Source organism: Crocuta crocuta, unplaced genomic scaffold (genome assembly GCF_008692635.1).
Source record: "Crocuta crocuta isolate KB4526 unplaced genomic scaffold, BGI_CrCroc_1.0 scaffold154, whole genome shotgun sequence".
NCBI classification, from domain to species: Eukaryota; Metazoa; Chordata; class Mammalia; order Carnivora; family Hyaenidae; genus Crocuta; species Crocuta crocuta.
In genome coordinates this window covers 12,501,701-12,565,988 of record NW_027530545.1, presented here as the reverse complement: position 1 = coordinate 12,565,988, position 64,288 = coordinate 12,501,701, and the positions used below count along the sequence as shown (strand labels likewise).

Here is a 64,288-nt window from a genome sequence, read left to right as displayed (position 1 = left end):
GTAAATGACCACATGCTTATAAGATAATATTTACAAAACTATTGAAAATAAAATTGCATGAACAGTATGACTTCAAATACAATACTTTAATAATTTATATTTGTGACAGTGGAATTATGAATGACTTTTGAAAACCTTTATGTTCGACTATATTATTAAAGCTTTCCAATAACTTAATTTGTAAAATACTGTAAAATTGTCTGGAGAAATGGGTTTTCATGTAATGAAATCCTTGGAGAGTTACACTTAGGAGCAGAGAAGCAGTAAGAATGAAGATGACTCATTCCAACATACATTAAGTAGACTTCTGAAATATTGCTTTAAATCCTACAGGATGTTTTGGGAATTTTACTCACCCAAGGGATTCTCTCCCAAAAGAGAGCAATGGTTCTTAGTGACCTTTTCTTTTATATCATGTCTTTTTCAGAAATCACAAATGTATCAAAATTTGTGATTGTGCCTTGGGCCTGACTTACCACGCAGTGATTATCTCTGAAGAGTATTCTTGGTGGGAATATTCAGGGACTAAGTGCTCTCTACAATGCAAGAAAGAACCAAGTTGACTGTTCTATTTACAATAATTTCTCAAAAACTATCTTTTAGGCTTTTGAACATGAATCTCTCACCATATAGAAAAAATTTCTGATCTGATATTTCAAATGAATCACTTCACATTATGAAATGATACACAAACAAAAGATCCATTAGATTAAGCTAATTAATATTTGTCTTAATCAGCTAAAATAGGAATGTTGAGGAAAGGAAAAGAAGGATGTCTGTGAGTGGGAAAAAATGAGAAGCTAGTATTTACAGAGGATCCATACTGAGACCCTTAGCTGTGATGGTAGGGGGTGCCACCAATTGATCTAGATATTTTTATATTTTTTCTTTCTAAAGTGCTGCCACATTTAAATCACCATGGTAGAGAACAGATTGTATTAGCACTCTTGCTAGTAATAGATTCCACATCCAAACAAGGAAATTGAGGAGTTTACAAGGAAATCAATACGAGTTGGTAAAAAACCCTAACATTAGAAACAGTGGGGATCTATTATGGCTTCTAAACTTGAATCCAAGGAGGAGTAATTACTTGGGAATCAGAGAAAACAGATATAGGAAAAGACCCACCTGATAGGTGATCGAAGCTATACCCTGGGTAGGAGTGATACTGCCCACTGCTGTGATCTGTCCAAGAAGCAGCCAGCAGGATGATCTGATCTCGCATTCCTCCTTGCTTCTCATTGACTAAAAAATTCAAAAGCAAATCTGTTGGTTCAACCCACAAAGGTTAGTCTCAAAGTCACAGACCAAGATGGAAAAGGGGTGCAGAAAAGATCTGAAAAATGAAAATTATTCACTTCACATATATTTAGTGATGACATCATTTTAATTTAATCCTCACTCTCCTTAGCATAGGTTGTAACTATAAATATGAATAAAAATCAACTGTTTTAACTGTGAAGAAGGAATAATGGAAGTCTTATGAGAGAGGGTAAAAAGTAGCTGATATTTCATCTCTTTGAAAAGAGAAGTTAGATCTCTAAAGAAAGGTTAGATGTCTATGGTTAGAAGCAAAAGAGACAGAAACTTATGGGAACTTTTTCATACAGACTTAGTGAAATTCTAGACAAAAGCAGAGTAACTTTAAGGCCCATGTAACAAAATGTGGCTAAAAATTGGAGACCATGCCCTTAACATCTCTTCTTGGAGTGCAGATAGTAGTACATCAGAGACTTTCCTGGTCAACATGGATTGTGGGCTTTTCATGACAACAGCAGTGAGGCTTCATTAGGAGCTTAGACAAGAGGAAGACAGAACATGGTATAAGGAAAAGAGCAAATAATACTTGGTGACTAACAAGAGATACCACCATACAGGGGCAGCAGCCAAACTGACTCCAAATCAACTGCATTAAAAGTATGGTGAGATTGGTGGTTGAGAAGAGACAGAAGAAAAGGGGGATGTGCCCTCAGCCTCATGAGGTTATTGCCTTTATCTTCGGTTTTCTGCTGTGTCTAAACCACTGGACAAAGGGCTGGTCCAGGTTGGGGTACCCACTTCTGCCAGAGAGGAGTTATGGAGAAGACATATTTGCAGTAGAAGAAAGGGGTTTTCAACTTTGAACAGTCTGTTAAAAATTGTTGTTTAAAATGTTTGTCACCTCTAAATTTCCCTTTCAGTATAGCTTTGGTTCTTTTTCCCATCTGTCTCTGACTAGATGCTAAACCTTTGAAGTCTCACATTTGGCAGTCTTTTGGGACTCGCAGTGACAGCATGGGAATATTTTGATGGGCTCTGATTTCCTAAAACCAGGTTGATATTACTGCATGTTCCTGTCATTCATTCATTTATAGTCAAATTGACCTCATAGTATGGTCCAGAATTGGTGAATCTTGGCATGGGTGAATCTGGAGACAGTATACTAAGTGAAATAAGACAGAAAGAGAAAGATAAATTCTGGATGGTGTCACATAGAGGTGGACTCCAAAAATAAAAAATAAATAAATAAAAATAAAATAATTTTTAAAAATTTATAGAAACACAATAGAAAGGTGGTTATAAACGGGCCTGGAGGAAGGACACAGTGAAGTAATGTAGGTTAAAAGGCACAAACTTTCAGGTATTTATTTCAGAATAATATATTTTGAGAATTGAATGTATGGCATGGTGACTAGAGTTAATACAGTGTTGTAAACTTCAGAGTTCTTGAAAATAGATCTTATGCACTCACCACACACACAAAAAATGTTAGCTATGTGAAGTGCTTTTAGTAATCATTCTACAATGTATATGTGTAATAACTCACCATATTATATGCTTTACCTTTATACCATTCTAATTGTCAATTATTCCTCAGTAAAGCTAAACAAAATGATTGCTTAGTCTTGGAATATGTGGATATTACTTCTGTTATCATCCATCCTAAGGTTAAAGTTTGGGTAACATGAAGGTTCTATAAAAGAGCCTAGCAGGCAAAGCTATCCCTAACCACCCAATTCTATAAATGACCTTGTAAACTAATATGCTATTGCCTTATTTGGGATGTGGTATTTCACAATACAACTACTACACTTAATATTTTGTGGGAGAGGGAAAAGAGAAAGGGGATGGGCTTCTGCATTTTTCATATTTTTGTGCACTAGAGAAATATGATAGAAATGGAAAGTGGAGTGCCACTACTTGAAAAGAAATCAACTATTTTAAATTTATCATAACTTTGCTACTTAACCTCATTCAAAACTTGTTGGTCATATTTTTCATTGTATTGAGAAGCAGGGAGGAAAAGAAAAAAAAATGAATGATAAGGCAATGGTTGGTGACTTTCTGAAATTTACTTAATTCATTGGTGAATATATTTCTTTTATTTCAGACAAGCATATCAGAATCTATGTTTGGGTGTTTAAACTGTAGGAGGTAGATCTATTCAACACATCACTAGGAGTCATCCACTGAAAAGCCCCGATAATGGGTGTGTTACTCTCTCTGCAGTATAATTAATGCTTGGCAGTACTGTATAAATCCATCAGCTCTATGTTATCTTGGTCCTTGCTTTTGAAAAGGAAACATTTGAGTTCTTAGTATCATATGGTTGTTAAATATAATTTTGAAGAAAATATATTAATCCCTATAGTTTCACTATAATAAGACTGTTTATTCTTTTATTCCTTCTCCATAGGTTCAGCCGAGTTCAGCAAGTTCTTGTGTTCACTCTAACATAATATATGCTGTGAAACTGCTTTATTGAAAATTAGATATGACAGAATAATAGGGATAGAAATGACTCAACTGGCCTTTGTGACATGGTTGGTTACTGGAAAAGGTAATTTATTTTAAATGGTATTTTTAAAGCATTGATTTATGATGGAATATTTACACAAAATTAGTAGTTTTAAAAAGCGATTTTTAAAACAATTGAAAAACAATGACAAAGATGAAGGATCTTTATTAATGGTGTGTTGATTAGTGAATATGGATTCCAAAGCACAAAAAGTTCAAGTTTTTTTTTTACTACTCTTTTTTTAATGTTTATTTATTTTCGAGAGAGAGAGCACACACACGTGAGTGGGGAAGGGGCAAAGAGAGAGGGGAACAGAGGATCTGAAGCTGGCTCTACACTGATAGCAGAGAGCCCAATGTGGGGCTTGAATTCACAAAGTATGAAATCATGACTTGAGCCAAAGTCAGACGCTTAACTGAGCCACCCACGTTCTCCAAAAATTTCAAATTTTGAATTTGAATATTTATTGAATATTTATTTGAATATTTATTGAAAATTTATTGAATTTATTGAATATCAAATATATATTGATAGCCAAATAATTTTATCTTTTACCTGAATGAGGAAAAATTAAATTATCTTATATGAGAAAAGTGAAGTCTAAATGTTATGAATTTACATAACATAATTTAGTGTTATGTATAGGAACAGTTTGGGAGCACAATTTAATTTACTATTTCTAGGAAGTATGTTTTCATTTGTAACATATTTTATAATTGGATGTTAGAAAATCTTGACTTCCTAGATTTAAGGAATCCAAATAACAAAAATAATTAGCTAATATATTATTATAAAAATAAGTTTATATTCATGATGATGGAAATTACCCTGAAGATGCACAGAATATATTATTACATATGGATTAGCTAATTGTGTCTCAAATCAAAGAATTATGTTAATACCATTGAGGCAGTTTTTGTACACAGTATAGATAGATAGATAGATAGATAGATAGATAGATAGATAGATACTACCAAAATAGTACTGATCATTTTTTGTTGTTATTGATCTTATTTTTATCTTCCAAGTCTTCAAACATTGTAAAACACCATTTGCAGACCACCAGAGTTTTGTTTGGTGTATATGTGTACCCTTTCTGACTTATACCTGGGATATATAGCAGCAATACAAAATCACCTTAAAGAACTGATAATGTCTCCATAACATTTAGAGAAAGAGATGAAAAATATCCTGAAATTTTAGTATATGTTGGGATGCTCAAAATGTTAAGACCCCTTAATAACCCTTGTCATAGCATTTTTCATAGTTTAGGTGGACATGACCTAAAATAAAGTAAAATAAATTACCATAAATTTTTAAACATAAAACTGGTCTTATGGAAAATAACATAATTGTTTAAATTCCTCATTAGAGGTCTGATTTATTTTTACTGTTTAATACATAGGACAAATGCAAAGCCACAATAAAACTAACTGAATGTTATGGAGAAGAAAATGATCTATCAACTATTCCATTGATTTTTGTTTAAAGTTTCCTTACAAATGAATAAACAAACAAAAAGCGGAACCAGGCCTATAAACACAGAGAACAAACGTAGTTACCAGAGAGGAGAGGGTTAGGAGATGGACAAAATGGGTGAAATGGAGCAAGAGATAAAGGTTTCTAATTATGAAATGAGTAAGTCATAAAAGATACAATGTAGGGAATATAGGCAGTGGTGTTGTAATAGGGTTGTATGGTGACAGATGGTTGCAACACTTGTGGAGAACATAATATAATGTATAAACTTGTTGAATCCCTGTTTTACACCTGAAACTAACATAAAATTGTATGTCAATTATACTTAAAATTTCCTTCAAAGACTCCTTTCCCTAGGTTATGTGTATGTTTTCAAACCAATATTGCAATAGAGAAATATATTTATACTTGAGAGATAAAAAGCTACTTCTTAACCAGAATCCATCTTATATGGTACCAATTGTTATAACAGCTTAATTTAAATGTTTTGGACAGAACATTTATGTGTTTGGTAGGTGGCTAGAGTACATGGAAAATTCCTCCAGCGACACTTGGTAGAACCCTCATGTCATTAAAAAAAAAAGAAAAAACTCTTAATTCTATGTAAGCAGTGGGTTGCAATTTGCCCACTAGGAAATCTGTTCTGTGCAGACTGTGTATTTATTTGAGCAGTATAACAGATGTAGAGTATATTTTGCCTTGCACTATTTTTCCTTATGTTTAATTGTAAATTACAGCCAGAAAGACGATGTAAAATACAATCAAGTAGGGGAGAAAAACACATTCAGAAAAGCAATTTTGATCATAAGCATGTGGTATCTATAGAAACTGTTATGTTGGAAAGGGGTTTGCCATTTCAGTGATCAAATTAAAGAAGGTATCATTAGATCTCTATTTAACATCACAATTTTGTTACATATTACACTTTAAGCAGCTGAGCTGTTACACTGCTAATTTAGCTTTTCAATATTGGAATCAGAATTTTTTTTTTCATAGGGAACAAAAGGAACACTGGATATTTGAGATTAACAATTTTCTATTTATAAATAAACCTACAGTGTTGTGGTCAGATATTTTGATGATGAGATGCCTTAATAAGAACTGTGTGTTCTGCCTCTTCCAGGAAAGGCAAACACAATCTATGAATCTATCAGACCTGACTATAATCTGGGAGAATATCTAGGTGTTAAATTAGCTAGAGGATGGGGCGCCTGGGTGGCTTAGTCGGTTAAGCGTCCGACTTTCGCTTGGGTCATGATCTCGCGGTTCATGGGTTCGAGCCCCGCGTCGGGCTCTGCGCTGACTGCCAGCTCAGAGCCTGGAGCCTGTTTCAGTCTGTGACTCCCTCTCTCTCTGACCCTCCCCTGCTCACGCTGTCTCTCTCTCTCCTAGAAATAAACAAAACATTTAAAAAAGAAATTAGCTAGAGGAAATATTCTCCAATTCCTGAAAGCTGAGCACCATATAAAGTATTACAGCATTTTTAAAAAATATTTAATGTTTATTTATTTTTGAGAGACAGAGTGCAAGTGAGAGAGGGACAGGGAGTGAGGGGGAAGACACAGAATCTGAAGCAGGTTCCAGGCTCCAAGCTGTCAGCCCAGAGCCCATCACGGGGCTTGAACCCATGAACTGACAGATCATGACCTGAGCTGAAATCGGATGCTTAACTTACTGAGCCACCCAGGCGCCCCATTACAGCATTTTAAAAATAAATATAAAAAGCTGGGGCGGGGGGGGAGATAAAAAGAGAAAAAAGGTGAAAATAGACTACATGGTTCAACTGCTTTTTGTTATTCAACATTTTCCACATACCATGAGAACATGTTAATCTATGGAATAACTATTCCTTTCTTCAATTTTTATGCAGAATGTTCTAGGCTCTGTTATGAATGATCTGTACCAAGTTCAGGCACTTAAGGGCCTGAACGCTGATCTACCTCCCATCTTCTCATCCCAACCCAGCTAGGACAGGGTAAAAAGATTATGCTTATTGAATGATTTTATTGTTTTCCTTACTCTTCCTCAGACTAAACACAAAGAATGATTTTTCTATAATGCTAAATGTATCCCTACCTTCAAATTAGGCTCCATTGTGTCAATCACCTTTATCATTTTCTAGAATATCTCCCCAAGAGAGCTACCATTGAAATCTAATGGTGCTAACCATTTAATAGGTTATCTATGGTTATCAGTGGTGAGGGGGAAAAAAAATAATGTCTTTTCAGGAAAACTGAGAACCATATTTTCCCATCTGTGTCTTCAGTTGGGCAGAGCCACTATAATCTTGTATAGAGATATCCATCTTTATATTTCTTTTTCCTCCAATTGGTACCTCTCTGAAAAGGCATATTCAGCAAAAGTCATCTACTAAAGCATTTACATTAGGACACTACATGATCTAACTCCAGCAATTCAGGCCTCATGTCAATGAGAAACAGAAAGAATGGACAAAATAGTATGTTTCAAATTTAAAAGACAATATATCCCATGTTGATTTTAATCCTCCCATTATCTCTCTGTTTGGGATATGAGTATTTGGGTTTTCCTCCCTCCTTCTCACTGTAATATTCAGTTGCTCCCTCTTGGCTTCCTGCATTACACCTTAGTATGATGTCAAATCCAGTGCTCTCATTGTATAAGATTAAGCATGGTTCCTCACTCCTCACCAAATTTTATCAACTTTTTATTTAACCCCAAGTGGTCTTCAGGAGACTTTATGTGAGATAAGCACCACAAACAAAGGGCATTAATTGTCTGGAGGTTTGGTTTGTTGTTCTGACTGTATAATATATTCCTACTGCACAAAGAGAAAACCTATTCTCCACTCGTACATTTCAAATGAAATTTCTGGATACTCTGACAGACACTGAAATGCTTCTAGTCATTATGTACTGAATCTGTAACAGTAAGAAAAATAAGTGATAAAGACTGAGAATTTAATGTATGGAGAAGTATAATTGTTCATTCAACCTTTCATGGTGTCATGCATTGTATTAAGCTATGAAATGCAAATTTAATTAGGTCATCCTCAGAGAACTTAGTTCTCTAGGTGAAAGAAACATACACTGATATATTTGTTAGATTCCTGCTGGAAATCAATGCCATAGTCAAAGGGGTAAATGATGAGAGTTTAATGAAAGGATTGTTTAAAAGGGAATGAGCAGGAGTGAGAAGAGTAGGTGCAACCAATAGCAGGAAGCATTTAACACCCATGTGCAGGAAGACTAGGAAGGTGGGTCTGGAGGGGCAAAATAAAAATACTCAGGAAGCAGAAAAGTATATAGTAAGTAAAATAAAAGAATGTCTAGGTCATCTTAGAATCACAGACGATTAGTGGATGGGGACTGAGGAGTGTATTGAAATAGATAGGAACAATCTCATTCCTTCTTGTGTGATAGGCTCTTCGACTCTCCATAATGCTTTGTAGTGACTCGACCTCTAGTTCAGGAGTGAGGTGGTAGTACTGTTCATTATCATGAATTGTTTTATGTAAAAATGATAGAATAGTGAGGTATTTATATATATTTTTTAGAATATATAGGATAGTTATTTACTTTTTTCTTTGTGTCATAAACATACCCAGAAGCATAGATGGAGCAGCTTCTCAAACAAATTATATCTTATAGAGCCTTTATTGTTGCTTCTCTGTGTAAGCCCCTTCTTTTGCCACCCAGAGAAGAAATACTGCTTTGGATGATGCTAAGTGAGGCCATGGGGAGTGATTTTAGTTAAATAATTTGTAGTTTGCCTCTTGGTTCTTTGATTCTAAAGACATTACTTAAATAGCCTGTTATGGACTGAATGTTTGTGTCCTCTTCAAGTTCATGTTGAAGCCCTAACTCCCAATGTGACTGTATTTAGAGATAAGTCTTTATGGAAGTGGGGGGGGGGGTTAAGTGAGATAGGGCCCTCATTCAATACCATTAGTGTCCTTTTGAAAAGAGAAATCTGTGTGCTTTCTTTCTCTGTCTCTCCCTTCCTTTCCCCTCTCTTTCTGTTTCCCCCATATGAGCACCCAGTAAGAAAAGAGGAAGAGAGCTCTCACCAGGAAACAAGTGGCCACTACCTTGTTCTTGGACTTCCTAGTCTCCAGAATTGTAAGAAAATAAATTTCTGTTATAAAATATAAGCCACCCAGTCTGTTATATTTTAATATGGCAGCCTGAGCTGTCTAATACAGACCCAGAAAAGTTGATAAAGAGAAAAAAAAAAAATCCAAAGCTCTTAACTAGAATTTGGACTGAAACCAAACATACTCAGATCAGGGGAACTTTCCTAGAGTAGGTGATGCCCTAACTGAGATTGCAAGATTAAAGAAATTTAAAAAAGACTCAAAACTCTAGTAAAGCAAAAAGAAAAAGGAAGTCATTTCATGAATCAAGAGTTACATGAAGAAGCTAAAGAAGTAAAAAATAGCATAATGGTGAGGAAATGCAAGGAGTTAGTAAAGGAAAAGATTTCAAAAAAGAGATATGAGAGATGAGATTGTTAGGGTATGCATAAGGATTACTAAAAATTATTTGGAAATTTGCAACATACATATCTAATGAAAATCCTTCTTTGAAATTTTAAGTCTGTGGGTGTTTGCTCCCTGTGTGTGCTCTTGTCATGATTGCTTATTTGGAACTAAGACTTATTATAAGATACTATTATATTGTTTGTATTATTAAAGAGGTACTCCAAGGTGAACTTTGCCCCATTTTTTTATTCATTTTATGAGACAGACAAGATGTCACATACAAAAGATAAGATTCAGACTTTCTCTGTGTAGTTATTTCAGCAGGCATCAAAAACTACAGATTAAAACATAAGACATACAGGAAGGAGTGCAAGGAGGGAGCACACAGAAGTATAAAATAAAGTTCAAGTTAATTTTAGTCTTAATCTAGAAAGTTAGCCAAAACCCTGATATTGAATCTTATTTCTTAATAATAGTATGTGACAGTAATTTCCAATGATTTAATTACTTTAATAGACCAAAAATGTTGTGTTAAATAGTGAATAATCAAAAGTACATCATACAGAGATATATCTAGATGAGCAACTCTTCCTTAAAGCTATTGGTGTACTTTCTTTCCTGGGTAAAAATAAATATTAGTAATATTTTATTTGCCCTAAGAAGCCCATATTTTCACATTTTGAGATCTCTAAAATAAGGAGGATTCCTAAAATCAATGATGGCCTGCCAGGCAACAATCATAATGTAATTGACATTACTCAGCAAACCTGAACTTAATCATAGTTTTTCATATTGTTTTCACATCATTTGTGTTATGTGATTTATTTGTACTGCATGTGTAATGCTTAATTGCTGCTTAAATACCTTTTAAAAGATGACACTGTGATTCAGCTTGGAAATAAAAATGTGTGTGATTAGAAAGGCATGGCAACACAACAGATTAATACTTGATTAAAAAATAAATCCAAGTCAAGGCAGAACAAGAATCCCTTTGAAATTGCTGTGTTAAACAAGCTTCAAGTGATTTTTAAAAACAGTATTCTGGAATTAAGGTGGAGTACTAGTAGGGGGACCCTCAGCTTGTCTAGTCCCTGAAACACAGGTAGATCAGCATCAAACCTTTGAAACACCTAAGAAATTGATCTAAGGATTAACATAACAATCTGCATAATTTGAGCCAGAGAACTTGGCAGTATTTTTTTTTTCTTCCTCCAAAATGACAAGGAATTAACCCCCAAAATAAGAATAGGAAAAAATGATGACCAGGAATTTAATCAAAACAGATATAAATAAGATGTCTGGACTAGAATTTAAAACCACACTTAGAAGAATACTAGCTGGGTTTGAAAAAAAGCATGGAAGACACCTGAGAATCCCTTTCTGTAGAAATAAAAGAACTAAAATCTAGGCAAGCCAAAATTAAAAATGCTATAACTAAGATGCAATCTCAAATGGATGCCATGATGGTGAAGATGGATGAAGGAGAGCAGCAAATCAATGATATAAAAGATAAAATTATGTTGAATAATGAAGCAGAACAAAAAAAGGAAAATGAAGACAAAAGATCATGATACAAGACTTAGAGAACTCAGCGATATTTTAAAGAGGAATCGTTTTCATATCATAGGACTCTCAAAAGATTAAGAGAGAGAGAAAGGGGCAGAAGGTTTATGTGAGCAAATTATAGCTGAAAACTTTTCTAATCTGCACAAGGACACAGATATCAAAATCCAAGAAGCACAGAGAACTCCCCTTAGATTCAGTAAAAACTGACCATCACCAATGCATATCATAGTCAAATTAATAAAATACACAGACAATAAATCCTGAAAGCAGCAAGGAGAGAGAGAGAGAGAAGCAATTTCTGTCCACAGAAACTTGGCAGGCCAGAAAGGAGTGGGAAAATTTAGTCAAAGCGCTGAATGGTAAAAATATGCAGCCAAGAATTCTTTATCCAGCAAGATTGTCATTCAGAATAGAAGGGGAGATAAGGAGTTTCTCAGGAAAACAAAAACCAAAGGAATTTATGACCCCTAAACCAGTATTGCAAGAAATTTTAAGGGGGAGTCATTGAGTGGAGAAAAAAACAAAATAACAAAAAAGATCAAAAGCAACAAAGACTAGAAAATACCAGAGAACATCATCAGAAACACCAACTGTACAGGCAATACAATGGCATTAAATTCATATCTTTCAGTAATCACTGTGAATGTAAATGAACTAAATGCTCCAATCAAAAGATATAGGGTATAACAATGGATAAAAAAAAAAAAATCAGATCTATCTATATGTTGCCTAGAAGAGACTAAACCCACCTCCATATTGAAAGTGAGGGGATGGAGAACCATTTATCATGCTAATGCATGTCAAAAGAAAGCCGGAGTAGCCATACTTATATCAGACAAACTAGATTTTAAAACAAAGGCTGTAACAAGAGATTAAGGGCATTATATCATAAATAAGGAGTCTATTCACCAAGAAGATCTAACAGTTGTAAATATTTATGATTCAACCTGAGAGCACCCAAATATATAAATCAATGAATTACAAACATAAAGAATCTCATTGATAGTAATACAATAGTAGAAGACTTTAATAATCCACCTATAACAATGGATAGATCATCTAAGTAAAAAATCAACGGGGAAATAATGCTTTGAATGACACACTGGACCAAATGGACCTAACAGATATATTGAGAGCATGTTATCCTAAAGCAGCAGACTACACATTCCTCTCAAATGCACATGGAGCATTCTCTAAAATAGATCACATACTGGGTCACATATCAGTCATCAACAGTTACCAGTTACAAAAAGATCGGAATCATACCACGCATAATTTCAGGCCAGAACACAATGAAACTTGAAATCAACTGTAAGAAAAAAATTGGAAAGACCAAAGTTGCTTGGAGGTTAAAGAACATCCTCCTAAAGAATGAGTGGATTAATCAAAAAATTAAAGAGGAAAAAGTACATGGAAGCCAATGAAAATGAAAACATAACAAACCAAAATCTTTGGGATGCAGCAAAGGTGCTTATAAGAGGGAAGTATGTAGCAATTCAGGCCTTCTAAAGAGGAACTAATGTCTCAAATACACAACCTAACTTTACATCTAAAGGAGCTAGAAAAAGAAAATGAATCCTAAAATCAGCAGAAGGAAAATTATAAAGATGTAGATCAGAAATCAATGATATCAAAAATAAAATAATAAAATAAAACCCAGTAGAACAGATCAGTGAAACTATGAGCTGGTTCTTTGAAAGAATTTACAAAAATGATAACCCCCTAGCCAGATTTATCAAAAAGAAAAAGTAAAGGATCCAAATTAAAAAAAAAAAAAAAGAATCGAATGAAAGAGGAGAGATCACAGCCAACACCAATTAACTATAAACAATAATGAAAGAATATTATGAGCAGTTATATGCCAACACCTTGGACAATCTTGAAGAAATACTTAAATTTCTGGAAATATATAAACTACCAAAACTGAAACAGGAAGAAAGATAAAATTTGAACAGACCCATAACCAGTAAAGAAATTGAATTAGTAATCAGAAATCTCCCAACAATCAAAGAATCCAGAGCTGGATGGCACGTAGGATAATTCTACCTAACATTTAAAGAAGAGTTAATACCTATTCTTTTGAAGCTATCCCAAAAAATATAAATAGAAGGAAAACTTCCAAACTCATTCTATGAGGGCCAGCATTACCTTGAATCCAAAATGAAACAAAGATTCCCATTAAAAAGGAGAATTACAGACCAATTTCCCTAATGAGAATGGATGCAAAAATTCTAAAAAAAGATACTAGCAAATTGAATTCAAAAGTACATTAAAAGAATTATTCATTGTGATCATGTGGGATTCATTCCTGGGCAGCAAGTCTGGTTCAGTATCTGAAAATCAGCATGATACATCACATTAATAAAAGAAAGGATAAGAACCTCATGATCCTCTCAATAGATACATAAAAAAGCACTTGACAAAATATAGCTTCCTTTCTTGATAAAAGCCCTCAGGAAAGTAGGGATAGAAGGAACATGCCTCAGCATCATAAAGGCCGTATATTGCATGACCCATAGCTAATATCATCCTCAATGGGGAAAAACAGAGCTTTCCCCTAAGCTCAGGAACATGATAGGAATATCAACTCTTACCACTGTTGTTCAACATAGTACTGGAAGTCCTAGGCTCAGCCATCAGACAACAAAAAGAAATAAAATCGGCAAGGAAGAAGTCAAATTTTCCCTCTTCACAGACAACATGATACTCTGTGTGGAAAACCCGAAAGACTCCCTCAAATAACTACTAGACCTGATACTTGAATTCACCATTCACAGGATATAAAATTAATGTACAGAAATTGGTTGCATTTCTATACACCAATAATGAAGCAGCAGAAAGAGATTTCAAGAAATTGATCCCATTCAAAATTGCACCAAAAACCATGAGCTACCTAGGAATAAACCTAACCAAAGAAGTAAGATCTATATTTTGAAAACTATCAAAATCTTGTGAAAAAAACTGAAGAAGACACAAAGAAATGGAAAAACAATCATGATCCTGGATAGGAAAAACAAATTTTATTAAAATATCAATACTACCCAAAGCAATCTACACATTCAATGCAATCTCTGTCAAAATAACACTAACATTTTTTCACAGAGCTAGGACAAACAATCCTAAAATTTGTATGGAACAAGAAAAGATCCCAAATAGCCAAAACAATGTTGAGAAAGTAAACCAAAGCTGCTACACACACACACACACACACACACACACACACACACACACACACACACAGGAATATTACTCAGTGATCAAAAAGAATGAAATCTTTCCATTTGCAACAACATGGATGGAACTAGAGGGAATTATGCTAAGCAAACTAAGTCCATCAGAGAAAGACAAATATATGATTTCACTCATAGGTGGAATTTAAGAAACAAAACAGATGAACGTAGGGGAAGGGAAGGAAAAACAAGATAAAAACAGAGATGGAGGCCAATCATCAGAGACTATTAAATGCAGAGAACAAACTGAGGGTTGCTGGAGGGGAGTTGGGTAGGATGGATGATGGCCATTAAGGAGGTCACTTTAAATAAAAACAGATAGATTCAAAGTAAATGGATAGAAAATATATATACCATGCATATAGTAAGCAGAAGAAGACTGGAATGAGTGTAGTAACAAGATAAAATAAAATTCAGTATAAAGAGTATTTTCAGAGATAAAGAGGAACATTTCAGAATCAGAAAAGTGAATCAATTCATCAGAAAGACATAACAATAATAATGTTTATAATCCCAATATAGCCTCAAAAATGAATCAAATATGACAAAATTGGAGAGAAATAAAAAACTTCTAAATCACAGAATATTTTAATGCCCCATCTCTGCAGTTGATAGTACAATTTGTCCAAAAAATGAGGACATTGGGCATTTGAATAACACTCTTAAACACTTGACCTAATTGATATTTGTAAAATATCATATACAAAAACCATAGAATACACACTTCTTTACAAGTTCACTAAAACCATGTTGCTGTTCCATAAAACAAGTTTCTTCATTTAAAATGATTGAAATCACACAAAATATATTTTCATATTAGAATGTTATTACATTAGGAATGAATAATAAGATGTTTGGGAAACCAACAAATTTTTGAAAATTGAGCCACGTAATTCTAAATGGTCTATTGGTCTAAAAAGATCTCACACATGAAAGTAGAAAATGTTTCAAAATAAGTGATAATAAAAAGCAAACATATCAAAATTTGTGAGATAGAGATAAAATAGTACTTAGAATAAATATTTTAGGTTTTTTATCCTTTAAGAAAAGCCTGAAAACAACAATCTAATGTTCTACCATGACTGGTTAGAAAAAGAAGAACAAAGTAAATTTAAGGCAAGTAGAGAAAATAGTAAAAATAAGAGTAGAAACAAACCAACCAGAATAAAAATAAACAATAAAGAAAATTAACTAATTAAAAGCTAGTTCTTTGAAAACCACCAATACAATTGGTAAACAACTAGCTGGTCCAATCAATAAAAATTGGAGAATGCAAATCATAAATATCAGAAATGAAATAGAAGTTGTCACTAAATGATCCTACAGATCACTAACAATCCTAAAGGATCATAAGAGAATGTTATCAACTTTATGCCAAAAAATTAACAACTTACGTGAAACAAAAATTTTTATGGATACCCTGAATAGCTCTGTCTACCAAAGAAATTTAATTCAAAGCTAAAAACTTTCCTTCCCCCTCAAAAAACAAACAAACAACAACAACAACAACAAAAAACACAAATAAACCGTCTAAACTCAAATGATTTTACTGGCAAATTCTATCAAGTATTTAAGGAAGAAATAATATTAATTTTACACAAACTGTTACAGAACATAGAAAGGCCAAGAAATATTTTTCAATTACTTTTATAAGAACATTTCTAAAACCAAAGACCTTGCAAATAAATAAATCTACAGACTAATAATATCCCTCATAAACATAGACACAACTATTCACAATAAGGTAGTCAAAAAGCAAATGCAAATGCATTATTACAAAAGGCTAGTACCAAGTGAAATCCACCCAGGGAATGCAAATATTAGATCAATTTGAAAATTAATCAATCTGATTTATCATAATTATACAATAAAAGATAAAAGTCTTATAGTCAATTTAATAGAAGCAGTAAAACCTTTTGAAAAAATGGAGTAAAATAACTCTCAGAAAAGTAGTAATTAAAGAGAACTTCCTCATTCTGATAAAAGAAATCTAAACAAATAAAGAAACAAGCAAACAAAAAACAGGCATACAAATACCATCATAGTAATTGCTATAGTAACACCATTTTTAATTCAAATACTAATGATAGAATACTTGAAATACATTCACCATGTCACATAACTTTGCTTTGTGTACTATATTGTTAATCTACTCTTAAGCTAACAATTCAACTAACAAATATTTATACCTCTAGTTTCCTTGACCTCAGATACCTTGACTCAGACTTTCTTTCCTCATCTGCCAAATGGGAATCATCATCATTAGTATCATCATCTTTGTTGCCATCATCATTTCATGAAATTTTTGTAGGATGAAGTGAGCTAATTTATATAAGATACTTAGAACAGTACCTGGCATTTTTCAAGGCCCTATGTGTGTTATTTATTATTAAAAATATAATTATATGAAACTTCTAATTAATTAATTTTATATAATAGAATTTGGCTAAGAATCCCACCTATTATCTCTTAATCAGATTGCTAACATTTTAGTATCTCCAAACTGTTGTTATTTTGTGGGGATTTTTCTGTACTCATACTGATTTTTTTTTAAATGACAACTCTTATTTATTATACTATGGGGATATCCTAAATAAAACTTTAGTGTCATCATTTCATATAACATTTACATTTAGTTGGTTGTAATTTGTGTGAGGTCTAACATTTTGTGGAGCCCAACATCATGTAGTCATACTTTCCACAGCAGTTGATTGAGATTTCATAATGGCAACAAACCAATGTTCAATACAGAAACATAAATAAAGTTTCACTTTATTCATCAAAATATAGGTTTTAGATAACAGAAGCGAATTGAGCAATTGTAAGAAGTGTTTATAATAAGTATATGATGTAAGGGTTTTTGTCTACATTTTGTAGATTAAAAAAAAAAAATTGAAAGTAACGTAGCATGAGTAACGTGTCCAAGCCTTCACTGCTAGTGAATAAATCCATTCAAACTCAAATCTGCCTGATTCCAAATGCGTTAATACGTTGTGTCTCCTACTAATGTGTCAGACATGTTACTTAGTAAGTCTGTGAATAAAACATATTGCCTGTTCAGGACCTTACTGTAACTACATTCCCCAGGTACTTGTGTCACATAGTTTGAGAACTAGTGCTTTTCAATGCTGAGCCCTGCTTTCTTTATCTGACTTTAAATTATCCATCACAGCTTTATAATGACACACATTTCTGTCACTCTACTTGCTTCCTGTAGCCTAGTAGAAGTGATCCCTTGGAAGCCCGCTTACTTAAACTTTTGAGAAAACCATAACATGTCCCTCAGAGCTAGCATACTTCTTATTTTCTGTTTCATCACAGCAGCTTTTATAACATATATTGTAGTGCCTCAGTTCATTAAGTCTTTGCTTAGAAACTAATTGCATCTGAGCACTGGGTCTTTCCCTCGCCATTGATTATTTTGCTCCCTCTACATTGTGATTTATTCCAGTCATGTGTGTCTTTAACTACGATTTTTGTATTTGTTTTTAAAATTTCTCTTCTCTAGGCATGCCCTGACAATCAGAGAGGCACGGTTACTTCGTCATGCTGACAGTATGCAGTATATGCTTCTAATATGGGACATTTTTTTTTTCCTTTTCAAATTGGAAATGCTTTGCTTTACTTATAAAAATAATTCAAGTAACCAAATCAAATTTAAGCTAGAAATTGCAAGCTTTCTAATCTCTCATTCTTATATCCACAATTAATAAATGAGCATTGAAAATTGGAGTAATAGGACTAAATTTTCATCTAAAAGATTATACCTATTTCACTAACACCAAAAATGAGTGCCAGATTCCATAGATACTGACTGTGTCAGTCAGGGTTCAAAGAGAAAAACTGGAACTTCTAAGGTTAAAATGAAAAACTTCTGACAGATAATGGAAGAGTTGAGAAACCTGGTGGGATGGTAAGACAACCCTGAGATTAGTAACAGCAGGAAGTTGTTGCTCTCACTCCTCAAATTGGATCCACAGAATACTAAGTGGGAGGCAGGGAGAGGAGTATATTGGGAGTGGTGGCCTTGATAGAAGAGTGTTTCTTTAATGTCATTGACACTGCTTAGAATTGCTATCACATGATACACACACACACACACATTCACACACATACACACACACATATACAGACTTTTAGTTGGCTTCAGTATGGTTTAGAAATTCTCTTCACACAGTGTACCCCCTGAATGCCCGAACCCAGTGGACTGTTTTCACTGTTTTCCTTGCTAGTGTGTTATTGGCAGAAGGATAATGGGAGTAGTAGGTGTTACCAGAATCTGGAGCTGGAGTTATCAGATGGAAGGATAGCCAAGGAGGCTGTCATTCAGCCAAAGGCACTGCCCTATAAACAGAGGTGGAGAAGAAATAAACCTGACTTATTTCTTTTAGCCAATTTTGAGTCTCCTACCAGTTCTTTCCTTTAGCAAATTCAGCAGGAAGGCAGCTGCCATGAGTATCTGGGGAATGCAGCTCGTAGGAGTCATTCCTCCTATAATGAAGAACAAAGCAGAGAAAGAGCAAGAAATTGACTTAAGAGAAAGTAGGCAAATGGCCAGTACACTTCCAGTGCTAGATATCACCAAGGCTTCTAATATTCGCCACTCCAGCAGGAAAATATATATGGTTATCCTTTAATTTGTAGTTGGGTCAAACGATTTTAAATATTTATTAGTCATGCATTTTGTTTTCTAAATGGTCTGCTTATATTATTTGTGAATTTGGGAGAAAGATGTTGTTAGTGAAATCTTTTAAAACTTTTTTGGTAGAATTTCTTTATCCATTTTTTAATAGCTCTCTTATATATATGTGACAGTTTTCCCCATTTTGCCTTTCAACTTTGTGTCATTTCCATTCAGAAGTTTTAACTTTTATTTTGTCACATATGTCAATCTTTGCTATTATGTCATTCTTTGAAAGGTCTTCTGCACTTCAATATTACAAAAGCTGTCTGGATATATCCTTTTTGTACTTTGATGTTTTCATTGTTCTTGCTTAATTCCTTAGTTCTTCTGGGATAAATTTGGGAATGGTGTAAGCTAAAGATTGAAATCATTTTTTTTTTCTTTTTCAAATCAATATCTGATTTTTTCAACACTTTATTAAACACTATCTCCACTTATTTGATATGTTACCACTGGCATACTTAAATTATATTTTAAATAAGAACCTTAAACTGCTAAATGTCTTCATTTTGTAAGGATAGAAGCTTTAATATTTGCAGGATTAAAAATACTTCCAAACAAGCCCACAAGTCTTGAATATAATAATTATAACTTTAGATTCATATTTCTATTTTGGGTAAACTGACAAGCACTTTTGTCCTTAGCACCATATTGCTTTGACTGTTTCTTTATCATTTCATTCTCACATAACTGGACATGATGTATATAGCTACTGATGCCTTATGGTTTAAATATAAGTACATGTCATGAAAATGACATATTAATTAAGCAAAATTTAGAATTTGTTATGATAATTTAAAAGATGTTCACAACAGTGGACATCATACTTCATGATGAAAGACTGAAAGCTTTCCTGTTAGATCAAGAATAAGACAAGATGCTACCTTTCACCATTTCTGTTCAGTGTAGTATTGGAGATCTTAGCCAGTATAATTAGGCAAAATGAAGTAAAAGACATCCAAATTGGAAAGGAAAAAGTAAAATTATCCATCTGTTCACAGATGGTATGATCTTTCTTATATGTAGAAAAACCTAAAGATCACACACACACACACACACACACACACACACGTTGGAACAAATAAATGAATTCAGTAAAAAATCAGTTGTGTTTCTATGCACTAACAAATGAACAATCTGAAAAGGAAGATAACAATATCATTTGCACTGCAAAAATAGAAAGAAGTCCTAATTGAATCTGTAGACTCAGTGTAATCCTTATCAAAACCCCAATGACATACCTTGAAGAAATAAAAAGCACATCCTAAAACTCTTAGAGAAATTAAAGGACCCCAAACAGCCAAACAGTTTTGAAAAAGACAGATTTGGAGGACTCAACACTTGCTGCTTTCAAAATGTACTACAAAGCTCTAGTAATTTTTTTAAAAAATGTTATACTAGTATAACATAGACAAACACATAGACCAGTAGGAGAGAACACAGAGCCCAGAAATAAGCTCTTGCATATATGAGGAAATGACCGTTAATATAATGCCAAGACCATTTAACAGGGGAAGGATAGTCTCTTCAGCAAATGGTGCCCATCTCAATAAAATGAAAAGGCAACCCATTGAATGGGAGAAAATATTTGCAAATCACAAATCTGATGTGGAAAACATTCAGAATATATAAAGAACTCCTAACATGCAATAACAAAAAGACAAACTGCCGGATTTCAAAAAGAACGAGGGACTTGAATAGATACTTCTCCAAAAAAGATACACAAGTGGCTAAGAAACACATGAAAAAGTTGCTCAATATCACTAATTGTTAGAGAAATGCAAATCAAACTACAGTGAGGTAGCTACTCACACCCGAGAAATGCAAATCAAACTACAGTGAGGTAGCTACTCACACCCATTAGGAAGTCAAACAAAACAAAAACATAAAATAACAAGTTTTGGTAAGGATGAAGAGAAATTAGAAAGCTTGTGCACTGTTGATGCAAATGTAAAGTGGTACATATGCTTTAGAAAATAGTATGGCAGTTAAAAAAATAGAATTACCATATGACCTAGCAATTCCTACTCCTTAAAGGACTTAAATACATACATGTTTACAGTACCATTATTCACAAAAGCCAAAAGGTGGAAGAACATAAATGTCCACTGACAGATTAATGCATAAATAAAATGTGGTATATACACACAATGGAATATTATTTAGTCTGAAAAAGGTAGAAAATTCTGACACATGCTACATACAACATGGATGAACCTTGAGGATATTATGCTAAGTGAAATAAACCAGTAACAAAAGGAAAAATCTTGCATGTTTCTGCTTACATCAGGTACCTAAAGTAGTTAAAATCATAGAGACAGAAAGTAGAATGGTAGTTGCCGGGAGCTGGAAGTAACAGGGAATGGAGAATTATTTTTAAGGGGTAAGAATTTCCATTTTGCAAGAAAGAGTTCTGTAGATGGATAGTGACAATGATTGGCATAAAAATGTGAAAGTTATAACGCCACTGACTTTTACACTTAAAACTGGCTAAGATGGCAAATTTTATGTTCCATGTGTTTAACCACAATTTAAAAAAAATTACTATTAATGAAGAGATGTTCGCAAATTCTTTGACATTAATCCTATTAAGAAATAAAACATGTTTCTTCTCCATTTGAAAATATTCAATAGAGAAACACTCAATACTCTTATTGAGTTACCTCCATTATATAGCATGCTGCAGAAGTGATGCTGCAGTAGTTTAAAGGCTGATTTAGAAAAGACAGTAAAGCTTTCCTCAGGTTACACATTTGAAGACAATTAACCTAGGAACTCAGTTCCTATGCTCTGAGAAAGCTTAAGCTGCGAGAAGAGATCACGTGTAAATGCCCTGGACAACAGTTGGGCTTCTGAGAAATCTTCTGTGATAACACCAGCCTTAGCCACTGTGTGAGTGCAGTCATTTGAGAGACCCATAGAGAACCACTTGTTTTTGCCCAGTCAATAGCCAGAACCATGAACAATAATGTCAATATATGATTGTTGTTGTTTTACACCATTATGTTCATGGGGAGTACTATACAACATTATATAATCACAATAGTTCCCAAGAGCAAAGGTTATTGGATCAGAGGCACTAGTATTTGAATTTCAACTTTGTTACTTACTAGCTAAATTTGACCTTAGAATTATTGCCTAAATTAAATGTAAATTGAGGGTAAAATTACTTCATAAAATTGGTCTGGTTAAAAATAAGATGTAAAATGCCCCTTATAGTATATGGAAAATAATAAACACTCAGTATTTTATAATAGTAGTCAATATTGCTGTTACTACTATTACAATAAAATCTGGAGTCATCCTCAGTAAAATAATTTGCATGTGCATTTATGTTAAAATTTCCTTATATTAATCAAAGGAATTCATTATTTCTAATAATCAATCTTAACTTCTCAAATTAAGTTACCTCTCATTCCCAGTTGAAGACAGAATTATCAAACAATATAGTTTTTCTATATTTGGAAGTCACAGAGCTAAGTTAAGTTTTATAGATTCAGTCTCTTTTTCTTACAGGATGTTTAGCAATTCTTAAAAGTCTGAGTTTTCTAAGAAAACAATGCATTGTTCTCTGTGGCCACCCAAACCTCATTAGCGAAATCTTATTCCTTTTAGCATTAAACTTTAATATATAATCAGAGCTTCACTCATCAAAAAATATCCATTGGCCATCCATTTACATTAGGAGCAGGGAAAAAAAAAAACAAAGGTTTTTTTTTCTAGAGCAGTTGCATCATTGTATGCCTGGAACATTATTAGTCTTCTATTTTTTTTTTTTTTTTTTTTTGAAGACTTCTAAACTACAGGGCTACTGAAGTTATTGCCAAGTATATAGAAACTATCTTTGTAAACAAAATCTCTGGAGATTGAGGAGTCTCTTTTCAAAACCCAATACAGTGCAATGTGATACAAATGATCTATTTCTTTCTACTTTTTCCATTAAAATATGGGATCGTTACTACCACTTTCTTTACAAGAGGAGAAAATCATTTATAAGGAGCTCAACTATAAAAAGTGTAATCACCAGCAAATTTTTCTTTAGCATAGGAAGCACTATTTTCTAGTTTCCTGCTGATGATAAAAGACTAGAATTGAAACACTACTGTTTCTGTGCAGTTATGTAAGATGTTATGTTTAAAAATCCTATTAAATATGCCTGGGGACTGTATACATTAAATGAGTCTGCATTGTTCCTTATACTTCTCAGACTTCTGTGTCAAAATTTTAGCACACAAAGGATTCTTTATTAAATGATCTCAAATGAGGGACCTCACCTTAATTGCATGATAATTTTATTTTTGTTTCAATATTAGAGTTTAGAGTTTATGCCATATTAAGAGAACAAAGAAGTTCCATTTACATTTCAAAGGTGATATTTGCAAACTCAAAGACAGTGAAACGAAAAAAATGGCTTAGAAGGTGTATTCATCGTAATAGTGTTTATGTAAGCCTGGTGGAACACATTTACCTTTAAGAGACACATAAATGCTTTGCAAACATCTGTAAAGTTCGGTAGAAACTCTGGAAGCTCTTGTTATTTTTGTGACAGTGATATGTGAATGATATACCTCTTTGCTATGTAAGGAATTTTGAGGCTAGAATAAAGTCTCAACCTTCAGAAAGCCATCCTTTGTAGATACCCTTTGCTGTCACTGATGTGCAGGCTATTACATGGGCTAAATTTCTCCTCAAGATTTGACAGTCCTGTGTTATCCCAGCTCAGCTCATTCACCACCATCTAATTAACAGCATTCTTCACTTTCCAGGACTTTTCTTACTGTATGTTGGTTTCTATAGCACAGCCCCACATAGTCAGCAACCTTGTAGCAATAATCAAGAGAAAGGCTCCAGTAGCTGGTGTGAAAATCCTGAGGCCGATTAGCTCACTTTTGGTCTTTCCCACACTGTCCACCACATTGCAGGATGGAGACTGCCCTGTCCATCATTTATTTGACAGTGCTGGTCATGGCTTGTGGTCTTTTAGGAGCACAAACCACTCTAGTTCCTTTCCATTTTACCCTTGAACTTGGGAAGGGGATATCTGAGAAAGGGGAGGGAAAGGCTATGATCAAAAGGTACGCAAGGTAAGAGATAACGGCTTTCTCAAATCCATAGCAATTATAATCTTTAACATTGCCTCAAAACATTTAGTTTGCTACAATGATTATTATTCAGATAAGTTTTCAGAAGAATGATTTCGAATATCTCAGCTTGCTGTAGAATAATGCCATCCTTTTCAGTCTTGTTTTTAAATAACAAATTTTGAAATATTCCTGAATGTCCTTCTAAATTCTAAGAGGGCAAACAAAAATATAGTCAATATTGTGTTTAACATTTTTGGTGATCAGTAGGTTAGTTCCATATGGTTTGACTTTATTGCAGGATTATATTTTTATACATACTAATTTTTCATAAGTGGAGGTTTCTTGTATAATTAATACTTTTAGTATATTTTGTTTTTGTCTCAAAAAGAGCTAGAAAAGTCTCTGTTAATACTGCAGTTAGTCAAATCCACCAGCACAGCTGCTGAGATTCAGTAGATTTTTCATTTTACTATAGAAGGGCCTCATCAGAGAAACTGTTTCATTACATATGTGGGCTTTCACAAGACTATATTCAGTGAGACCAAAAGGCACAAGGCCAGATATTCATCTTTATTTCTCAAGACAGCAAACCTCAGTTCCACATAAATCTAATAAAGTTAGTGGGGGAAATGACCAAAATCAACCTCTAGTAACATTTTGGTATAGTCTGCAATGTTGGGTTTTTTTTTGTTTTTTTTTCTCAACATGCTTATATATATTATATCCAGGATAGGATGTTAAAATGTATTTTCCTAGGTCTTAACTGAACATTTGTCAGTTGTTTTGAAACTGACACCAGGGTGCCAACTAACAAAACATTGCAAATTAAACTATTAGGCCATTTCCAAGAGGATTATCTTTAGGTATATGTACGCAAGTATCAAAAGGCATATAAAAATTAACCAAGTTTTTTTTTTGGGGTTATTTACTTCAAAAAGCAATAAAAACAGTTATATAGGATATTATGAAATTCTTTTGCCATCCTTAGGACACAGCTTCTGTAGTGTACCAGTGTGGAATCATCACCAAAGCTATATCAAGCTAAGTGATTGGCTTGTTTTCAGTTAGGTTATGTCTCTTCTCCTTTCCCCAAGAGAAGAGAACAGGGAACATTTCATAGCACATCAAATCCCCCTACAAAGAAATACTTATTTTCCAGTTTCTTTAGTGACCTAATGGATTCTTAGCATTCTTTTATGTTTGAAGGTAAATGGTAGGTTAATTCTGACAAAAATTGAGGTAAGCACTGCAGAACATGGACCTTGTCTTCTGGAATTAGAGAATATGTATTGATTAGAATTTGGAATGGCAAAATATAAATCCTGATTAGAATTGCTTGCAAGAGAGACTCCAAAGAAATCTAAGTTTACTACACACAACAAAGCCAAGGGAAAGATATGTATTTGCCAGGTGTATATCTTGCTTCAGGAAGGCAGACATGAATAATCTTAAACAGATTCCTTCTAGGTATGCCTCATACAGCATAAGGTGACCCCTTCTGAGGGATGGAATTCAAGAACTCAGTGGCTAAGGAAATAGACAAATGGTTAGGAAGAGAGCACATTGCCTTTAGAGACAATCAGCCTGAGTCTCTCACTAGAGCAAATCCCCCAAAACATATAAATAAGCCCCTTGAGAAAATAAGCCAGCATTTGTCAATACAATGCACAAACAGCCTCAATGCCAAGCTGCATACTCTTACAGTAAATTCAGACTATTTCTCTCCCTTATCTCTTCTTCCTTTTCGATTTCTACAGCAGCCAGGGGCAGCATGAGTAAGGGCAGTAGAAGAACAAAGTGATGAAAAGGTGAAGACCTAAAGGATTAACTTCCCTCCTGTAGGCTTATAAAATTAAAGCATACTCAAATTGGGTTGAGAAAAATATTTAAAGGTAACCAAAGACAGGAATTTTGCCATTCAGTAAAACTAGATATTTTAATAAAGAGATACGGATTATATATTACTCCCTAGAATTGTTCAGAAGTACTATGGAGTTTGCCAAGTTTTATATCCAGGGGAGGGATAGTAAGATAATAAGTGAGTTTAGAGAGGTAGTGTCAAGTATAATTATTTTTTAATGTTATCTTGATTCCAAAATATTCAATAAATCACTTACATATAGAATATGCATATACTTATAGTTTGGGTATTTGGGGCTGAGATTAATAGATATTATATCATTATATATTATATCATAGATAATATACGTGATACATTAGGTAATATATAGTAGAATCTAATAATTATATATAGTAATATCTAGTTATATAATGATATATATCAATCCAATATATATCTAATGGTATGTAATATTAAATACATATGTAAGGTTATATATATATATATGCACACACACACACAGTCAAGTATAATTATTTTTTAATGTTATCTTGATTCCAAAATATTCAATAAATCACTTACATATAGAATATGCATATACTTATAGTTTGGGTATTTGGGGCTGAGATTAATAGATATTATATCATTATATATTATATCATAGATAATATACGTGATACATTAGGTAATATATAGTAGAATCTAATAATTATATATAGTAATATCTAGTTATATAATGATATATATCAATCCAATATATATCTAATGGTATGTAGTATTAAATACATATGTAAGGTTATATATATATATGCGCACACACACACATACATACATATCTTCACTTTATTTTCTTTTTTGAGTAATTCTAATTATTTTTGGAAATAGCTGCTACTCAATGAAAGTTAATTTACCTCATTCATTTTGAGTGCTTGCCAGCACTCAAAGGTATTCAGGTCAGAGCATCCCTTCAACAGAAAAAAAGAGAATACCAACTCAAAATGGATTAAGTAATAAGAAGATTAAGTAATGTCACAGAAGAGGATCTACAGGGAAGTCGACCCTAAAACTGATAGATTTGTCTGCCCACTCACACCCTGAAGGACTGCGGTCCTTTTCATCTGCCCGCGGTGCCATGTTAGCACACTGGCGCAACAGTGTAGCACCCAAATCAGCTCCATGCCATCACACCAGACTTCATAATGCCCGCCAGAAAACTACCCTTTCTTATGGGTCTTATTTTTTTTTTAATTCATGAGAGCTTTTTCTAGAAGCACTTCATTAGAAGATCTCTCGTCATTTTCCAACTGCTGCTAAACCAATTGCTGCTACCGAAGATAGAAACCATGTTTAACTCAGAGTAATCAGGACTGATCATTATATTGAGAAAAGTGATTACCTTCTCTGACCAAAAAGCTGTAGGGAAGAAGGTGGAAGACTGGAAAAAAAAAAAAAAACACTCTTCTGGCAATGAGGAAAAATGAAATACTGTTAAGAATACTGTCAGAAAGGGTACTGGCAATAATGTATGGTTCACTCAAACTAGGCGATTTGAAGAGAGTTAACTATAGGCACTGCTTCCAAAGGTATGATAGGGCTTAAGAAAACAAACAAGGCACACTGCAGAACCTAGTGGCTTATAGTAGCAGAGAGCTGTGCTGTCTCTAGTCCTGAGGAAATGAGGGATAGGCATGGTTACTAGAAATCAGGGGTGGTGTCTGATTGCAACTGTGGCTTTTATTGGAAAAAAAACATCTAACCCCTAGTGACTTGACAGCGAGGAAGTGAAATATCCCAAACTTATTTCAGTTCATTCTCTGATCATTTACAGATAGGACTCAAACAGAAGCAGAAGTCCAGAAGGTCTGTGGTTGTAGTCTGCAGCATTTATCCTCCCATGTCCAGAGCAGCCTGGAGACGGGTGAAGAGTGGATCTAGAAGAGAAATGGAAAATGTTCAACACAGATATCAGTACTGGTAATTATTATTATAATTAAAATAAATGCTCACATATAAACTAGTATGTGTCATATAGAATGTATATGTGTGTTTATGTACATATGTTCAAAATATATTCAAATTTTAACTATGATAAAATGTAGCAATTACACATTTTTTATATTTTTTTCAGTAGCAGAATTGCTAAAACAAAAAGTAGGCAAATTTCAAATATTGCTAGATATTGCCAAATTGTCATTTTAAAATGCTAAATAGGGGCACCTGGGTGACTCAGTCGGTTGAGCATATGACTTCGGCTCAGGTCATGATCTCATGGCTTGTGGATTCGAACCCCGTGTCGGGCTCTGTGCTGACAGCTAGCTCAGAGCCTGGAGTCTGCTTCAGATTCTGTGTCTCCCTCTCTCTCTGACCCTCCCCTGCTCACGTTCTCTCTCTCTCTCTCTCAGAAATAAATAAAACCTGGAAAAAATTTTTTAAATCAATTTACATTCCCTCCACTTTTAAATCTTGCCAAGATGAGGTTAAAATTATTCCCAAATGGATGGATAAAACATTATGTACATTGTTTGCTTTTATTTATGTTAAAATCATGGTTAATTTTTAATTTTTTTTTCAAATTTTTTACATAGAGGTACAACATTTTTTTTTTCATTTGGCTACTTCTGATGTTTTTATTTAATGTATTGTCTGCTTCTATCTTTTGTCCAGGTTTTATAGGATTTGTTTTTCCATGTCACATATATTGTCTATGTTATACATGTTGGTGATCCTCTGTTACTATAGATTTTGATTAAAACAACTATTATTTATTAAAGAAAAAAAGTTATCATTTTCCTAAGCTTAATTTGCTAAATTGTAGATAGTTTTATGTAACTATATCATCAACAATCCCAAACTTCACTACTTTTAAGAGCAATGCAATCACCTCCATTTCTAGACTTCAGTTATCTAGGAATTTTCTGTTTTAGCACATTCAATTCTTACAACTGCTCCCCCCAGAAAAAGGTAATCTTATTACCTCCATTTTATATATGGGAAACACAAGAACAGAAAGGTAATAACAAAATATTAGGGGTGGGAAATGGTTTCTCAAATTCTTACTCTACCCACCGTGACCTTAGATACCAATTTACTGCATAGATTGCATGGATTCTTAACTAATCAAAAAGTTGAGGATAGAGCTTTTCCAATTACCTTTTTTTTTTTTTTTTACTTTCTGGATATTAAAATGACCAGTTATTTTTCTTTGACCAATACCCTTTTTAAAGAGCCAAGCTAATCATTATCAGAGATTTATTCTGCATTACCTGGATTCGTTTTGTGACTTCCATTTTGGAAAGACTTTTCTAGAATCCAGGTGAGAAATGTAAAACTTCCCTTCACTTCCAGCTCTGTCAAGTCTCAAAGCAATCAGATAACTTCTAGCCACCTAGAAGTCCCTCAAAGATTGATCCATGCATAATTTTCTGTATCTGACCATTTTGATGATTAATATCATCTTATGTGAATACATAAGCACTTTAGGGTTTAGGAATAAGGTCTTTTATAAAAGCGTATTTGATTAAAAAAGAAAGAATAATTGTGTACTCCACAGATCACTTGTGAAAATAGATGGCAAACAATGGATCTCAGTATATACATATAACCAGATAATCACATTCGGGTTTTTTTACAAGAAAGGGAAAGAAAATAACCATCATGTATTAAGTGCTAAAATGTAGAGGGGGTTGTGATAAGTGCATTTAGAAATATTTCTTATGTGTGTGTCCTCAAAACTCCATGGAAATTGTCATTATCCCCATTTTTCACATGAATAAATTGAGATTGCAGATGTCTGACCATCTCAGACATCTTATGTAACTTATGTAACACCATAAGTTACACTTGGGATGCCTTCATTCTTAAAATATATCACTCTTAAAACATCTATATCTAGAATCAACTCATATTCTCTTTTGCTTTAGGAGATTCTCTCCTAGTATATCCTCCACTGGATAATGTGACTTTACAGCCAAAACCTACTTCCACTACAAATTCAAATGTTACCACACTAGGAGAGCCTGTGAGTTTAATTCAGTAACATAAATCTGACAATTACCAGTTGGTTATTTACAGTATATATTATCAAAAATAAAAATAATGCTCCTGTACATTTTCATAGTATTATAATAGTCTATTTAATGGCCTGGATCAGTATTTTTTTAACATTTTCTAAATAGTAAGTCTAGAGTTTTAAGACTTTAAAAATGTAGTAATTACTCTGTCTCCTCTAGTACTGTTACTATTCAAACTCTGTCCTTGACATCCCTAACCATGAGAAGCTAGGGATGTCATCACAGTGTTCAGAGTATTAATATTTTAATCTTAAAGGGTGATAATTAAATCCCACTTTAACCAACCAACCAACCCTGAGAAATTTCCACTCCAGTGACTAGATGGGAAGAAGTAACTGAAGTACCTCCAAAGAGAAAATAACAAAGTAATATATATATAACTCCATATCTCTTAAGGGTCTTTGGTAGAATGATCCAATTTATGAAGACCAGGGTCTTTGAAGAATTATTTCCCACTAGAATGTGAACAGCACAACCTTTCTTTGTGTATCTCTCTTTGAATGTTATATGACTATAAGGCCATAGTATCTAGAAACATTCCACATTGAAGACTGAAAAGTAGTTGTTGTTGTTGTTTAATGTTTATCTATTTTTAAGAGAGAGACAGAGTGTGAATGAGGGAAGGGCAGAGAGAGGAGACATAGAATCTGAAGCAGGCTCCAGGCTCTGAGCTGCCAGCACAGAGCCCAACATGGGGCTCGAACTCACAAACTACAAGATCATGACCTGAGCCAAAGCCAGACACTTAACAGACTGAGCCACCCAGGTTCCCCAGTAGTTTCCTTTTAAACTCACTATACTTCCTTCAAATGATTATGTTCTGAAATCACAGTAACATTCAATAAGTAGTCATGATTTTTAAATTATTTATCCATAGGACTGAAACAAATCCTTCCATAAATGTGTATTCTATAAATGTTGGTTGAATAAATGAGTTGAAAACAAAGTAGAAAGGTTGGGGCACCTGGGTGGCTTGGTCAGTTAAGCGTCTCACTCTGATTTTGGCTCAGTTCATGATCTCACAGTCATGAGATGGAGCCCCATGTTGAGACTATTAGTCTCTGCACTGGGCGTGGAGCCTGAGATTCTCTCTCACCCTCCCTCTCGGCCCCTCCCCTTCTGGCTCACTCCTTCTCTCTTCAAAAAAATAGAAAGGTAATTTTTGCAAATTCCTAATCACATCCACTCTAGTGAGAATTGGACATGTAACTAGAAGGATAGTCCTCCCCTCCTTTTCTAGTAGAATCTGGAATAAAAGTGGTAAATTTCAATTCTTTGAGGCATAATGCCTTTATTTGGCAAGTGATAAATATTTCCTACAAAACAAGTCTCATAATCTAGATTGGATAAAATTCCTGTGAAGTATCAGGGCTATGCAAGTACAAGACCCAATAGAACAGCTGCCAGACATGATCTCTCTTCAGATAAACTAAATCACTTTAAATAGCTTCAAATTTTGGATTTTTGTAATGGAAGCTGGTCTAAAATAATTGGAATATAATTAGACTGGGAGTGTAGAAATTTAGAATCTAGGCTTATATTTAGCACCAACTAGAGAGTTGAAATATATATATATATTTTTTTTTGGCAAATAGTTTATTGTCAAATTGGTTTCCATATAACACCCAATGCTCATCCCCACAAGTGCCCTCCTCCATGCTCATCTCCCCCCTCTCCCCAACATCCATCAGTCTTCAGTTTGTTTCTTAGCATTCAAGAGTCTCTCATGGTTTGCCTTAGAGACTTGATATTGGTCAAATAATGAAACTATTCAAAGTCCTATATGTTAAAATTAGGAGATTGGACTCTAATCTTTAGGATATCTGTAACTTTGAAAAACTATGAAAAGCATGTGCTTTCTATTCAAATAATTATATATTTCCAAGATTGTAGTGTTTTGATTTTATGACATATTGTTAATTTATAGCTACTATGAGAACAATTTTTTTGATAAACAGCATAACATCTACATATAATATTGTTTCTGAGGAAATACAATTGATTTTATGGCCATCTACTTTCTGATAAAATTTTGGGGAATGTGATTCCTCATTAAGTGTGTCTTGCATACTGTAGCAAAGTGCCACTGTGTTTGAAAAATACCTTCTGCAGTTTTTTGCTCTACACATTGTGTGGGGTTGCATTATATTTTTGATAAAGTTGATACAAGAGCTAGCCAAGCCTGCTTATACATTCCAGCCATATGTGTCTGCTGTTGTCAATGACTACACTCTGAAAGCAAGGAAGCAAGCAAGCAATAAATAAATAAATAAATAAATAAAGTGCATCAAATAATTGCCTAAGTATGCTATTAAAAATAAATGAGGTCATCTCTCACTTGTACTTAACAAGACACAAGGCTGCACATTCCTTCTATCCATTGAGGCAACTTGGCAAAATAACATGCCATTGCATGGCCATGTTATCAGAGGAACTTTGAAATGGGTAAATGAATAAGATATTGCTGAAAACTTACCATAAGAAAGGATGGCCCAGATGCTTTGTCTCCTGCCTTTTATAAGAAGTATATAATATTACATTTAGCTAACAGAAGATAAGACACAGTTGACAAACTAAATATGACAAAGGCAAACAAAATCTCAATAGTCTTTTAAGAGATACCTGTTACCACAGCAAAGCAAGAAGTGGGTCCTTCTAATCATATTCCAAGCATATTCTGTCATATTACTGTGGTTATGAATCTTTTTATCTCATGAGGATGGCATGGTATAATTGAAATCTATTTTGTATCTGAATGGATGATAGTTTTCTAATAGGTTAATTGTTACAAAAAGGGAGAGAAAGTGAATCTTAGGTAACCACTACTGCTTCAATTATTGCATGAAAGTCTTTCTCTCTGTTAAAAGGAGTCAGATTAAACCTTTTACTCTCTTGAAATCAATTATTTGGTAGATATTTTAAATTCATGTTATACAGTGGGTTTTTCTTTGTTGTATTTATTTTGACCTTCACAACAGTTACATGGCTGATGTGTTAATAAGCGTACTTTAAAAGTGAAGAAATTAATCTATGAGAGTATATGGGACTTGTCAAGACACAACTTGTTAGAGATATTACCATAGTGTTTCATGTTGGCAGAGGAGGAATATAACTATATTGCAATCCTCATGAAGAAGTCTTATAAAATTTCTACAGGTGTTGTCATGCACAAATCTGTTTTCAGTTAGGCTCCATAATTCCAGAACTAAGAAAAAAATGTTTTCTTCAGTTTACGTAATTTTATTCAGTTGTCACGCTCTTAAGAATCACGTGCTGGGGCTCCTGGGTGGCTCAGTCGCTTAAGCATCCCACTTCAGCTCTGGTTATGATCTCACAGTCTATGGGTTCAATCCCTGCTTCAGGCTCTGTGCTGACAACTCAGAGCCTGGAGCTTGCTTCCAATTCTGTGTCTCACTCTCTCTCTACCCCTCCCCACTCTCAAAAATTAACATTAAGAAAATAATTTAAAAAATCACATGATGCTTACAGGGCCACACTGTAAGGTCTTATGGTTATAAAATTGAGAAAAATATCAATCTGCCAAGAAGCTAGAATTAAAATCTAGATTATATTATTTCTACATATGTTGTTTGATTTTATCCTGCCAACAACACATTGTGCTCATTGACAAAATGAGAAAACTTAGATTCAGGGAAGATAAATTATCTACTGTCTTTTAACTCTTCAGTATAGAATCAAGAATCATAATTTGAATGTCTTTCTTTTTTATGGGTAAATATAATTTCTACTATATAATTAATTTCCCTTAGGTTGTTGATGTTATAGGTATTTATAGAATATGTTGGTTTTATGTATAAACTTTATTTTAAGAAAATGCAACAGGGGCGCCTGGATGGCTCAGTTGGTTAAGTGTCCGACTTTTGATTTCAGCTCAGGTCATGTGTCTCTGTCCATCTCTAGCTTGTGTGCTCTCTCTCTCTCTCTGTCAAGAAAAAAGCAAATGCAACAAATGAAATGCCACCCCTTATAAAAAGGGGGAGCCAAGGTTAAGAATTAAATTTATGAACGAATTAAGAAGAATTAATTCATCAGGAATGAACTAAGTTTTTAAAATATCTATATAATTAAATTTGACTTGAATTTATCAAGATTTTATTTAAGGAATTAAATTGAATAAATAATATTAATACTTACACATATTGAATTTTATTGAGTATCCATTATGTCTAAGAATGGTGACATTTGTTGAGCAGGATGCAATGGGATAAAGAAGATAATAAGAACTTATCCTTTAACTTACAGAAACATTCAGTTGTGCTACATTGAATATTGTTTGTACTATTCAACAGTCTTGACTTTATTAGTTGTATTATTATAATATTGTATACATTTCATCAGAAGTAGAAGTAAAATTTCTTAGGAAGCTTCTTTGGTATGCAAAAATTATTATCAGAGAGCAGTACATATTAAACATTATTTTTTAAAAGGGAGTAGGTGACCTTATCTTTAACTGTGGGCAGAGCTTTCTTTGTACCTTTTTCTGATGATTGAATTTAAATGGCTATTAGAGCAAAGAACATATTGTCTGACCTTCTCAATTCTCTTTCTTGACCTCTTCTTTTCTTTTAAGCTTTTCATATAAAATGCAGTCTAGGCATAGGATGAAAAACAAATCCCAGCACCTTCATCCTAACTAAAAACTCTTATTGTAATGGAAGTTAATAAATCCAATACTGTTGACATTGTCTTTCTAATGACATATATCTCTCCATGTGGAAACTGCTGAATCCATATTAAGTCACAGTGGTTAGATACATCAGTAAACTATGTACCATCTGTTGGATTACTGTAGTTACTCCCAGTATTCTTCATGCAGTTGAGACAAAAAGTTTAATTATGCTTTTAAAACTCAATCAACAACCAAATATTATTAATACTATGTGAGGCATTGTGGAGAATATAAAGATCTATAAAGTAAAATCTCATCCCTCAAGAAACATAGTCAGTTTTTCAGGGAAAATGAAAATGCCTGTGTAATAGTTTCCAAAAATGGCTACCACTTCACTCCCATAAGCACATGACATTCCTCACATCAAGAGGTGGACTTTATTTCTCTTCCCTTTGCTTCTTACCTGGTTTTCATAAAAGGAAAACAGCAGAAATGATATTCTGGGGCTGTGGGGCCCAAGCTTTCAGAGGATTGGCAGCTTCCACTTCTATATGTTGGAGTCAAGCCCCCTGCTAGAGGAAAGTATAAGCTAGATTACTGAATGATTAGAGACTGATGGGTCCTGTGGTGTGAGCCAGACCACCTCACATTTCTCATCTTCTATATTCTCTGGTTCAGCTAAGCTTAAATCTCATCCAAGAGATGAAATGTTTATTGGCATTTTTCTACTATTATCCTTTATATGGAAATAAAAACACTAAAAATTGACTCAAAAACCACTCTCACTTTCATTAATATGTGATTGTTACAATCACATATCTGATCCTTGAGTATGCTACATCCTATATCAAAGTCTAAAATGGGTATCTTTTTTCCCTTTTTAAATAAAATTTCTTCCTAATTTTATAATCTAGAAAGCTCCAAATATCAGAGGTATACATATAGAGTTACAAGTCTTTGAAATTAATTTCCTACTCTAATAAAAACTCATTTAATAAAAACTCACTTTTAATACTCAAATTTTGTGTCCCATTTTTATACAGAACAAAAATTTGTCTTAAGCAAAGCCAAAATATATCCGAATTCAGGGAGTACAGCACTTACACAGTATATTTATTTCATCAAGAAGAAGCACATCAGGGGCACCTGGGTGGCTCAGTCGGTTGGGCATCTGACTTAGGCTCAGGTCATGATCTCACGGTTCGTGGGTTCGAGCCCTGCATCGGGCTCTGTGCTGACAGCTAGCTCAAGCCTGGAGCCTGTTTCAGATTCTGTGCCTCCCTCTCTCTCTGATCCTCCCCTGCTCATGCTGTCTCTATCTCTCTCTCAAAAATAAATAAATGAAATATTTTTAAAAAAAGAAGCAGCAGCACATCATCCAACCAAGGATGACAGGAAAATTCATTACAATGAGTTAATATATTAATCATAAGATGACATCAAAGATGGGGTAAAAATGGTAGAATATAATGCAAATCTTACAGACCTTGGACAAGAAGAAATAATACAATCAAATAAATGGCTTAAAATACCAGGGGAAATTACACAGAATAAGCTAACTCTTAAAAGTATATACAACACAATAGGTTGACATCAAAGGATGTCATTTAAAGCTATTCAGTCAAATGATAGATACCTAAGGGTCTTAATGTCATTATAATGTACAGTATTGTAATGCCAACTACCTAAACATAGGCACAAATCTTTAGAATTATCAAAATAATTATTTAATACAATAAAGCAAATATCAGCCATGCAGAGAAATAATAACATAATAAACAGAAAAATACAAAAGAAAGACAGAATTAAGGATAAAATCCAATTAAATAAAAAACATAAATGTGCTTAATTCACATATTAAAATTTTTTGAATGCTAAATTAATGTATGAAAATTTGATGAGATACATGATAAATATGTCTCCTCAAAAATCTTTTTTTTAATTAATAGTAGGGAAAAATACTATCTGTAGATTAGGGGAACCTGGATATGTTACATTAAGAAAATTAATACAATGGACATTACCAGCTACCAGCCAAATCCAACATAATGTGTCTCCTTACAAGAATAATTGACAAAGAAAAATATCACATCTGCAGTGTCTCTGCTAAAAATCCAGGAATCCACTTATAAGGAAGCACTGAACAAACCTAACTGAGGGAAACATAGAAAACAAAGGGTTGCATGTTATATGATCCCTTTTCTAGAACAATATTATACTAATGAGAACAGATTAATTGTTTCCAGTTTAGGATTAAAGGGAAGGGTATAACCGTCAAAGGATAACACAATGAAGTGTCTGTGTAATGACAGAATGATTCTGTATGTTGAATATCTTATGATGATGGTTACTCAAATATATACCTGCAATAAAATTTTAACAGAATATACAGTATATTGGGGAAAAAACTCCATCATAATATAAAATAAAGATTAAATACTTGTGAATAAGCTTATTAGTAAGATAGTATAGAAACTTATAGGAAGAAATGCTGGAAAACACTAGAAAAAGACACAAAAGCAAATTTATATAATATCTCATGTTCTAAATGACAAGAGCACATTATAAAATTTGCAGTTATCTCTAAATTAATATAAAAATTCAATAAAATAATGATTTTTGGATATACGTAAACGATATTCAGATGTCTATGGAATGAACATTCAGGGAAAGTTAGGATAGTTCTAAAAAGGGTATCAGGGAGGGGAAACTAGGCCTGCTGAAAATACAGCATAGTTTAAATCCTCAAAAACCATAGTATGAAACTGACACATGAGTAATTAGACCAGTGGAAAATACAAGAAAATTCAAAAATAGATTCTAGTATGTAATAAAATTTTGGTAATATGAAGGAAATCACATCTCACATCAGTGGAGGAGGGGAAGAGGAGAAGCACTAAGCACAAGTGTTGGGACAATTGGGCAGTGGTTTGTAAAAACATAAACAAGAAACCATACTTCAAATCACTCAGCCACGAAAGCACTTAAGGAATCAAAAATCTAAATGTATGAAAAGAAAACCCTTATATAAGAACCTTAAGAAAGCCAGGGGAAACTTCTAACTGACTTAAAATCCATTTGTACTGAAAGAAAAAAATATATTTATTTTATTATATATATAATAACATGTGCAAAAACAAGCAAATGGCAAGTAAGAAGATATTTGTGTTATATATAAAAAAATAAAAGTCTAATCTCCTTAAAGTTCTAAAGAACTCTAAAATTGCAGATGATCATACATCTAATAGAAAAAAATGGGGAAAGAAGGGCACGTGTGTGACTTAGTTAAGTGTCCAACTTTGGCTTAGATCATGATCTCATGGTTAGTGAGTTTGAGACCCGTATTGGGCTCTGTACTGACAGCTCAGATCCTAGAGCCTACTTCAGATTCTGTATCTTCCTCTCTATCTTTGCCCCTCCTCCACTATGGGAGCACTCTCTCTCTGTCTCTCTGTCTCTCTCTCTTTCTCTCTCTCTCTCCCCCTCACAAAAATAAACATTTTAAAAAATGGGGAAAGAAAAAAACATGAACAGATATTTTTTTTTAAATGTGCACAAAATGTTCTTAAAGATTAAAAAGAACTCTCAACTTCATGCACAATAAGAGAAATAAAATTCAAACTATGCTATGGCACCTAGGTGGTTCAATTGGTAGAGCTTCTAATTTTGGCTCAGATCATAATGTCACGGTTTGTGAGTTCATCAGAATACTCTGTTGGAAAGTCTTATATTTTATTCTTTGCTGATGGAGTTCATAATGGGACACATTTTACAGAAGTAATTAGGCTATACTCAACAAGGCTCTGTATTCATATATATATGAATTATATATACAACATTTACACATATTACAGTGCACGTAATATTTACGGGTGTGTGTCTGTGTGTGTGTATATACTTTCTAGTTTTGTTCACTGAAAGGGATTTGAATCAAAAAACACCAAGAAATATAAGCATATTTAGATTTAAATGAAGGGATTCCCACTAGATAAATTCATGAAAAAAATAAAAATCCATGAATACATATTCCAAAAGAAAGAAATTGAGGAGGGTGGCAGGATGGGGCAATGGGGAGGGGGAGAAGGAGGCAGGAATAAAGGAATGAATGAAGGAAGAATGGAGGGAGAAAGGAAGGAAAGAAAAAAAAGGAAGAAGGAAGAAAAGAGGGAAAGAAGGTAGAAAGGAAGGAAGACTGGCATCCCTAGAAAATCAATAATTTAAAGACATTAATATATCTGATTTGGGCTAAGATCAACAATGGATGCTAAATCATTGAATAAAAGTAGTTGTAGGGGAGGTTATTCACAAGATTTCAAAATATCAATTCCTGTATTTAATACAAAGGGAAAAACTACCTTTGAAATGAAGATATGCAGTCAAGCAAATATCACAGTAAACTAAGTCAAATGAATATTTTGGTTCCCTGATGTATATAAAAGTTATGTTTATTTTATACTATAGCCTCTTATGTTGGCAATAGCATTATGTGTAAGGAAAACAAGGTAAATACCTTAATTAAATACATTATTGCTAAAAATAACCCCTTGGGGCACCTGGGTGGCTCAGGCAGTTAAGTGTCCGACTTGGGCTCAGGTCATGATCTCGCAGTTCGTGGGTTCGAGCCCCGCGTCAGGCTCTGTGCTGACAGCTCAGAGCCTGGAGTCTGCTTTGGATTCTGTGTCTCCTTCTCTCTCTGCCCCTCCCTCACTTGTGCTCTGTCTCTCAAAAATAAATAAATGTCAAAAAAAATTTTTTAAATAAAAAAGAATAACCCCTAATCATCATCTGAGCTTTCAGTGAGTTATAATCTTCTTGCTGATAGTCTTTCCTCAATTTTGATGGCTGCTGACTGATTAGACTGAAATTTGGGGTGGTTGTGGCAATTTTCTAAAAATAAAACAACAGTGAAATCGGCCACATTGAATATTCCTTTCATGAATCATTTCTCTCTAGTATGTGATGCTGTTTGATAGCATTTTACCCAAAGTAGAGGGTTTTTTTTTTCAACATTAGAGTTCACACACTCTGCTTTATCAACTAAGTTTTTGTAATATTCTAAATCCCTTGTCATTTTAACATTTTTCATAACATCTTTACCAAAAATAGATTTCATCTCAAGTAACCACTTTATTTGCTCGTCTATAAAAATCAACTCCTTTTCTGTTCAAGTTTTATCAAGAGATTTCAACAATTTAGCCACATCTTCAGGCTTCTCTTCTGATTCTACTTCTCTTGCTTTTTCTACCACATCAGCAGTTATTTCCTCCACCGAAGTCTTGAACCTTTCAAAATCATCTATGAGGGTTGGAATCAACTTATTCCAAAATCCTGTCACATTTGTTATTTTGATGTCTTTCTATGAATCACAAAGGTTCTTAATGGCATCTAGAATTCTGAATTCTTTCCAGAAGTTTTTCAGTTTAATTTTGCCCAGGTTCAAATCAGAGGAATTACTATCAGTAGCAGCTATAGCCATATGAAATGTATTTCTTTAATAACAAGACCTGAAAGCTGAAATTACTCCTTGATCCATGGGCTACAGAATTGATTGTGTGTTAGCAGGCATGAAAATTACATTAATTTTCTTGTACATCTCCGTCAGAGCTCTTGGATGACCAGGTGCATTATCAATGAGCAGTAATATTTTGAAAGGAATCTTTTTTTTTTTTCCTAAACATTAGTACATACCTGTAAGCTTAATATATTCTTTAAACCATGCTGTAAACAGATGTACTATCACCCAGGCTTCGTGGTTCCATTTATAGAGCACAGGCTCTCTATAGAGTAGATTTAACATAATTTATAAAGGCCCTAGAATTTGCAGAATGGTAAATGAGCAGTGGCTTCAACTTAGTCATTAAGTCACCAACTGCATCAGGCTTAACAAGAGAGTCAGTCTGTTCTTTGCAGCTTTGAAGCCAGGCATTGACTTTTCCTCTTAAGCTATGAAAGTCCTAGATGGCATCTTTTCTAATAGAAGGCTATTTTATCTACATTGAAAATTTGTTTATACTTGCCACCTTTATGCATCATCTTAGCTAGATCTTTGGACAACTTGCTGCAAATTCTACATCAGCACTCACTGCTTCATTTTATACTTTTATGTTATGGAGATGACTTCTTAAGCCTCATGAGCTAACCTCTGCTAGCTTAATTTTTTTCTTCTCCAACTTCCTCTCCTCTCTCAGCTTTGAAAGAATTGAAGAGAGCTAGGGCCTTGTTCTGGATTAGGCTTTGGCTTAAGGAAATTCTGTGACTGGTTTGATCTTCTATCCAAACCACTCAAACTTTCTCCATATAAACAATAAGGCTGTTTTGCTTTCCTATCAGTTGGGTGTTCACTGGAGTAGCTAGCTCTTTTAACTTTCTTCAGGAAATTTCCCTTGCATCCACAACTTGACTAACTGACACAAGAGATCTAGCTTTTGGCCTGTCTCAGCTTTCAAATATGCCTTCCTCATTAAGCTTAGTCATTCTTAGCTTTTGATTTAAAGTGAGAGACATGAAAATGTTATTTTCACTTGAACACTTAGAGGCCATTATAAATTGTTAATTGGACTAATTTCAATATTGTTGTGTTTTGGGGAAAAGAGAGTCCTGAAGAGAGAGAGAAAGACAGGGGAATAGCCAGTAGATGGACCAGTCAGAACACACATAACATTTACGCATTAAGTTTGTCACCTTATATGGATGCGGTTCTTGGCAAAGAACAATTACAACTAAAAAACAATTACAATAGTAGCATCAGGGATCATTGATCACAGATGACCATAACAAATATACTGATAATGAAAGAGTTTAAAATATTGCAAAAATTACCAAAATGACTAATGATGCTGAACATATTTTCATAAAATTATTGCCCACTTTCATAATCTATTTTGCGAAATGTCTGTTTGACTCCTTTGCCTATCTTTTCATTGGATTGTCTTCTCCTTATTCAGTTGTATGCTTAATATATTGTGGATACAAACTGTCAGAGGCTGGCTCCGGTGGGGTCCAGGGGTCCCTGAAGGATGGACGGTGTTGGCAAGGGAGGGATGAGAGAGCCCCGGAAGTCTTTCTGGTCACCAGGCAGGCATCTCTTCTCTGACTGGGGCTCAACTTTATTTTATAATTAAGTGTTTGGTGGACGATACAGAAGTGTCATTTGCCTTAGACAGTGATTTCTGATGACAAACTTCTTTGACATGTAAGAATTTCCAGAACATAGATCTGTAGAAGACTCCTGCATAACCTTTATCAATAGTGATTGAGGTAGGTGATTTAGATGCTTATCCTATGGGGAAGGAAAGTATCTTTAGCATACAAGACAATGTTTTTAGCATAAAAAGGGTGAAGTTACTTCTTTGTGAGCAGAGGTCAATAGCTTGTTTAAGGAGTTTAAAAAAAAAAAAAAAAACAGGTCTTTCAGGAAACACCTTTGCTTCCATAATCACAAAAGAAGTTCCTCAACAGGTTCCTTCACAGGGAGCAATCAGCATATTCAAGTCCAGAATAAGTCACTCCAAATACTGATCACAAATGCCTTGGGGGGCTGGTGCTCCAAGCAGAAACAATTGGGTGGGGGTGGATATCTGTCCTTAACTCTAAATTAGGCTTTTTGTCTCAGGGCCAGACTCAATTGTAACTCGTGTTCTTAGCCCCTTTTATTATGTAAGTCTTGGATCTGCAAGGCCCATAGGAAGAGCTGTTTGACAATCATCCACAATGCTTTCATCTGAAATTTCTTTGGATAAGACAGGAATATGCTTTTCCTTATGAGGAATCTGTGGGGAATATCGGTCTGATATGGAATATTGTGAGGCCTGGTCAATACCAGCAGGCTCATTTCAACATGAGCCAGTAGTAGCAGAAGGAGATATCAGTTTTGGTTTCTCATGGCAGAAACTGTGCAGACGCTGCCATTTCCTCGCTGTGACTGTCATCCAGTGAGACCAGTTGATTGTTAGATGGCAACAATCAACACAATTTAATGCAATACCATAGATATATACATAAAGAAGTTTACCCTTGCAAATGCAAAAGAAAATGTATCATGTTATCCCCAACCATTCAAAGGACTTAAAATATTATATTCAATATTAACTTTATTGCTTTGATTCTCTCAAGATGGAAGAAACTTACATTTAATGTATATCCTGTATATGACTAGTACCTGTTTAGATGCTTTACATTCATTAATATAGAGAAAAAAGAACATGAAAGATATAATATGCATGATATGTATGGCCTCAGAATATTAATGAATCTCTTGATGGTTAGACACTGAGAAAACAGGGAACCTGAAATGTGAACTGAGGCTTTGAAGTAGGTGGTTTTTCTTTGGGGTTTATTCCTCTTAAATATGAGAATTGAGATCCCCTTATTCACCAAGTTTCACTGTTAGGACTGAAAAAAATGAGCCTATCTTTATTGACATGACTTAACTGTTTACTTCAGGAAATTACTGTAAATCACAATATCTGAGTAAGTTGTTTGCCTCTGGGCAAAAATCTCTCCTGTCAGGACAATATGTTGCTCACCTGCTCAAACAACTGATTTTCACACACCAATTTATTTATTAAGTCTCACTTCAAGAGTCTTGATGCTGTGTACTCAAATACTAAGCAGTTATATCAAATATTTTCCTCAACTGAGTTAACTCCATGCCTAGAAGGATCCATCTTAAACCATTCTAGAAGAGATCCCCAAACTCTGTAAGCATTATCCACTGACTGCCCGATTCTGAGACACTACAAACACTCTTTCGATGTAATGTTCTCCCTTGCCACAGTAGGCAATCCTTGTAGGGCAAACATTGGCTTAGGTCTTCCATTGAAAATATATGATAATTTTTCTCTCATTTTTTTTTAGGTGGTGTGTGAGAGTATAATTCAGGGATAGATCTTATTTCCAAAACTTCCATCCACTGGATTTGTTGGGTCTGCAGTTGCAGACAGTCCACCATTAGAGGGAGATCCTGAGCCATGAGGTACAGCAACAATATATTTAATTAACTACTGCCATCCTTTCATGATTTTTTCCTCTTAAAGTGTGTGTCTCCTTCAGATCGTATCACAGCTTTAAAAAAAATTAACATTTAACTCTAATTTCTGTTTTTCTACGTGGCAAAGTTTTACTAAAGATAATTTAAAATTATCAGTAGCCACTTTGGGAAACTTTCAACAAAAATTGTTCATTTGAGAGGTATTTTAAAACAAAAAGGAAGCAAAATTCCAAACATCTAGTGATCTCCAATTTTAAAAATTTGTAGGAGGAAGCTTCTATAATAATGTAAGATAACAACATTGCATCTTTAAATTTTCCCTTGTACAAAACAAGTTAAATCTGAAAAAAATTTAAAATGTGCTCTCTCTTCTCGCTTAGATTTTTCTGCATTGTTACTTGAAACTAAAAACTTTTGAGCTACTCTTTCTCTTCCCCCGTTATATGCCCCTCTATGCATTCTGCCTACACTTCTCTTTCTGACCCACTTCCTTTCAGTTTGGCTGGCCCAAAACTCACAAAGATAAATCATCTCTTCAAGTTAAGACCAACTCAGAACAGAGAAGTCCATTTTGGTTGACTTTAAGCCCGGGTCTTAGGCTGAGCTGAGAACACAGTTAAAAATCTCTAAAACTAAATAAGATAGAAAGAAATTACAGATCAATGTAGAATAGATCTAGAAATATATAATCAAAGATTTTCAGGTATGTATCAATTGTTTCATATGTTATTAGGAACCTCCTATGCAAAACTGTACATGGGAAAGAAATAATGAAGGCAACCTAATATACCCAGATTTGTTTGATTTTTATTTTGTATATGAACATTTCATTGTTATAGTAACATTGGTTGAAAAAACTATCCCTTTCACCATTGAATTGCCTTTGACCTTTATTTGAAAAAAATAATTGAGGCACCTTGATGGCTCAGTCTGCTGAGTGTCTGACTCTTGATTTCAGTTCAGGTTGTGATCTCCCAGTTGATCAGTTGAAGCCTGATTTGGGCTCTGAGCTTAGAGCAAGGAGCCTGCTTGGGATTCTTTCTCACTCTCACACTTTCTCTTTTCCTCTCTTTCTCTGTCCCTCCCTTGTGCTCTCTCTCTCTCTCTCTCTCAAAATAAACAAACTTTAAAAAAAGAAATAAAAAAAAAACAGTTGATGATATTTATGTGGGTGTATTTCTGTTCTCTGTTCTGTTGATCTATGTCTCTATATCTTCACCAATACAACACTGCTTTGATTAGTATAGATTTATAGTAAAAAAATATACTTCTAAACCCAACTTTCCCTTAGATTAAAACCCCAAAATTTAATTTATTGAAGCTTTTATAATTAATGCTTGCTGATTTCATTTTCCTATGCCTGATTTTCTCATGTGAGAATTAGTTGTTAAGGTTAACCTGTGTTCCCAAAATGTACTGAGTAAAGCTGAACCAAGACGAACCATCCTTTACTTCAGAAGATGAGCAGGAACATATTGAAAACATTTGCAAGCAATGCTAGGACCATATGGTAGGGGGAAGGGAAGAAGAGGAAAGTAGCCGTTGTGGGGCGTTGTGAGAAAAGGAGGTGGGTGTAATTTAGTGTGTGCAATATGGGCAAGAAGAGAAATAGTACCATGGTAAAATATTTTACTACCTTGACATCTTCTCTCTTCCAAGGTTAATCTATTGACATCTAACCTAGCAAGTTCATAGTGTAGATGAACATAAGACATACAGGAAGCAGCAGTTTTTTTAGAGTAACATATTAAACGGTATTTTTCTTATGTAAAAAGGACTCATGAAATAGAAGAGCTGTCTTACTTTTTAAATGGTGCTTTTTCTACAAACATAGCAAAGCAGATTGCAGAGCTAAAGTCCTTCTGTTCCACTGATAAATGTCCCTTTACAGAGATTTGGCTCCCAGATGGCCATTCTATCTCTATCACCTACTCCCCCCAAAGAAATAATACTAGATGCTGATTTTTTTCCTCCAACCTGAATATATTTAGCTGTCTTTTGCAGTACTTCACACTGAGAGTGTAACTCTGAGTCAAGCTAGAACAGTCTCATTCATTTTGCATGAGTCGCTCCTATTTTTTTTTTTAAATTAATCTTAAGGCAATTTGGAATTTTTTGAAATCACTTCACTCTTGTAATAAAAGATTTTATAATAATTCTCTTTTTTTTAACCCTATTCTTCTAAATTAACGTGGCTTAAGTCTAAGCACAGACTATTTCTGCTGGGTTAATATCTTCAATTTGGAACAATTTGGTACCATGACAGACTTTTTCTCACTTTTTGTGCAATTCTTTAAAAGACGCTTGATTTTAGGATGCTAGGACTTTAAGATTGCCCTAATGTTAAAATCAATGTATGTCTGATAGCCACTGGTTATGGACTCTGTTTAAGTGCTGAATCTTAAATGTGCTGTAAGTGTGTGCATTTCCTAACTTGCTTGTGTCATGGTAAGCTGAGTAAAACATACCTAATCTCCTTGATTTGAAAACTCTGTGCAGACATTACAAAATGGCCAAATAAAGTGCGCCACAGAGTTGTAAAACTCAAGTGGTATATATTTTTGTAGTTCTTGCAGAGTGGTCCCATTACCATTAGGATTTAAAAGTCATGAAAGATTCAGCCCACCTGAAATATGTAATTGGAACAAGAGATCTTTATTTGTTCAGATTCCCACTGTCTTCAGAAGTTTTTCCTGTTCCTTTCTTCCTTCTTTTTGCCTCCTTTCATTCTTTCCTTCTTTTCTTTTCCCTCCCTCCCTTCCTGTTTTTCAGGTATTTTTTATCTACAGAAAAGAAACTACAAAAAGCATATTTGTAGTTCTAAATTACATGTTACTGGCTCTTAAAACTACATAACAGATGTCACCAGTTGTTCTGTCCTGATGACCTGTTCACATATTCAGAACTGGATATATTAAGACAGAGATGAACTTAAAGAGTCAGTTCAGTACATAGGACAAATGTATGAGTACACACAGCCATACACACACAGAAATGTTACACTGAATATTCCAACAATGTTCTGAAGATAATTATAACTTAAATGAAGATTTTTACAATCTCTAAATATTCCTTAAATATTCATTATCTGTCATATATTTGGTCCACAAATAGAAATCACAGTTGGTCCATTATATTGCTAACTCGAAATGATTTTCTGATAGTATTGGACTTAACAGTAGTGAAAAGTTCTTCCTGGTTTATCATCTCGATGGTTACATCATTTTTCTACAATAAAGACCTACCTTTATTTCATAACAGTGATACATTTTCCTGAAGTGTTGAAACTGTACTTTTCCATAAGGCATATCATATCTTTGAGGAATCAGTTACCATAATATCTACAAAAAAGCCATGCACAAAATAATAGAGGATTCCTTCTCTAACCAAGGATCAGAATTCCATAAATACTTTATTTATTTATTTATTTATTTATTTAATTTTTTAATGTTTTTTATTTATTTCTGAGAGAGATAGTGTGAGCAGGGGAGGATCAGAGAGAGAGGGAGATATAAAATTTGAAGCAGGCTCCAGGATCTGAGCTAGCTGTCAGCACAGAGCCCAACATGGGACCCAAACCCACAAACCATGAGATCATGACCTTAGCTGAAGTTGGACGCTCAACCAACTGAGCCACCCAGGCGCCCCAACCATAAATACTTCTATAAACACGTTAGATCCATGGATTTACATTACAATTTGTTTTGATCCTAAGCCAATTTAGGGAATTTTTCTAAGAATATAAATGCATACTAAATTAAATTTTTGCACAACATAATTTAGTGCTGAAGTCTTATGATTTATCTATCATTTTCCCTCAATCCCAAATGAAAATTTTAGTGCCTATGCCCTGAACTCTCTGATATAGAGGTTAAAGGATTTATTCAGGTGATGTGAAACAGAGCAATGAAGATGAAGTAGCTTCCTAATTGAAACAGAGTCAGTGTTTTGATAGGATAAGGGACAGTTGAGTAGTTGCCCTCATGGTTTTGATTTAGGCAGCAAATTTTGACTTTAAGGGAGACTCATGTTTGGGGATTATGCCTTTTGCTTGAAGTTACAAAGGTTGTCAGAACAGTATTTTTGTAGTATTATTTTTGAAAGCCTTGTGGTTTATGAGGTAGCTAAGGTTCCTGAAGTGGGAAAGAGCAGAAAGGAAAAGGAAGAGAGAGGGAGAGAGAGTGTGTGTGTGTGTAGGAACGCACATGCATACGCCCACATGGCATTGAGGGGCTCAAAGGCAAGAGGGAAAATGCATCTGGCCATTGTATTTGTCCTGTTAAATATTAAGAACCGCGTTTCTTTTGGTATTTTGTCTTTAAATAATGGCAGATAACACTATGTTTTTATGGAGGGGATGATAAGTCATCTTATTTATAAAACTGACCACTACTTATTTTATGTGTTGTTTTTTTTTTCCTGCTAATCTCTCTCAACTAAAACATGAGGCCCAGGAATCAGACTTTTTGCCTATTTCTTTTACTGCCTTATTCCCCAGACACATTAAAGGTGTTCAATAAATATTTATTGATATAATGAATAGTAATCATGATATCATGATCATACTACATGTATCACATCTAAGAGTTATTTTGATAAAAACAAAACCATTCACGGGAATTTTCTTGTCTATGAAAAATGTGTAGGTGCCTCAGATAAGACTCCAAATTGTATTTTCAAGATGGATCATTTCACAAAAAAATATACTGATTGTGTTGGGACCTTAAAATGTCTCAGAGTGTTCCTCATATTCTCAAAGTACATCAGAAGTCTGCACAATCAGAGCCCTTCTTCAGGTACTGGGAATACAGAGATTCAAAGTTAGTATCTATTTCAAACACTGGTTTTCAAATTGCCTCAAAGGAATTAAAGTAATCTGTGAAAAAAGAATGATAGGTGAGTTGTTATCATATTTTATCACCCTCAAGCCAACATATTGAGAAAAATAATATGTATAGGTAGTACATGTGACCTAAAGCAGATCTTTGTAAAAAATGGCTATCACAGTTCCTCTTTGCACAGTCAAAAGGAAAGAGATCTCTAATGTCTCCTTCTTCCTATAAGAATATCAGTCTTATCTGATTGAGGCCTTACCCTTATGACTCAACATTTATTATCTCTTTATAGGTCCTATCTCTAAATCTAATCACACTGAGGGTTAGGACTTGGACATAAGAATGTTGAGAGGCAGTTCAGTCCGTTACGTATTCATTAGTGAAAACAAACAAACAAACAAAATTAAATAAATGTTTATCCACTTATTCCTGAATTTAACTCCCATTTTTTGTACAGGAGACTATAATAGTTTTGTTTTTTTGTTTTTTTTTCTGTGATATTTGGGTAACCTAAGATTTTGACATGAGAGGTTTTTCCTATATGAGACTCAATAGGGTAACCTTATAACAAACCCCACAAGGCACAAAGAAAGCACATTCATGTTTAATATAGCCCAAAGTGCCAGATTTGTAAGAAAAATTCGTTTTTCCTTTTAAGGAAAATTTGTGAACCATATGAATATATTACCTGTTCAAAAAGATAAATATACAAAACTCCAAAAAATGGTTGGAAGCAAGAGCAAGCTCTATTTCCTACTAGTTATTATTGAGGAAATGGCTACCAAAAGACATTCAGGATAAATAGACAGGATATTAGTCTGTGTTGCAGAAACAATGGGACCCTAAAGTTCAGTGGCTTAACATAGCAAAGAAGTCATTCTCTCTTATGATCTTTCGTGAGTTAGATAGCAATCTAAGTTAAATATCCATGTGGTTACTCAAGAATTCAGATGCCTTCGACATTTTGATGCCGTCATTATAAGGCATCTAAAAAATTTCAGGGCAAAGGAAGAAAGAATGTGGAAGACTCATTTTTAAGTACCTCAAACCAGAAGTGATACACTTCACTTCTTCCCACAGACCATTATAGAACTAATCCATTGTTCCAATTTAACTATAATGGAGGGTAGAAATTACATGGAAGCACACAGAATATTTGGGGTGCTCTATTACCTGTGTCATACTGCAAATGTGATAGTATTTAAATAGGTCATCTTTAATAAATGTTAATATAATTAATATAATAGAGGTTTTTTTTTTAGATTTTCCTCAATCATTTGAATTACAAGTATCTATTCTATGTCCTCGTATCATCATATTTAAAATATATATCGTTAACCCTAAAATTGATTTCAGCTGTTTAAGATAATAGCTGAGGGGCATCTGACTTCAGCTAAGGTCGTGATCTCATGGTCCGTGGGTTTGAGCCCTGTAGCAGACTCTGTGCCAACAGTTCAGATCCTGGAGCCTATTTCCAATCCAGTGTCTTCCTCTCTCTCTTCCCCTCTCCTGGTTGCACTCTGTGTCTCTCTCAAAAATAAAGTAAAACATAAAAACAATTTTTTTTTAAAAATAGTAGATGAAAAACCAAGGTTCCCACTCTTCTATGTTTTTTTCATCATACTAGACTCAACTCATCCCCCTCTTTATGCTTTTTCATGGACCGGAGGTGAATAATCAGCATCTTTATTAAGATAACTTATTAAGTTATTAGGATCAATTCTTGTATGAGGGAAAGGAAGGAAGAAATATTAGATAAAGAAAGAAGTTGGTGACAATGCAATCTCAACTTAGGTCTTACCCAAAGCCACACAGAGCCTTGAAGTCTGAATAGTCCTTCAGAGTTTTACTATGATGCATAGAAGGCATCCGTCTCCATATCAAACTGTCATTAGATTTACTGCTCCTAAGAAGAAAGAGTGCCTTTGTTAAGTCAGCCCTCTAGCCAATGTCAGTTTCTGTAACTAAGTATATATCTGTGTGTGTATAGATATCAATATATATGTATTATTTTGAATTAATATCAAATTAGTTATTAATAATAAAATTTAAAAATACATAATTAGTAATTAAAGTTCAGACATATATCTTTTTTTTTCTTTTTTTTTTTTTAATAGTTTATTGTCAAATTAGTTTCCACATAACACTCAGTGCTCATCCCCACAAGTGTCCTCCTCCATGCCCATCCCCCCTCCCCCCACATCCATCAGTCCTCAGTTTTTGTCAGCATTCAAGAGTCTCTCATGGTTTGCTTCTCTCCCTTTCCCCCACCATTTCCGCCCTTCTTCTCCCCCTTGTTCCTCCGTCAAGTTCCTCCTAATCCTCCTATACGTGCAAACATATGATATTTGTCCTTCTCTGCCTGACTTATTTCGCTCAGCATAACACCCTCAAGGTCCATCCATGTTGCTACACATGGCCAGATTTCATTGTTTCTCATTGCCATGTAGTATTCCATGGTATAGATAAACCACATCTTCTTGATCCATTCATCTGTTGATGGACACTTAGGCTCTTTCCATGTTTTAGCTATTGTGGAGAGTGCTGCTATGAACATTGGGGTACATGTGCTCCTATGCATCAGCATTTCTGTATCCCTTGGGTAAATTCCTAGCAGTGCTATTGCTGGGTCATAGGGGAGTTCTATTGTTAGTTTCCTGAGGAACCTCCACACTGTTTTCCAGAGGGGCTGTACCAGTTTACATTCCCACCAACAGTGTAGGAGGGTGCCCGTTTCTCCACATCCTCGCCAGCATCTAGAGTTCTCTGATTTGCTCATTTTAGCCACTCTGACTGGCGTGAGGTGGTATCTCAGTGTGGTTTTGATTTGTATTTCCCTGATGAGGAGGGATGCTGAACATCGTTTCATGTGTCTGTTGGCCATCTGGATGTCCTCTTTGGAGAAGTCAGACATATATCTTAAACTGCTTCTTGACTACATGTTAAGTAACTTTAAGAAAGAAAACATGATTTCTGTCTCTTACCACTATCTTTGCAAGAAGCATAATTGTTGACTGATTAGCTAAATATTAAACCTTAATATCTTTCATTTCAATGACACAATGAACATTAATAAACTAATAATGATTTTTAATTCTATTAAAGCCAACATGCTCTCTGCCAAGTCAGTGATTGTTTTATTTGCCATCTGGAGTTACTGTTGGCTGGAGATGGATAATGAAGATGTTAAACAGGAAGTTCCATGGGTACCTGGGTGGCTCAGGCGGCTGAGCATTATCCCACTTCAGCTCAGGTCATGATCTCACAGCTTGTGAGTTCAAGCCCCATATCGGGCTCTCTGCTGAGAGCTTAGAGTCTGGAGCCTGCTTTGGGTTCTATGTCTGCCTCTCTTTCTGCTCCTCCCCTGCTTGCGCTCAGTCTTTCTCTCTCAAAAATAAACAAACATTTAAAAATTAAAAAAAAAAACATATAGACACTGGGAGAATGAACTTTTTAGGGTACCTACATTAAATGGACAGTATGATGGCCTCATACCAAAAGGAGACTCTAATTTCTCTAGCTTAATCACATTAGACAGAAGAATATGAACCATTGGTCATTTTAGGGAATAAGAATTGTAGAATTAAGAAACCACATTATCAATTCTTAATATAATTATAAAGAGAAAAGGAGATACTGGGCATTGCATCCTGACTCTTTGGCAGACAGCAAGATTAGATGGACTGTACTTCAGTGTACTTATTAACATAATTGGGAAATATCAAAACAAATGTCTCCATATGGAGGGAGGTGTAAATGTATTCCCTATAGTAACACTTAACTCATTTACTTACCACTCATACTCCATTCACTTACCAGCATATGTTTATTGGATGTGTACTACCTATTGAAAATATTAGTGATTTTACAGAGAAAGTTTTTATACTTAGATAAACAGAAATCTCTGAGTTGTTTTTGAGTGCTTTCATACATGTTTTGTTGTTGTTGTTCCTAATGTAAAACATATAAACACTACACATCTTCCCAGTTTAAGTTCTCACCTTCCACATGGACTACGGTAGCACTCATAAAATCTGTTTTGTATATCATAAACTCCTCACGATTAGGACCATGTTTTATCTATCTTTGGATCCCTTAGACCAATAGTAAAAACTTACAGGTAAGCATATTATAGGTGTCTATTGAATTAAGGTCATGTAGAAACTAATGTGACCCAATACATTTGGATTAATTTAATCTATACATAGCAATTATGATATTCCTAATATCTAAAATTATACATTTATTATTTTTCTTTATTAAAGAATTCAGTTTCATATGTGCTTGGGAAAATGTTTCTTTTTTTTAAATTTTTTAATGTTTATTTTTTGAGAGAGAGACAGAGAGATAGAGCAGGGGAGGGGCAGAGAGAAAGGGAGACACAGAATCTGAAGTATGTTCCAGGCTCTGAGCTATCAGCACAGAGCCTGATGCGGGGCTCAAACTCAGGAACTACGAGATCATGACCTGAGCCAAAGTCTAACACTTAACAGACTGAGCCACCCAGGTGCCCTGAAAAAGTGTATTTCTAAGGTGATTAAAAAGTGCAGAGGAAGATGAAATTGAAATAAAAGAAAGATAGAGCTTGGGGTTCAATAAAAATTCAGAAAGTATCCTTTGAACACCTGTTCAGTTCAGAGCATTGTGCTCATTGTTCACAGAACTTATCCCCTGCCTTCAGTGTATTTGTAAGAAAACTGATAGGGAATGAGATTTGGCTACTCAAATATAAGTAAAAAGGGCTGACATTGGCAGGAAATGCAAAATGATACAGAAACCACGAAGCAAATAAGCAATCATTTAAATATTTTACAATGTTTACCTTGGCTTATGAAATGAGTCAACAGTTAAGTATTTCTAAATGTTAAGTGAATGGGTAGTTGTGACAATTTTAAATATAATGATCAAATAAGGCTATGCATAAACATAGAGCAAGAAAATAGCATAGGTTAAAGTTAAAAGAAGATTAATTTATATCAACCTTAGTCATCTCAAATAAAAATATAAAATACCCTCAACCATATTTACATATCTAAAAATATGACAGATCATAATTGCATTTAGCCATTAATTATTTTATTTTTCAGCAAAACAAAGAAGTAGCAGACAGGCAATTCTAGACATAAGTATAGTCTTTCTTTTTTCAATTAATTATTTTTTTTAATTATGAGGAGATAACTAGAAGTGTTATGACCCGAATTCAAATTAATATTTGATTAAATTTCACAACACAACATGGAGCTATAACTGGAATGAACAGTTTGATGAAATTAAAATTACTTAGTAATAGATATGAAGCCAAGCAACTATTAAACTGCTTATTTCTTGGGATGTAATAGCAGATGCCAGAACCACAGTATAGATTTTCTACAAACACAACCCTGGTAGACTTTCAGAGCTTTGTGTCTGTGTGGATGAACAATTCTTGGTCCCAGTTTATATTTACTATAGTTCTTCAGACATGTGATGATGTTTTATAAATATCTGCAAATCACTAATGGTACAGAAAACACAAATGGTTTAAGTTCCTAATCTACATGTGTAAAGGCCAAAGGAAGGAAGGTTGTATTAAAATCAGTTATGTGCTAAAGAAAAAACGAAAAGAGAAAGTATAAACCCCTAGCATTTCCAAATGTGAAAGAAACAATTCCTTGGGAATCATTTGGAAGAGAAGCATCCTGGGGCAGGAGGAAAAATCCCTAATTAGTACATCGTAAGAGACATTCTTACAGGAAGATAAAGTTGAGAGGGAGAAAGGAGGCTGAGTTGGTGATTCATTGACACTTAAAATTGTTATGTTCAAGTCACTGTACCAGCTGCTACAAGAAGGTCGTCTCTTCCTTCAGTATGCTTGCAAGAGGGTAGATAGGGCGAACTACTGAAATGTAAAGGAAAACATGGTGAATTCTGTAGCAGAATTACAACTTATGCACTTTAGAAATATGGAGAGGTCTCACTCTATAAGCAATTCCCTCCAACCTTCAAGGAGGGAATTATCCTTGAGATAATGTCAAGAGCAGTGGTTCAGATGTTGGTAGTAATGAATGGGATAGAGACTAGGAACCAGTCTTTGGCTAGAACAAGTAGTTTGGATGATGAGTGTGGAAGTAGCCCTGAGAACTAATTCTGGAGAGCTAAGGTTTGATCATTGGTCAGCTAACTATCTCTTGAATTATGGATGAGTCACTTAGCCCTTCGAGAACTAATTTTCTCAGCTACACATAAAGGGAATTGAACTAGAAATCGTTAAAGTCATGCTTATTCTAAAATGCTCTGATCTAAGAAGAATACATTGGCTCCTGTTTTGAATAGCCTAGACTGCTAAGTTGAGAAGTTTCAAAAATTTGTTGGCACCTGAAAATTTCTGAAAGCTTTCTGAGCAACATAGTAATATGCTTAAAGTTATACATTTAGATGATTAACATAATGGGGATATGGGATTAACTTTTGTGGGAAGATCATGTAGTCTGTAATGTTCCTAGATAAGAGTATTGAGGCACTGGCAGAGGGAATGTATTCTAGAAGCTGAATCTGTAAGACCTGTCCTCTTGTTAATCAATGCCAAGAGAGAGAACACAGAAATAAAAAAAAAAAAAAAAAGGAAAAAGTACATACCTTTCAGCCTTGGCATCTGAAAGAATGTTTACCAGACCAGGTTAGGAAAGTTTTATGTATAAGGATCAATGCAAGCTGTTTGAAATGAAACTGTGCAATTGCCAGCTGGAAATTCAGGCTTAGATCTTTTGCTTCCAAGATATGGATTAGAAGAGGGCTTGCAAACTCAGATGCTTACAGAAACTACTAAAGTAACAGGCTATGTTCAAAACAATAAAAATGTGGGGAATAGAGAACACTGGCAAAATATGCCTTTCCAAAAGAATAGCTGCCACTCAATTATGAGACATCAGTGCCTGTTTTCCTAAGAGAGCTAGAAATTTAGATGATTTCTTTTTTTAAATTGTTGATAAGAAAACTAAATAAAATTAAATAATAAAACTTTCAAGCATTAATAGAAAGATAATAACCAAAATTGTGGGTGAAGGATAAATATTTTCAAAAGAGTAATTTTAAAGAGAGAAGTCTAAGAAAATATCCTCAAATAATTTTTATACTTTAAAGTCAAGTTAAAGAAAACTCTGATCTCTTCATATGGTGAGATCTCCAGAAATGAGAAAAATGTAAGAACAGTACTCAAAGAGAATGGAATGGCAAAGGAACAAAAAAAGCCATAGTGTCCACCAATGGGGGAGTTATATGATCGAAGACATGATAGCAGACTGATATGATAATATTAAAGAGGAAGGCTATAAATTATCTTGCATTTTTCTTTACATATTTTTCATTTTATGCTTTCAAAACTCTATATTGATGCTAAATGTGCTTGTTATATTGAATATTGTGCTCTAATAATAAATTATTATATAATTTATATAATTATAAGTACATATAATTATATAATAAATATAATTTTGACTCTCAACACCTAAAGATATTTATTGCAATAATGATGTTACCATCCATTACAAAAAGACAAGATGGACAAAAAGACTTAGAAGATTTAATTGGCCGTTTGTATTATTAGGTAGACAGATCTACAGTCATGGCTTTATTGAACACATATAAGAGAAACTAGAAAATTAATTTGATTTAACATTTCGGAGATATTTTAACATGCTCCCTCAACCATGCTCTATTCCTTGACTGGGAATGTGTTAGAAGAGCAAGTAGCTGTATCTTGCTGGATACTTCTCAGTCTCCTCTAGTAAGAAATTGTGTTTCAATTGTTGATAAGCCCTATGTTTTCTATGAAAAGAAACAGTTCCCTAAACAGATGGTTGACTGCAAGATTTTGCCACATTTCTCAAATATGCTTTGTAAACTACCAGCAGTCAGATTTAATTTTGTCTATGAGAAAGGAGCAATGAGTGGATGATGAAACTAGGCATCATTAACTATAATTTAAAGTAACAATCAAATGCATCAATGTCTTGAATAGCAATTATAAGGTATTATAAAAGCTCTCTTCTGAAAAGATTTTCAGATGTGCAAAGGATTGTCAAGAAAGTGTTAGAACATGACAATAAAGAATTTTAAGATGGGTTACAAAAATTGAAATGCAAGTGTGTGTGTGTGTGTGTGTGTGTGTGTGTGTTTGTGTGGTGTAGTGTAATTTGTATGTGGAACAAAGTAGGCACTCAGTAAGTACTCGCTGTGCATAAATTTTGTACTCTTGCTGATTACAGATTTGCCCTGAATTTCTTCTGGCAGCCATCAATAGAGCTTGGAGGCCTGATTGCCAACTTTTTCTCTTCTCATCTTCCCCACTATTCTGGTAGACCCTAGAATCTTAACTGTTTTCCGTCCCTGGTTTGTTATTAATTCTTTCCTTATAAGTATTTTAGTGTTTGTTTTTTTGTCTCCTCAGCCTACAAACTCAAATTTATTTCATGATTTAAGAAGCTATTTTTTTTCTAGTTACGTACTGCTATTTATTAAACAGTACCACTTCAAAATTAGTGGCCTAAACAACCACCATTTTATTCTGCTCTTGGACTTCACCAGTCAGAGATTTACACAGGGCGCAGAAGGCATCAATATCAATTGTTGCTCAAGGATATCAGGGGTCTCAGCAAGGAGATCCTGATACCTGAAGGTAGCTTGAAACTCTNCTGGGATTTGCTTAAATTTTCTTTCTCTTTCATTTTTTTTTGTAATGATTTTAGTATTAATTTTTGAGAGAGAGAGAAGAGTGTAAGAAGGGTATGGGCAGAAAGAGAAGGAGACACAGAATTTGAGTTGTCAGCACAGAGCCTGACACTGGGCCTGAACCAACGAGCCATGAGATGATGACCTGAGCTGTAGTTGGACGCATAACTGACTGAGCCATCCAGGCACCCCAGCTGAAATTTTCTAATGGAACATCTATACTTGTCATCTTCTCTTGAACTTGGGCTTCTTATAACATAGCAGCTGGGATCTGAGAGTGAGTATCTAGAAAATGAGAGTCCAAGAGACCCAGGCAGAGGCTGCATGACTTTTTAGGTCTTAACCTTATGAGCCCTAAGTTGTCACTTTCATCATCTTCTATTGGTTGTAACAGTCACCACCCAGATCTAAAGTTAGGGACATAGATTGCATCTCCTAATGGGGAAGATGGTTAAAAATTATAATCATTTTTAATTTATCGCTTAAAATTTATAACCATATCTTAAACACAAACTTTTTTTTTTACAAATAGTTTATTGTCAAATTAGTTTCCACATAACACCCAGTGCTCATCCCCACAAGTGTCCTCCTCCATGCCCATCCCCCCTCCCCCCCATATCCATCAGTCCTTAGTTTTTGTCAGCATTCAAGAGTCTCTCATGGTTTGCCTCTCTCCCTTTCCCCCACCATTTCCCCCCCCCTTCTCCCCCTTGTTCCTCAGTTAAGTTCCTCCTAATCCTCCTATTATACGTGCAAACATATGATATTTGTCCTTCTCTGCCTGACTTATTTCGCTCAGCATAACACCCTCAAGGTCCATCCATGTTGCTACACATACTTTTAAGCACATTCCCAGTTGGCTACTTGATATATAGGACATAATATTTTTAATTGCCAGTCAACAATTGAGGGAGCAGGTAGTGAGATAGATACTTGGCTGATTATCATTTAATGAGAGAAAGCTTGATCTGAATGCCATGGCAGCAAAAAGAATGACCAGCCAAATGTAGTTGGAAAGACCAATTACAAGTCCTCAGTGGTTAGACTCATAAGTTGTACAGCCAACTAAGGAGGGACCAATAAGGAAAAATTGCATGCCTGCTTTGGGTAAGAATTGTTATTCTTAACAATTCTTTATTTTCTGAGATCAACTCCCAGCTGCCTTTTAGGACTAAATTTCAGAAACATTTCTCTAGTTATGGTCCCCTGGCAGAAAATAGAGATAGAATATAAGTGTTTTAAAGTACATTCAGATGGGAAAATATTCTTCTATTCATATGTATATATGCATATAAATAGATAAGGAGAAATGAAAAGGTGAAGGAAAAGTGAAGTTGAAGTTAGAAATGGTGTTGAAAATTATATTCTGAGGTAGGCTTCACCCAGAAGTACATTTTTCTTCCTTTAAGCTCTTACAATATATATGCAACAATTTAGTATCTATTTTATTCTATTTAACATTTCTTTTAATTATATAAAGAGGTGCCTTCTCTGCTAGATGGTAAGGCCCTGCACATTTTAGTAACCTTTGAAGGAAATGAACTTTTTTTTTATGTTAACTCTCTTGTAATATAACAAATTGTCTTTCACATGGATGATGCACAATAATTCTTGCTGAACTTAATTGGACTCTGTTTTCATGTTTGAAAGTGCAGTGCACAAATATGATGGTTAAGTAATCAAAATGAACATAGCAAAATCTCCAAGATTTCTTGTGAGAGCTGGATATTTCAAATTGGTCCATGCAGTCAAGGACTTGTCTTTGTATGTGCATAAGACAAATTCTAGGACAGTTCACATTAATAGGTAAAAAATGAAAAGAAGGTTGTAGCAACTTTATATTACACTTTTCTAAATTTTCAGAATTTTTTCCAATAAAAATGTGTAGTTACAGTGGAGACTTATTATAAGATAAGTAGACAGCAAACAGAAGTGGTGGATGAGGTTGGGGCATGATACATAGTTGGGAGAAAGATAAATAAGAAAGATGGTAGAAGGGGGTGTAAGAGATATGGGACCACACTAAACAGGGGAATTCATGGGTTTTATGGACAGCATCATTTTCTTTACTTTTTATTTTCCTTTTTTATTAGTTTATTTATTTTTGTGAGACAGAGAAAACAAGTAGGGAAGAGGCAGATAGAGAGGGACAGAGAGAGGATCCCAACCAGGCTCTGTATTGTCATCATGGAGCCCGATGCAGGAATTGAACTCACAAACTATGAGATCATGACCTGAATCAAAACCAAGAGTCAGATGCATAACTGACTGAGCCACCCAGGCATCCCTGGACAGTGTTTTTGTCTTAAATCTTTGCATTATGCCAACCCTGCCTTCATAAAAGGAACTTTGTGATCCAGGGAAAATTCCTATGCTTTATACTCTTCAAGTTAGAAGAAGTTTAAGCATGTAAAATATTTAAATTTTTCCATTAGCTAGGTACTGGAATAGACACTAGGGATACATATTATAGGAAGTAATAAAAAATCAAAACCAATGTCATTTCAGCCTTTAATTTAAACAATGTTGAGGCTGAACATATACTTCTATATGTATGTGAAGTAACACTGTGCAATTTATTACTTGACACATCTCTAAAGGCAAGGGAATCAAAAGCTAAAATGAACTATTAGGACCTCCTCAAGATAAAAAACTTCTGTACTACAAAGGAAACAATTAACAAAACTAATAGGCAACCAACAGAATGGGAAAAAAAAATAGTTGCAAATGACCTATTGGATAAAGGGCTAGTATCCAAAATCTATAAGGAACTCACCAAAGTCCACACCTGAGAAACAAATAATCCAGTGAAAAAATGGGCAGAAGACATGAACAGACACTTGTCCAAAGAGGACATCCAGATGGCCAACAGACACATGAAATGATGCTCAGCATCACTCATCATCAGGGAAATACAAATCAAAACCACACTGAGATACCACCTCACGCCAGTCAGAGTGGCTAACATGAACATATCAGGAGACTCTAGATGCTGATGAGGATGTGGAGAAACGGGCACCCTCCTACACTGTTGGTGGGAATGTAAACGGATGCAGCCCCTCTGGAAAACAGTGTGGAGGTTCCTCAAAAAATTAACAATAGAACTCTCCTTTGACCCAGCAATACCACTGCTAGGAATTTACCCAAGGGATACAGGAGTGCTGATGCATAGGGGCACATGTACCCCAATGTTCATAGCAGCACTTTCAACAATAGGCAAATCATGGAAAGAGCCTAAATATCCATCAGTGGACAAATGGATCAAGAAAATGTGGTTTATCTATACCATGGAATACTACATGGCAATGAGAAAGAATGAAATCTGGCCATTTGTAGCAATGTGGATAGAACTTGGGGATATTATGCTAAGTGAAATAAGTCAGGCAGAGACAGACAGATACCATATGTTTTCACTCATATGTGGAACAGGAAGACCATAGGGGAGGGGAAGGGAAACAGCAAGTTAAGGAGAGGGAGGGGGTAAGCCACAAGAGACTCTTAAATACTGAGAACAAACTGAGGGTTGATGCAGGGTGGGGTGAGGGGAAAATGGGTGATGGGCATGGAGGTTGGCATTTGTTGGAATGAGCACTGGATGTTACATGGAAACCAACTTCACAATAAACTATATTTATAAAACACAATTACTTATAAGCAAACAGTTTCCTCATGACAAACACGACCCTCATTTATGTGTGCCTATCAATACAAAACTATCATGCCATAATCTCTGTGCAGTTTCAATGAGTCCCACATCTTGCAAGATACACTTAAGGTCAACTAGCCAGCCTGGGACATAAAATGTGATAACTATCCTCCCATGACCTTCTGTTAAAAAATAATATAAGACTTATTTAAGGTGGAATTCACCTTTACTGGATTAAGTCTCATAAATATAAACATACCTTTATGGAAACAATTGATTTCTCTGGCAGTGGTTCAGGGGAGTCAACTGTTCACACATTGTTTCTGTGTTTAAGGAACTTAGAAGTTAAGAACATGTGGTATCTTAACATTTATCTACAAAGCAGTTTATCAAACTTAAAGTGAAGGAAAATTTTATCCAATTTTGTCCTACTATGATTCTCAGGGGTTCCATCTCCACTCATTCATTCAACTACTTGAAATAGATGACTGTGTAAATTAAGAACACATGGTATGTATGGAAATGATTCTAAGACATATACAATATTTTCTTTTGTTAATGTTCATTTTTTTTAAAGAGAGAGAGTGGGGGAGAGACAGGAAGGAAAGGGAGACAGAGAATCTGAAACAGGCTTCACGCTGTCAGTACAGAGGCCAACACAGTGCTCGAACTCATAAACTGTGAGATCATGACCTGAGCTGAAATCAGGAGTTGGGTACTTAATCAGTGGAGCCAACTAGTCACCCCTTGGATGCCATACTTTTGCCAGCTGCTCTGGCAATTTTTAAAATTCCTAGGCATTCCAGACTCAACATCTTGGAGGCCAAAGTAATCTACCTCACTGATATTTTCATCAAGAATGTTCTCAAGGAAGCCAATAGCCAAACTTCTGTCATGGTTCAAAGGCATGTCTTCCCAAATGATAATCTGGAAAAATTGACAAGAGATATCCAAAATTTGTCCCAAAGAGGGAAAAATTTAATTGGAAGCTTAACAATTGTTGGCTTAATAAAAGAGTACTCTGGTTTGGACCAAATAACAATCAAGACCTATCAGAAATTCTAGAATTCCCAGTACTTACTATTGTACATGCACTGAACCATTGATCTTCTGACAAACTGATAGCATTCATAGACCAGTATTTGTGTGGAAAACTTAATAAGGCTGCAAAAAGTGGCTACCTCACGTGTCCTGCCTGCCCAAAGTATAATCCAGGGAAACCTTTTCACACAAATGAATTTCATACAACTTCGCTCTCAATATATTTCATAATATATATTTTCATAATATATTAAATAAATATGTTTTAGTCATGGTTTATATGTGTCCTCACTGGACAAATCTTTCTCTTATAAATAGGCCAATGATTTTTCTGTTGGAAAAGATTATACCTTTCTCGAGAACTCCTCTCAGACTTTATAGTGTTTAGGTAACCTATTTTACCAGTCAGGTGCTTTGAAAAGTCTGTGCTATTTGGTCAGTTTTACAGCCTTTTCATTGTGTATACCATCCTCAAACCTTAAGGTTAGTTGAACACACCAAAGACACTATTAGGACTCAATTGGCAAAACTTGTTAAAGCCTTTTCAAAAACCTTGGCTGAAAGCATTGCCATTGATTCGTCTAAATTTCAGATCTACCCCTTGGAAGAGCATGCCCAATATACTTGGCTCTCGCTTCTTTTGACCAACTGTTGATAAAGGAGATATATTGCAATATTGTAAAGTCCTCATTGGTCATATTAAAAATAACCATGCTTTGGGGCACATATTGGGTCAGTTGGTGAAGCATGCAACTCTTTTTTTTTTTTTCTTATTAATTAACTTATTTATCAATTTACATCCAAATTAGTTAGCATATAGTACAATAATGATTTCAGGAGTAGATTCCAGTGATTCATCCCCTATGTATAATACCCGGTGCTCATCCCAACTAGTGTCTTCCTTATTGCCCTTTACGCATTTAGTCCAACTCCCCACCCTCAACCCCTCCAGCAGCTCTCAGTTTTTTCTCTGTATTTGAGTCTCTAATGTTTTGTTACCCTCCTTGTTTTTATATTATTTTTCCTTCCCTTCCTTTATGTTCATCTGTATTGTATCTTAAACACCTTGTATAAGTGAAGTCATATGATATTTGTCTTTCTCTGACTAATTTTGCTTAGCGTAATACCCTCTAGTTACATTCACATTGGAAATGGCTATATTTCATTATTTTTGACTGCTGAGTAATACTCCATCATATATATATGCATAAAATGTGTCATCATATACATATGCATATATATGTATACATATATACATGTGTATATATATATATGTATATATATATGATGTATACATACGTATATATATGTACCACGTTCTTTATCCTTTCATCCATCAATGGATATCAGGCTCTTTCCTTGCTTTGGCTATTGTCGATAGTGCTTCTATAAACACTGGGGTGCATGTACTCCTTTGAAACAGCACACCTGTATCCCTTGAATAAATACCTACTAGTGCAATTTCTGAGTTGTAGGTAGTTCTATTTTTATGTTTTTGAGGAACCATCCAGAGTGGTTGCATCAGTTTGCATTCTCAACACCAGTGCAGGAGAGATCCTCTTTCTCTGCATCCTCAGCAACATCTGTTGTTGCCTGAGTTGTTAATGTTAGCCTTTCTGACAGGTATGAGGTGGTATCTCACTGTGGCTTTAATTTGTAAATGTCCCTGATGTTGAGCATTTTGTTGTGTGTCTGTTAGCCCTTTGGAGGTCTTCTTTGGAGAAGTGTCTATTCATGTCTTTTGCCCATTACTTCACTTGATAATTTGTTTTTTGGGTGTTATGTTTGATAAGTTCTTTATATATTTTGGATACTAACTTTTTATCTGATATTTTATTTGCATATATCTTCTTCCATCCTGTAGGTTGCCTTTTAGCTTTGATGCTTGTTTCTTTCACTGTGCAGAAGCTTTCAACTTTAATGAGGCCCCAATAATTCATTTTTCTTTTGTTTCCCTTGCCTCCACAGACATGTTGAGTAAGAAGTTGCTGCAGCCAAGGTCAAAGAGGTTTCTGCCTGCTTTCTCCTCTAAGATTTTGATGGCTTCTTGTCTTATGTTTAGGTCTTTCATCCATTTTGAGTTTATTTTTGCGTATGGTGTAAGAAAGTGGTCCAGGTTCATTTTCCTGCACGTCACTGTCCAGTTTTCCCAACACCATTTGTTGATGAGACTGGCTTTATTTTTATTCCATTGGATATTCTTTCCTGCGTTGTCAAAGATTAGTTGGCCATTATTTTGTAAGTCCAT

The 64,288-nt window shown here is 34.5% G+C and overlaps 1 long non-coding RNA gene across 1 annotated transcript; it reads left to right on the top strand.

The window, feature by feature from the left end:
• Positions 1-3,699: 3,699 nt before the first annotated feature.
• LOC144234507 (uncharacterized) lies at positions 3,700-43,791 on the top strand. Its single transcript, XR_013335990.1, has 3 exons — positions 3,700-3,820; positions 27,952-28,097; positions 43,680-43,791. It is a non-coding gene; the product is annotated as an uncharacterized LOC144234507 (long non-coding RNA).
• Positions 43,792-64,288: the final 20,497 nt, after the last annotated feature.